At 39.7% G+C, this 72,089-nt stretch overlaps 2 protein-coding genes across 3 annotated transcripts; one reads left to right on the forward strand and one right to left on the reverse strand.

Annotated features, from left to right (window-relative positions):
* Positions 1–20,210: 20,210 nt before the first annotated feature.
* On the reverse strand, positions 20,211–51,474 carry Vps35 (VPS35 retromer complex component). 2 transcript variants are annotated; one of them, XM_048434653.3, is made up of 17 exons: positions 51,320–51,474; positions 45,995–46,093; positions 43,746–43,842; positions 41,859–41,982; positions 40,654–40,836; positions 38,389–38,602; positions 36,391–36,474; positions 35,812–35,921; positions 33,571–33,667; positions 33,319–33,467; positions 30,821–31,028; positions 29,548–29,703; positions 26,619–26,741; positions 23,092–23,271; positions 22,292–22,531; positions 21,615–21,758; positions 20,211–21,127 (listed from the first exon to the last, which is right to left on the reverse strand). In XM_048434653.3, exons 1-17 carry the CDS (start codon positions 51,320–51,322, stop codon positions 20,948–20,950), a joined length of 2,391 nt encoding a protein of 796 aa, XP_048290610.1. In that variant the 5' UTR covers positions 51,323–51,474; the 3' UTR covers positions 20,211–20,947. The 2 variants fall into 2 exon arrangements, with proteins under 2 accessions (XP_048290610.1, XP_085538163.1); XM_085682037.1 differs by lacking the exon at positions 51,320–51,474 and adding an exon at positions 50,463–50,495.
* Positions 51,475–51,516: 42 nt separating this feature from the next.
* Positions 51,517–58,845, forward strand: Orc6 (origin recognition complex subunit 6). Its single transcript, XM_048434654.3, has 7 exons — positions 51,517–51,852; positions 52,989–53,118; positions 54,554–54,717; positions 54,846–54,935; positions 56,433–56,545; positions 57,035–57,103; positions 58,362–58,845. Exons 1-7 carry the CDS (start codon positions 51,788–51,790, stop codon positions 58,484–58,486), a joined length of 756 nt encoding a protein of 251 aa, XP_048290611.1. The 5' UTR covers positions 51,517–51,787; the 3' UTR covers positions 58,487–58,845.
* The last annotated feature ends 13,244 nt before the right edge of the window (positions 58,846–72,089 follow it).

Here is a 72,089-nt window from a genome sequence, read left to right on the forward strand (position 1 = left end):
GAAAAGAAAAAAGGAGGGGATATGAATGACAGGATAAAAGGGTAAATTATTGAAGGTACCTTTAGACTAAAAAGCAACTCCTAGTCTCAAATATTTTTACATTAGTATGCATTTTGTATACTGATATAAATTTAAGATTATTTTTGCTCAAACATGCTGAAAGATATTTACCTATACAACTCATTCTAAATTGTAATGCAAAGTTCTAGTCCTTGAAAGCTACTATTGCAAACTATTTAGGATAATTAAGATAACAATCAAATTTGTAGTAAGGATTTAGATGTAGACAGACATAAGCTTTATTTAGCCTCATATATTTTAGATAGATAGGTGATCTTTCAAACACTTCAGAGATTTACAGAATATGGCATTTAAGATGTTTTAATAACATAAGGCTTTCCATGACCATGATATATGTTTATTGCTGGCAGCACCAATTTACTTCCCAAAAAAAAAAAAAAAAAAAAAAAAAGATGATGGGTATCAAAGAACCTCCATAGGTAGTTTGCTTTTACTGTGGCAAAGCTAGCCTCTTGTCCAGAAAGTGCCCTTGCCTCGACTGTTGACAGTATGATGTCCAAACTGGACAGCAGGACATAAAGGAGGTTGACTGTCAAACTCTGCCAAGACAGGGTAGGATAGTCCTTCAAAATTCCTACTTCACTGAGAAGTCTGTCAGATATTCTAGGTCCCAAAATTGCAGAGAACTCTTGCATGACTGTCCAGGCAGCCAGCTGTCTCTGTCATTTCTATAGTTCTGAAGTTGTTTGTTCTGCACATCCTGTTTACTCAGGTAATATTTTATCCTTCTCAGGTCTCTGATGGGGTATGAATATTATTAGATAGTTTTACCATCTTCTTTGCTACTAAATTCAGAAAACAAACATAAAATAGATGTAAGTTTTTAAAGTTGAGAGACATAAAAGCTTAAGTTGTTTATCTAAGAAAATGTTTTAGGTCAAAAAGATATTTTTAGATTAGCAATACAAATTATGGTAGAAAGTGGTTTAGGGATAAAACTTTGGATTCACCAAGATAGGATAGATAAAAGAGTATACTCTCCAAATTTGCCAACTACAAATGAACTGAACATTGTGAATGTAACGCTTACCTGATAATTGTTCTCATTGTATATAGTTCCAGAGTTAAAACCTTCCCTTTTTATTTAGCCAATACCTGATAATTGTGTCTACTGTATATAGTTTCACTGTATTAGAGTTAAAATCTTTCCTTTTTATTTAGACAATACCTGACAATTGTTCTTGTTGCATATAATTTTGCTATGTTACAGAGTTAAAAAATACCTTTCCTTTTTATTTAGACAAAAGGGGAAATTCTGTGGGATATTTGATTGTACTGTGACCCTCTGAGACAGTGTTAATAAAATTAATCTTGTATCAGGGAGCAGAGCCAGTGACTAGTTGGTAAGTATTAGTCATAGAGAGTGTGGAGGACCCAGAGAGATGGATAGTGAGGCACAGGAAGAACTAGGGAGAGACTTAGAGATTCTTGGTCCTTTCTGGCCTCTGATGTGTGGAGAGGCATGCTTTCTGGGTCTCTAGTAAAAAGGGGAAGGTCAGCTGGTCACTTCTCCACAGATTCTTTGATTTATCAGGTTTTCACCCCAATATCTGACTCCTGGGTCTTTATTGATAATAGAACAACTGAGACAAAAACAACAAGAGCAGAAATTAATAAAACAGAAACAAAGAAACCAATACTAAGAATCAACAAATCTATGAGTTGTTCTTTAAGTAAATAAACAAATTACACAAAAAAATGACAGGCATGACCCAAATTAATAGAATCAGAAACAAATAAGGAAATATTACAACAGAACCCAAAGATATTCAGAATATTATAAAATAAAACTATTCCTATACTTTAAAGACATATACTCCATTAGATTGGAAAATCTTAAAAAAAAGTATAAATTTCTTTGATCATACAAACTACTAAAGTTAATCCAAGAAGAGAGCAGCAACCTAAACATACCCATTCCAAAGGAGGAAATTGAAACAACAAGAAAAAGCCTTCCAAGTAAAAAATCCATCCAGGCCCAGAAGGATTCACCAAAGAATTCTATCATACCTTCAAAGAAGATCTAAAGCCAATATTCTTCAATTATTCAAAAAATAAAAGTAAAAGAAAGAAAGCAAATGGAGCTTTCCCAAACTCTTTCTATGAAGCCACTACTACTCTAACACTGAAACCAGGTAGAGACACAACAAAAAATAAAAACTACAAACCAATATCCTAGATGAATATAAATGGAAAAATATTCAATAAAAAACTAGCAAATCAAATATAGGCACATATTACAAAGATCATTCATCACAATCAAGTTAGTTTTATACTGGAAATGTAGAGTTGGTTTAATATGCTTAAGTCAATAAATATAATAATTCATATAAATGGATTTAAGACAAAAAATCACATGATCATCCCAATAGATGCAGAAAAAAAAAGCCTTTGACAAGTTTAACATACTTCCATGATAAAAGTCCCAGAGAGAGAAAATGACTAGAGGAAACATAGGTCAGCATAATCAAGGTTATATATGACCAAAATTATTCTAGATGGAGAAAATTTAAAGCAATCTCATTACAATGAAAAATGAGAGGGCTGTTCATTATTTCCACTTCTTTTCAATATAGTTCTCAAAGCACTAATGGTGTGGGAAGTCCTTCTGCCTGTGTGTTACTTTTATTGGTTAATGAATAAATCTGTTTTGGACAGTGGCTTAGCAGAGTAGAGCAAGGTGGGAGTTCCAAGCAGACAGAGGAGGGAGTAAGCGGAGTCAGTGAGAAACCATGCAGCTGCCACCAGGGTCAGACGTCTCTGCTGGATTCTGCTGAAACTTTGCTGGTAGGCCACAACCTCATGGTTATGCACAGATTAATGGAGATAGATTGGTTTAGGATATAAGAGCTATCTAGCAATATGCTTAAGCTATTGGCCAAGCAGTATTGCAAATAATACAGTTTCTGAGTGATTATTTTGGGTCTAAATGGCCAGGAATGAATGAGCAGCTTCCTCCAAAACACTAACTGGAGCAATAAAGCAAGAGAAAGATATTAAATAGGAATGTAAATAGTAAAAATAAGTCAAATTATCCCTACTTGCAGATGATTTAATGTTATTCATAACAATTCACAAAAATTTCAGCAGAAAACTTCTAGAAACAACTAACAATTTCAGAGAAGTGGCACGGTACAAAATCAACTTACAAAAAAATTAGTAGCCTTTCCATACCAATAACAAATACAGAGAGAGAAAGAGAAAGAGAGAGAGAGAGAGAGAGAGAGAGAGAATGGGCATACTCCCATTGTTAATATCCTCAAAGAAAATAAATTATCTACGAATAAGCCAAAGGTGATAAAATGCTTCCACAATAAAATGTTAAGTCTCTAAAGAGATTGAAGATATTAGTAAATGGAAAGCCATCCTATGTTCACGGATTGGTGGAATTAGTATTGTGAAGATTATCATCCTACCAAAACAGTTATAGATTCAATATAATACTAATCAAAATACCCACAACATTTTTCACATAAATAGAAAAAAATCGCTCTCCTGCTACGCCATCCCAGCTTTCGGCCTGGAACCCCTCCCGTCCTCTCTCCCTTTTTCGGGGCTTAAATTCCTCCATCTCAGCCGGGGTGGGCACCGCGGGTCAGGACAGGTGGTGAGTGCAAAGGGAAGGAAGTCCCTTGGTTCTAAGAGCCTGCCTGCAGTGAGCTAAGACTGCAGGCAAAGTGATTCCTGGTTAGCAAGGGACACTAATTCAGTAGAAGAAGACCCAGCGGAGGGAAGAGCCATTGGAGGGCATCTGAAGGAAGAGATGGGCAGGCGACAAGGCAAGAATTCCTCCAACAATCTGAAAAACAACATGAAAACACCAGATCCCAGCGATCTTATGACAGAAGGACTTGAACGCCCTATTCAGGAAGAAGTGGAAAACAGTGTCATTATGAAAGCAATAGAGTCTCTTAAACAGGGTATGAATAACTCACTTAAAGAATTAGAAGACAAATATAACAAAAAGATGGAAGAAATGAGTAAAGAAATGGAAGACAAATATAACAAAAAGGTTGAAGAAATGAGTAAATTCGTAAATGATACCCTGGGAAACCAAGAAAAAGCAATCAAACAGGTAATGAAATCAGTTCAAGAATTGAAAACTGAAATAGAGGCAGGGAGGAAAACACAATCCGAGGGCCGGCTGGATATGGAAAACCTAGGTAAACGAACGGAGACTACAGAATCAAGCTTAACCAATAGAATACAAGAGATAGAAGAACGAATCTCAGATTATGAAGACACCATAGAGAAAATAAATGCCCTGACCGAAGAAAACAGCAAATCCAACAAATTCTCATCACAAAACATTCAGGAAATATGGGACATAATAAAAAAAACCAAATATAAGAATAATAGGAGTAGAAGAAGGAGAAGAATTGCAGATCAAAGGTCCAGAAGATATATTCAACAAAATTATAGAAGAAAACTTTCCCATCCTAAAGAGGGATATTCCTATGAAGGTGCAAGAAGCATACAGAACACCGAATAGATTGGATCAGAAAAAAACATCCCCTCGCCATATAATAATCAAAACACAAAGCAGTCAGATTAAAGAAAGGATATTAAGAGCTGCAAAGGAAAAAGGTCAAGTAACCTATAAAGGTAAACCTATCAGACTTACACCAGACTTCTCTATAGAAACCATGAACGCCAGAAGGTCCTGGATAGAGGTACTGCAGAAATTAAGGGACCATGGATGCAAGCCCAGACTACTTTACCCAGCTAAGCTTTCGTTCACTATCAATGGAGAAAACAAAATATTTCAGGATAAAAACAAATTTAAACAATACGTAACTACTAATCCAGCCTTACAGAGAATACTAGAAGGAAAATTACATCCCAAGGAATCCAACATTGCCAACACTGACTAAAATAATTCAGACATCTAGCGACCCTTCACTAGCACAATTCAAAGAAGGAAAACACATACACTCTATTACCCCCCCCAAAAAATGACTGGAGTCAACAACCAATGGTCATTAATATCTCTTAATATCAATGGACTCAATTCACCTATAAAGAGGCACAGACTTAGAGATTGGTTACAAAAACAGGATCCAACATTCTGCTGTTTACAAGAAACACACCTCAACCACAAAGACAGACACCTACTCAGAGTAAAGGGGTGGGAAAAGGTTTTCCAAGCAAATGGACCTAAGAAACAAGCGGATATGGCCATTCTAATATCTAACAAAATTGACTTCAAACTAAAATCAATCAGAAGGGATGGAGATGGACATTTCATACTCATAACAGGAACAACTCATCAGGAAGAAGTCTCAATCCTGAATATCTATGCCACTAATGTAAAGGCACCCACATATGTAAAAGAAACTCTTCTAGAACTCAAGGCAGTCATCAAACCACACACGCTAATAGTAGGAGACTTCAACACTCCTCTCTCACCAATGGACAGGTCAATCAGACAGAAACCAAACAGAGAATTAAGAGATTTATTGGAGGTATTGAATCAAATGGACTTAACAGACATCTATAGAACACTCCACCCAAATAGGAAAGAATATACCTTCTTCTCTGCAGTTCATGGAACCTTCTCGAAGATTGACCACATACTCGGTAACAAAGCAAACTTCCACAGATACAAAAAAAAAATTGTAACCACCTGTGTCTTGTCAGACCACCATGCATTAAAATTAGAATTCAACAACAACGCTACCCCCAGGAAGTCAACAAACTCATGGAAGTTGAACAGTCAACTACTAAATCACCCCTGGGTCAGAGACAAAATTAAGAAAGAAATTAAAGTCTTCCTTGAATTTAATGAAAACAAAGACACAACATACTCAAACCTATGGGACACTATGAAAGCAGTGCTAAGAGGAAAGTTCATAGCACTAGGTGCCCAACTAAAGAAAACGGAGAAAGCACACATTGGAGACCTAACAGCACACTTGAAAGCTCTAGAAAAAAAAGAAGCTGATTCACCCAGGAGGAGTAGAAGACTGGAAATAATCAAACTGAGGGCTGAAATCAACAAAATAGAAATAGAGAAAACAATCCAAAGAATCAATGAATCAAAAAGCTGGTTCTTGGAGAAAATCAACAAGATTGACAAACCGCTATCCAAACTAATCAAACGGCAGAGAGAGAACTTGCAAATTAATAGGATCAGAAATGAAAAGGGGGATATAACTACAGACACAGAGGAAATTCAGAGAATCATTAGATCTTACTACGAAAGTTTATATGCCACAAAGTTGGAAAATGTAAAAGAAATGGACATTGTTTTAGATAAGTACCATATACCAAAGTTGAACCAAGAACAGGTGAACAATCTAAATAGACCTGTTAGTCGCGAAGAATTAGAAGCTGTTATCAGAAATCTCCCTGCCAAAAAAAGCCCAGGACCAGATGGTTTCAATGCAGAATTCTACCAGAACTTCCAGGAAGAGCTAATTCCTATACTCCTGAATGTATTCCATAATATAGAAACAGAAGAGTCATTGCCAAACTAATTTTATGAAGCTACAGTTACCTTAATACCAAAACCACATAAAGACACAACCAAGAAAGAGAATTACAGGTCAATCTCACTCATGAACATCGACACGAAAATTCTCAATAAAATCCTTGCAAACCGAATCCAGGAACACATTAGAAAAGTTATTCATTATGATCAAGTAGGCTTCATCCCAGAGATGCAGGGCTGGTTCAACATACGCAAATCTATCAATGTAATCCATCATATAAATAAACTGAAAGAAAAAAACCATATGATCATTTCATTGGATGCTGAAAAAGCATTTGACAAAATTCAACACCCATTTATGATAAAGGTGTTGGAGAGACTGGGGATACAAGGATCATACCTAAATATAATAAAAGCAATATACAGCAAGCCGACAGCTAACATCAAATTGAATGGAGAGAAACTCAAAGCCTTTCCACTAAAATCAGGAACACGACAAGACTGTCCACTCTCTCCATACCTCTTCAATATAGTGCTTGAAGTTCTAGCAATAGCAATAAGACAACATAAGGAGATCAACGGGATTCGAATTGGAAAGGATGAAGTTAAACTTTCGTTATTTGCTGACGATATGATAGTGTACATAAGTGACCCCAAAAACTCTACCAAAGAACTCCTACAGCTGATAAACACCTTTAGTAACGTGGCAGGATACAAGATCAACTCCAAAAAATCAGTGGCCCTCCTATACACAAAGGATAAAGAAGCTGAGAGGGAAATCAGAGAAACATCACCTTTCACGATAGCCACAAATAGCATAAAATATCTTGGGGTTACTCTAACCAAGGAAGTGAAAGACCTATTTGACAAGAATTTTAAGTCTTTGAAGAAGGAAATTGAGGAGGATACCAGAAAATGGAAAGATCTCCCTTGTTCTCGGATTGGGAGGATCAACATAGTAAAAATGGCAATTCTACCAAAAGCAATCTATAGATTCAATGCAATCCCCATCAAAATCCCATCAAACTTCTTCACAGACCTTGAGAAAACAATAATCAAGTTTATATGGCAAAACAAAAAACCCAGGATAGCCAAAACAATCTTATACAATAAAGGAACTTCAGGAGGCATTACCATCCCTGACTTCAAACTCTATTACAGAGCTACAGTATTGAAAACAGCTTGGTATTGGCATAAGAACAGAGAAATCGACCTTTGGAATCGAATAGAAGACCCGGATATTAACCCACAAACCTATGAGCACCTAATTTTTGACAAGGGAGCTAAAGGTATACAATGGAAGAAGGAAAGCATCTTTAACAAACGGTGCTGGCATAACTGGATGTCAACCTGTAGAAGGATGAATGTAGATCCATACCTATCACCATGCACAAAACTCAGGTCCAAATGGATTAAAGACATCAACATTAATCCGTCCACCTTGAACCTGATAGAAGAGAAAGTGGGAAGTAGTCTACAAGATATAGGCACGGGAGGCCTCTTCCTAAGCAGGACCCCAGCTGCACAGACAATAAGAGAAACAATGAATAAATGGGATCTACTGAAACTGAGAAGCTTCTGTAAAGCAAAGGACACTGTCAGTAAGACAAAAAGGCTGCCTTCTGAGTGGGAGAAGATCTTCACCAACCCCTCATCAGACAAAGGTCTGATCTCCAAAATATACAAAGAACTCAAGAAACTAGGCACTAAAACTCTAATTAACCCAATTAAAAAATGGGGTACTGAACTGAACAGAGAATTCACAACAGATGAACTTCGAATGGCCAGAAGACACTTAAGGTCATGCTCAACCTCCTTAGCGATCAGGGAAATGCAAATTAAAACCACTTTGAGATACCATCTTACACCTGTCAGAATAGCTAAAGTCAAAAACACCAATGATAGCCTATGCTGGAGAGGATGTGGGGTGAGGGGAACACTCATCCATTGTTGGTGGGAATGCAAACTTGTGCAGCCACTGTGGAAATCAGTGTGGCGGTTTCTCAGGAAACTGGGAGTCAATCTCCCTCAGGACCCAGCAATTCCACTCTTGGGAATATACCCTAGAGATTCCCTAGCATACTACAAAAGCATTTGTTCAACTATGTTCATAGCAGCACTATTTGTAATAGCCAGAACCTGGAAACAGCCTAGGTGCCCCTCAATAGAAGAATGGTTAAAAAAGGTGTGGAACATATACACATTAGAGTTTTACTCAGCAGTAAAAAATAATGACATCTTGAATTTTGCATGCAAATGGATGGACATAGAAAACGCTTTACTGAGTGAGGTAAGCCAGACCCAAAAAGAGGAACACGGTATGTATTCACTCATAAGTGGATTCTAACCATAATTTAAAGGTCTTTGAGCCTATTATTCGTGATCCTAGAGAAGCTAAATAAGAAGACGAACCTGATGAAGATTATTTAGCTATCCGCCAGGAGGTAGGAAATAGTCAAGAGTCCCAGGTAACCTTGGGTGCATGGGGGGGTGGGAGGGAGGGTTGTTGGAAGGGGAGAGGGTTAGAGAGAAGGGAGTAGGGGAGGAATGGAGAAAGCTTGGTTGACCGGGATGGGGGGAAGGGAGGAAGGATGAATATGGGATCAGGGAAGAATATATTTCAACTAAGGGAGTCATTTTAGGGTTTATAGGAAACTTGATTATATATGGGATCCCAGGTCCAAGGAGAGATCCCCCAGATTGTTCTCTGGACAGAGGAGAGGGTGCCTGAATCGGCCGTGGCCCATAACCATACTGATGTATATTTTGCTTATCACCATAGATCCTTCATCTGGCGAAGGACGGCGATACAGACGGAGACCCACATTGGAGCACCAGACTGAGCCCCCCGAGGTCCAAATGAGGAACAGAAGGAGGAAGAACATGAAAAACGAAATCAGTACTGCGAGGGATGCTATCACCTACTGATACAAGGGAACGGATCTAATGAGAGTTTACCAAGGCCAGTTGGACTGGGACTGAACGATGAAGTGATCTAACCAGATTCTCGGAATTTGACCGGATTCTCTGAATGTGGCTGGCCTGAAGTCTTTCTGAAAAGCCATTGACTATGATACTGGGACCTGTTTCCTCTGCATATACTGGATTTTGGGGATCCAGTCTGTTTGGACACTCACCTTCCTGGACCTGGAGGGAGGGGGGAGGAACTTGAACTTCCCACAGGGCAGGAAACCCTGACTGCCCTAAGGGACGAAGAGGGAGGAGGAGAGGGAGTGGGGGGAGTGGGAGGGTGTTGGGAAGAGGGGCGGAAATGGAAACTTTTATAATTTAATAAAATTTACTTTAAAAAAAATAGAAAAAAATCTTAAAACTCATATGGAACCAGAAAAGATCTCAGTTAGCCAAAGAACAAAATCTGAGGAATTGCCAGTCTAGATTTCTACATATTATAGAACATAGTTGTAGGCCCTTGAGGTAGGAGCTGTTAGGTACTCGCCCCACCCATGCCAGACTTCTCTACTGGCCATATCAGTCATTCCCAGCCCCTTGAGGCCAGGAAGTGACGAGGCCCTGCCCCCAGACTACTGTAATAGCTCTAATTTCAGTTTCCAATCCCTTATGATAGGAGAGTAGCCAGGCCTGGCCCTAAGGGGAAAAAAAGCCCAAGATCAGGCCACAAAATCCTTCCAGCCTGGACAGCTCCACCCCACCCCCCACCCCCCAAGGAACCCTTTTATATAAAGTCTTCCTCCTGCTCAGTTTTTGCTGCTTCTCTTCCAAGCAAAGGTAGCCACCCTCTTTGGTCTTTCCCAATAAATGTGAGATTGGTTGTGTGGTGTGACTTTGTAGTATTCCTTGGCTCCTGACTGCCAGGATACCTTTCCCCACAGAGCTGTAACCTACAATAGTAACAAAAACAATATGGTACTGGAACAAAAATAGACATGAAGACCAATGGAATAAAACAGACCCAAATATGAATACTCAGATATCTGACATCTTACATCATCTGATATTTGATATGGAAACCGAAAACATACACTGGAGAAAAGACCGCATCGTCAAACACACTGATGGGAATTCTACCAGAATTTCAAAGACGAGCTACTACCAATACTCTGCAAATTGTTCCACACAATAGAAACAGAAGGAACATTGCCAAACTCTTTTTATGAGACTACAGTTACCCTGATATCCAAACCACACACACAAAAAAAAAAGGGACAAAAAAAATAGAATGACAGACTAATCTCCCCCATGAACATTATGCAAAAATACTCAATAAAATACTGGCAAACAGAATCCAAGAACACACAGGAAAAAAAGTATCATCCACCATGACCAAGTAGGTTTCATCCCAGAGATGCAGGATTGGTTTAACATATGAAAAAAATCTGTCAATGTAATCCACCATATAAACAAACTGAAAGAAAAAAACACATGACCATCTATCTCTTTCATGTTTTAAAGTTTTCTTTGTGGAGATCTTTCACAGCCTTAATTAGATTTATTCTAATGGTGGTTGAGGGTTTCTTTTCCTCCTCTTGTTAATGTGTTTGTTGCCTTGATTTTCTTTCACTATCTTTGTCCTTGGTATGCAGCAAGGCTACTGATCTCTGTGTGTTAATTTTGTAGCCTGCCACTTTGCTGAAAATGTCCCCAGTTCTAGGATATTCCTCGTATCTCTGTCTCTCCCTGTGGGCTCTCAGACCAGATGAGGGATGGTAGAGCATTGTCCATACTTCAGACATCGATGTCTCAGAGAACATGGCAGAAATGAAGCCATTCCCTACCCACATCAGACCTAGACCCATTGAACTCCATAGAGACAAAGAGCATGTCATGTTAGAGTCGGTTAAGCTTCTGTTTTGCCGCTGGAGATCTGAGTTGTCATGTGACTGGCAGTCTGCTGACCTGTCAAGTCCCTGCCTCACCGCAGTGCTTCCTCCCATGTGCTTTGGTATTTGCTTTGGTGCATCACTAACATTTACCTGTTTTCAATCAGGTCTGCATATGCAAATTAGGTGCATTTCCTCCCTTATTCCTTGGTCCTCCCTCCCCCTGACTTGAACTGTCTTAAGCTAGCCCTCAAAAAGCCCTCCCACATTGTTCATACCAGGCCAGGACCCTGCTCCCCAGCTCCTCCGCATCCCGAGACCTTCAGTGCACAGCAGATGATGGTGACTGGGGACAGAGACCCATTTCCCCAAACTTCTACCTAGAGATAGGATGTAAAGTTCTTAACTACTGCCCCAGCACCATGCCTGTCTGCTTCTCATCACAATGATCATGGACTAAGCGTCTAAAACTGTAAGCAGGTTCCCAAGGAAATGTTTTGTGTCATGAGAATTGCCTTGGTCACAGTGTCTTTTCACAGCAATAGAGCAGTAACCAAGACAATGTTGGGTATTCAGTTTGGGAGCTACTCTATGGGGTGGGGGGACTACTTAGTTCTTTGTCTAGTGATGGTCCATGAGATTTCTTTCTTTCACATTAGCATGCCTGCTGGTGCTGTTCTTGTTCAGGTCTGTTTGGTAGCCACATTGTTGCGGTATCGCAAGTGAAGCTTCGCTGTCATTTCTAGGAGCTACGATTTGAAGCAGACTTCCTGGTCCTCTGGCTCTTGCAGTCTTTCTGCCCTCCTCTTCCTAGAAGAGTCCTGAGTCTTAGATGTTGGAATTGTGTTATAGGTGTATTCGTGATCAGCTCTTCTCTTTATTTTGTCCAGCTATGGTTTTCTCTAACTGTCTCTGTTCCAAAGGGAAGCATCTTTGGTGGAGGTTGAGAGCCACACTTATATGCAGGTAAAAGGATAACTCAGAATGCAGGTCTAGTAAAGTGGCAGTGGTAGCTTCTCTAAGATCTGTGACCATGCTCTCTGTCTTAGTCAGGGTTTCTACTGCTGTGATAAAATACCATGACCAAAAAGCAAATTGGGAAGGAAAGGTTTTATTGGGTCTACACTTTAGCATTGCTGTTCTTCACTGAGGAAGTCAGGACAGGAACTCAAACAGGGCAGGATCCTGGAGGTGGGAACTGATGAGAGGCCATGGAGGATGCTGTTTACTGGCTTGCTTCCTTTAGCTTGCTCAGCCCACTTTTTTTTTTTTAATAGAACCAAGAACCAGCAGTCCAGGAATGGCACCACCCACCATGGGCCAGGCCCTCCCCCATTGATCACTAAATGAGAAAATGCCTTACAGCAAGGTCTCAAGGAGGCATTTTCTCAGCTGAGGCTCCTTCCTTTGATGACTCTAGCTGTCAAGCTGACACACAAAACCAGCCAGCACACTATCCCTAAGTAACTGGCTAGGTTTCCTTCTTGACGAACAGGCCTTATGTTCAACTAGACAGCTGTTGGTTACAGCTCAGATGAATGCCACTATTGCATCCTTGGGGATGTCGTACCAGGCTGTTCCTTGTTGTTTATATGCATCATGGCTGGATAGGGTTACAGATTGCTTTCCTCCCTTGGCAGTTTGCATAGTACTTTCTGGTTTTTTGGAAGCAAGACTGCAGGAGGAAAGCTTTCAGGTTAGATCCCATTTAAGACAGCAAGTCCTTTGTCTTAAGTATCCAGTGTCTTCAGCAATAGGATTTTACCTTCAACCTCTGAGAGGCAACCAAGAGAACCAACAATAGCAATGTATTTTAGGTTGCTGCTGTGGCTCCTCTCCTCCCTCTCTCTCTCTCTCTCTCTCTCTCTCTCTCTCTCTCTCTCTCTCTCTCTCTCTCTCTCTCTCTCTCTCTGCTCTTCTCTGCCCTCCATAACCCACTAAATAAATATTCAACCTTACTCTGCATGGTGTGCCTATCAGTCTGTCTCTTGTCCATCATGTGGCTCCCTGTCCGGGACCAGCCACCTTCATAGACCTGCGGCGTGGTCTTGTGATGTGCCCATCCATCTGTCTCTCCTCATGGGACTGGCTGCCCCATTGAGATCTCTTACCCACCATGCAGCTCCCTGCCTGGGACTCGCTGCCCCTCATGGCCCACAGCAGCCACTTGGGGAACTGCACCAACCCTGTCTGGGACTGGCAGCTTTTAAGGACCCACTGCCTACTTCCTGCCACCACTTTGGGTATCTGTGGCATGGTCTCATGGCCTGCTGCCTGTTGCCACTTCAGGGACCTGCTGTGTTGTCTTAGGACCCACTGCCCGCTGCAGCCACTCAGGGAACTGCAACATTTTACTTTTACCATACACATATGGTAGATTTTTTTCCAGCTCTTTGAGGATTTTGGTTTGAGGAACATGAGTTCCAGAGTGGCTCACAGTTTGCATTTCTAGTGATGGTGAATAAGGTTCCTTTTCTCCACGCCCTACCTAGCATTTGTTATCAGCTATTTTTTTTTAATCTTTGTCATTCTGCCTGTGTCTCAAAGTTGTTTTAATTTGCATTTCCCTAACTGCTATGAGTGATGAACACTTTTTGATGTATTTCTTAACCATTTTTATTTCTTCTTTTGAGAACTCTCTGTTCAGATCACTAGCCCATTTTAAAAAAAAAAAAAAAGATTTATTTCTTGACTCTGTAATTTTAGTTCTTTGTATATCCAGGATATTAATCCTCTGTCAAATGTATAGCTGATAAAGATTCTCTTCCGTTCTTTGGTTTCTTCTTCATCAAAATCTTTTTAGTTTTATGAGGTTCTACCTGTCAGTTGTTGGCTTCAGTTATTGGGCAGATAGAGTCCTATTCAGATACTCCTTTCCTGAGCCTCTATCCTATGTTTTCTTCTAGCTGTTGTCACTGATTTCAGGTTTCAAAATAAGGTCCTTGACCCACTTGGATCTAATTTTTGTGCAAGGTAATAGATACAGGACTAATTTCATTCTTGGACATATATGACACCCAGTTTTCCCAGCGCTATTTTTGATTTTTTTTCTTTAAATAAGATTTTCCTTCAACTAGTGTCCCCTCTCCCTCTCCTATCTACCCCTTTCCCCATTCACTCCTCTTCCATCTCCATTCACAAAAGGACAGGCCTCCCATGGGTTTGCACAAAGCATGGCGCATCAATTGGAAGCAGGACTGAGCTCCTCCCCTTATGTTGAGGTGGGACCAGGTAATCCAGCATGGGGAACAAGTTACCAAAAGCCAGCTAAGTGCCAGGGAGAGGTCCTGCCCTCACTGTTAGAAGCCTTGCTAAGAGATCAGGCTACACAATTGTCACATACATGCAGAAGTTCCCATTCACTCTCCCTGACTGTTGGTTCAGCATCCATGAGCTCCCATGAGCTCAGGTCAGCTGTCCCTGTGGGTTCTCCCATCATGACCACCCTGGCTGGTACAATCCCTCCTCCTTTTCTTCCACAAGGTTCTCAGGGCTCAGTGCAGTGCTTGGCTATGGATCTCTGCCTCTGCTTCTAACTGTTACTGGATAGAGTATCTCTGATGGCATTTAGGGAGGTCACCAGTCTGCTTACAGTAGATGACCAGTTCAGGCATCCTCTTCACCACTGCTAGGGAATCTTAGTTGAGGTCATCCTTGTGGGTTCCTGTGGGTTTCCCTGACACCAGGTTTCTCCCTAACCCCCAAATACCCCCCATTAAGGCATCTCTTATGTTACTCTCCCCCTCCATCTTGCTGCCAACCCACCTCCCACACCCAGCCCACCCAACCCACTCCCTCTAATTCCCATCCCTTCATCCCCCAAACCCTGCCTCCAGTTTACCCAGATCTTTCCTACTCCCCCATCCCAGGGAAATCCATGCATCCCTTTTTGGGCCCTCCTTGTTATCTAGCCTCTCTAGGTTGTGGATTGTAAGTTGGTTATCCTATACTTTACTCCTAATAACCTCCCATGAGTGAGTAAACTACCTTATTTGCCTTTCTGGGTCTGGGTTACTTCACTCAAAATATTTTTTTTTCTAGTTCCATCCATTTGCCTGCAAATTTCATGAGGTCATTGTTTTTTACTCTATTGTGTAAATACACCACATTTTCCTTATCCATTTTTAGGTTGAGGGGCATCTAGGTTGTTTTCAGGTTTTGGCTATTATGAGTAATGCTGCTATGACCATAGTTGAGCAAGAGTCCTTGTGGTATGGTTGTGATCCTTTGGGTATATGCCTAAAATTGGCATAGCTGGGTCTTGAGGCAGATTGATTCCCAATTTTCTAAGAAACTGCCATACTAATTTCCAAAGTGACTCTACACTCCCACCAGCAGTGGAGGAGTGTTCCCCTTACTCCACATCCTCTCCAGCATAAGCTGTGTCCTACTCGTGGACTGGCAGGACTGACATGGTGAAAATGGCCTTGCTATGGAAGTCATCTACAAATTTAGTGCCCTCCCAATCAAAATGCTCACTTAATTCCTCACAGAAATAGAAATAGTTCATATGGAAGTGCAAAAGTCCCCACAGAGCCAAAGCAATAATGAGCTACAAGAGGCACCATCACAGCTGCTCTTCATACACTACAGAGTCACTGATAGACACAGCATGGAACTGGCGCAGACACAGGCTGAAGCCATAGACAAGGAAATACAGCTACAGCCACCTGGCTTCTTACAAAGATGTCGAATACACACTGGAGGACAGCATCTTAAACCAAAGGTGCTGGGAAAACGGTTTTGATACAAAACTAGATCCTTACCGCTCACCACACACAAAACCAGATCCTTACCGCTCACCACACACAAAACTCAGTTTCGAATGGATCCAGGACCTCAGCACAAGACCTGGAAATAGAGAACTGCAGGAGCAGAAAGCAGGGAGTATTCCAGACACATCCATAGAGGTCAGCAAGATGGCTCAGAAGGTAAGTTCCGCAGATAACTGATGTCCTGAGTTGGTTCCCCAGGACCCACAAGGTGGAAGGGTGGAAGGAGAGCTGACTTCTGTAAGTGAGCCTCTAGCCTCTAGACACTCACCATGGTAAACTCTCTCTCTCTCTCCTTCTCTCTCTCTTTCTCACTCTCTTTCTCGCCCCCCCCCCACAGTATTCTTTTGTTTAAGATATAGCTATAGGTAAGGACTTTCTGAATAAGAATCTAATTGCACATAAAATAAAACCAAGAATTTACAAATAGATCCTTCAGAAACTAAAAGGTGTCTACAAAGCAAAAGAAACTATCAAGCAAGTGAAGTAGCCTAGAGAATAAGAGAAAATATTTTCCAGCTATACATCTGATAATTAGTAGCCAGAATACACAAAAAAAAATCAAGAAACTAAACATCAAAAACGACTCACACAGATAGATCAATGAATGAATGAATGTATGAATGAATGACAGGTAGGTAGGTAGGTAGGTAGGTAGGTAGGTAGATAGATTGAAGGCACCAAGCATACACATGGTACTTAGACATACATGTAGGAAAGGCACATACACAATACACACCTATTCACAAAAAATGAATAATTTTTAAGGCCTATGGAATTGAACACAAATTTCTCAAAAGAAATACAAATGGCCAGTAAGCATCCTCATTAGCCATCAGGGAAATGTTGAAAACTATTTTGAGCCAGGTGGTGATGAAGCATGACTTTATTCCCAGCACTTGGGAGGCATGAGGATCTCTATGAGTTCAAGGCCAGTCTGTCTACAGAGCAAGTTTCAGGATAGACAAGTCTACACAGAAAAATCCTGTCTCAAAAAACAAACAAACAAAAAACAAAACAAAAACGAAAAATAACTCAGCAAAACAAAAAAACCAAAATTTTGAAATTTCACCTCACCCCAGTCAGAACAGGCATCAAGAAATCAAATGCAAATTCACAGCTGGTAGGGGTGTAAATTAGTGCAGCCACTATAGAAATCAGTATGACGGTCAAAAAATAAATTAAAAAAACTACCACTTCTGGATATGTATCCAAAGGACTTTATATCCTACTAGAGCAGTGGTTTTCACTTAAGACTACCCTACATATCAGATATTTACATTATGATTCATATAATATAAAATTACAGTTATGAAGTAATAACACAACATGAGGAACTGTATTATAGGTTTGCAGCATTAGGAAGGCTGAGAACCATTGTCCTAGAGACATTTGAACATCTATGGACATGGTGCTCTATCCACAATAGCCAGGAAATACAATCAGTCTCAATATAACTAATCAAATGAGTGGATAATAAAAATGTGCTTCGTATTCATATTTACTTTTGAGTTATAAAGTAAAATGAAACTATGAAATTTGCAGGCAAATAGACATCAATGCAGAAAAATTATACTGAGATAACCCAAGTTCCCAGGAACAAATGCCCTCAAATCCTCTCTTACCTGTGGCCCAAGCAAATTTTTAATTTTTAAATGTTTAACTTTGAAGGTCTGTACAGGTCAGGAAGACAGAGAGGGTCCACAAAAGGCAGAGTAAGCTTTAACTAGGGGCTAGAATACATGTTCATGTGATATTAGTAGAGGGAGGTATAACAGTGGCTAATGGTTTAATTAAGAATGGGGGCAGGAGACTGGAGGCGTAGGAGATGAAAGGAGAGGCTTGTGGCAACCCATTACTTTGCAAACTAATTTAGAAATATATTTAATTATACTAATTAAATATAAGTTATATTTAATTATTTATATATATATATATAATATAAAAAATATGCACAAATTTTACAAAGGAATTTGAAACAGTATGTGTGGACAATGCTGTTCCAAGAAGACATGATTATTAAATGAAAATCTCAGTGCCAGGCATGAGATGCTTCCCTACAAGTTATTTGTCAGGATGGCCCAAGGTACTCAAAACAGCACTGGCTATATCACTGCTCTTGCCCACCATAGCTTACTGAAGAACACACATGGTTTCCAAGACAGAGAAACCAAGCTGAACTGACCTGGAAACTTGCTTCCTAGTGGCTACCTTCTACGATGCTGGAAAGTGCTTGTCCCTGAGGCAAGGTAGGGGGTGTTAATTAAAAAAAAAAAGTATTTACACAGCAAGGGACTCTGCATGCTCCAATACCAACCTGCCAGTCAAGGTGTGCCTACTAGAGCAATAATGGCATGATTGTTAGGGTGTTAACCAACTGTTTTTGGATCAGAGTTGAGGCCTGGTACTATAAGCCTTCTGAAGCTCATGGCTGTGACAGCAACTGTCTACCAAGTATTTGTTTATACCCAGATTAGTGCTGCTCTCAACTTTGGTCACAGAAACTTCTTTTTGTGATGGGGAAAAGCCAATGCAAATGTAAGTGCTCATAATGCTGAGACATGTCTATCAACTTCCCACCTCAACCCCCTCACCCCAAAGTTCAGGGAACATTGCAAAAAAGGGGGGGGAAAGGAAGAAATAGGAGTTGGAGGGTATGAAGTAGTGTCTTCTCAACAGGGCGTAGATTATCCTGCAGAAAAAGGCAGAGCAGGAAGAAATAGGAGTTGGAAGGTGTGAAATAGTGTCTTCTCAACGGGGAATGGAGCACAGCATGGTTGTCAGGGCTCATAAAACCCCTTCCTTAACTGAGGAGCTGTTGGTAGTTGATGGCTGCTAGGGAAGGACTTTTCTTCTAGGGTGTAGGTCCGAGTAAGTCACCCTTGTTCAAGTAGATGGTTCCATACCCACGAGCATGCAGGCAGCCCTCACCACTCAGTGGGTTATTTGGGGACAAAAAAAAAAAAAAAAAAAAAAAAAAAAGGACATGAAGATGAGGAAGTGGATATGTCTGTGTGTGTGCTTAAAATATATTGTATACTTGTATGAAATCCCCAAAGCATAATTTAAAAATATTCTTAACAATAAGAGGGGCACAGGGGAAGAGGCCTATAATCCTAACACTGAGGAAGATGCAGAAGGTTACTTAACCTATTTAAAGAAAACAAAAAGTTGGAGTATAATTCTCTTTTTAGCATAGGCTAGATTTCCAAAATCAGGTCATCAAAAGATATTGTGGTCTCCCCCTTGTTCTTTCCGGGGTTATCATGTTAAAAGACCCATAAGTCACACTGTGGAAAAGGCCATGGGACAGAAACTAAAACCTCCAGCTTAACAATCATATGAGTGCACGGAGATGTCAGTCACAACCAAACCTTCGGGTGACAGCAGCCAAAAGTGTGATAAAACATGCTGGCCTAGAACCCAAGCTGAGCTCTTCCCAGATTCCTAATCCAGACTCCCACACCCCACAGCTGAGGTCCTGACGAGGGTGACAGAAACAGGTACAGGAAAGCTGGGACCAGGTCGGGTAAGCTACCTGCCCAAGCAACCCGACTCACAGTGATTACTAGGTACAGCACAGTGCGAGGGAGGCAGTGTCTGTAGATGAGAAACAAACACCAAGGAGGAGGACGCTGCAGGTGGCAATTGTTCATAACACTCAGATTCCAGGGGAAAGCTTTGCTAGTCCTTGTGAGCCTCACCCAGGCAAGGCTTTACCGCTCTTATGGAGATAAGGCATTGCAGTCTGTGACATGGGAGCCCCTATGTAAGCAACACATATTCACTCAGGACTTTCTTACTCAGGCCTTCTTCCTCCAACCCTTACATTGGACAATGATGACATGGGTGTCTTTGGGCAGTTTCAGGAGTGTCTTTTTCACAATGGTTAACTACACAAGAAAAGAGCCTTTAGGGTATATGCCCTAAAAAAGAAGGTGTGCTAAAAGAAGGTAATTAGCTGTAAATGTCTGAGAAGTAACAGATGGTACTTGTTTTCACTAAGTGCTTAAAACGAGAGTTAAATAAGAGAATTCCATAAGCGTATGAGACTACATGGCACCCTACAGGAAATCTACTAGAGTTCCTTTTATCAGTTGTACAAAAACCAAGAAAGATCCAAAATTGTTAACAGCAACTTTATTATTTCACTGATGAAAAAGTTGTAATTATGATGCATTTCACATAAATTTACAATAGTGGAGGTTATACATAAATTACATTAAGTCACAAAATTTCTATTTCATAGAATCAAATTACTTCAATGTATCAGGATGATGACATAGTTCTTAATGGATAGCTGAGTCCAAATATGCAAAATATAGCTTCTGCTTTTGACCATGGTGCTTTAAAATTCTTCAACATGCATTAATATATTCTAGCTGTAGGGAATATATTACACATAGGCTTTATCTTGCATTCAGGGAAAGCCCAAGCTGAATTTCATACACAGTACTCCTGTCCTTTAAAGTAATCTCAGATAGGACCAGAGAACAAAAAAACAAGTATGTCTGGGTTAGTACTCCCATTAATAAAGAAAATACACAATCAACAATGCAACAAAATAAAATAAGGAAAGAGAGCTCCATTAGTAGCCAGGTTAAGTGGGTTTTGCTTTCAATTTTCACAGATCACAAGAGGTTTAAAGAGCAGATCAGTCATGCTACTTGGGGTGATCAGACAGAGTTAAACAATTACGAAGTGAATTAAGGTCCTGAAGGTGTCTGGAGGTGCTGGGTAAACACATCACAGGTAAGGAATGGGAAACCTACCTCAGCATTTCTGAAAGGCACAATCTATGGAAGGGAGACCTAGTAAAGCCCTTTCTGGTGGGTAGAAAGGAATTGTTGAGCTGTCTTCTTTTAAAGGATGAGACCTTCATAGATTGGCCCCTCGGACTCTGGTGATTCCCGCCTTGAGCGCAAATGCTCCAACGTGTTATGAAAATGTTTGTTAATTTGCTCTGTTTCCTCACTGGACTCAAGATTTGGGAGATCTTCTCGAATCTTTTGAATAAGTTGATTCAAGACCTGAATTGTTACCTACAAAAAGAATAACTTTGTAGCAGACATGTATCACAAAAGACAATTTAGTAGCTCTGTTGTGAGGAACTAGTATTATTTTCATCAAACACCTGAGTAATTATGAAAAAGATATGATGATATAATTCCAAGTTTAAGCGACAAAACTATTAGCTATTCGTTAAAGACAGAATAAGAATTGAAAAAAAAACTCAAAATACAAAGTAACATAAACCAGCAAAAAAAAAAGAAGACTAAATTGTATTTAACCTAAAAATCTTAATGAATACGATAATGCCACAAATAGATGATGCCTTTAGGAATGACTCTGAACTGCAACATGATAACAAATGAAGTCCACACAATGTATACTTGGTATTTTCTTACTTGCACAGTCTGTGCATATTCTGGAGAATGGAAGAAGGTCACAAGTAGACTAAGCAAAGTCAAATTTTCACAAATGAAACAAAGTATCAAATCTATAGAAAGAGAGAGCTATTTCACTTACCGCATCATTTTCTTTCTCATAGAAATAGATGTACCTATTCAGAATCTCTATAAAGAGCTGAACTTGTAGCGAGGGGTCCATGCACTGATTTGCTATTTTTAGAGCCTTCTTTAGGCACTCCATGACCCTTTTGCCTCCATGAAGCTAAAATACAGGGCAGAAAATATGGAATAATTAATAAATGAGAACTGTCCCATTTTCTCACCATCAAAGATACACAAGCTATAAGGTTTTATGCTTAGACAATTAGACACAACAAAATGAAACCCTAAAACAAACCAGACAACTGTATTTAAAAAAAAAACTGGTGTCAGGTATGGTGACATACACCTAACTTTAACCTCAGCATTAGGAAGGCAGAGGCAAGTAGATGGGTCTCTGTGAGTTCAAGGTCAGCCTGTCTACAAAGTGAATTCCAGAACAGTCAAAACTATATACCAATATCCCCATCTCAAAACAAACAAACCAAAAGAAAATAATAACCAACGGTAAAGAAGATGCTATAACCATATCATTATAGTAGACTCTTTAACTACCCATTCATTTCCTCTAATAAAGCAAAGTAACTGTCTTTGTCAGAATTCCAAGCACCCAATGTTTCATTTCCAAAGCACAAGACCAAGTAGCCAATCCCCATTATCAATTCTATCTCCCGTAACAGACAAGAGGAACCTTACCTCCTCCCCATTTTTGTCTGTGTTTCGACCAGACCAGAAGAGATGTGCACATGTGCTCACAGCCCGGCCTTGGTCTGGTTTCTTCAGAAGTTTTGATGCAGCAAGAGCGCACTGAGTTCTCAAGGGCTCATGGTTCTCCTCACTGAAGCACTTCATCCTCTCAAAAGTACCAATGATCAAGGTGATAGCAGCCAGCTGTGCTTTAGAATCACTGATCTCATCTTCATATAGAGAAAATGCCTGGCAGAGCATAGAACAAAGAATATTCAGGAACCACCCATCAATAGGAGCATTTTCCAAAGTTCTTCAGAACAAACCCACTCTGAGACGGTCTGGGACATTCACACCGGTGCATGCTGTGTGAAGAGACATAAGCTGAGAGAGCACAGAAGGCTGCCAACTGAACTAACCACAAAAACTTTTGTTCATGAAACACTTTTGCCACTACCTGTCAGTAAATCTTGGGTTTCTTCTGTCCCCAGCAGCTCAACACTTTGCTGCTCTACGCAAACAATGTGACTACCATATGACAAAGTTTCCACATGATCAGAAGTGTTAATTACATATTAAAAGATAAGAGTGCCAGACATAGAGGAACATGCCTTTAACCCCAGCATTCAAGAGGCAGAGGCAGGTGGGTCCCTCTGAGTTCCAGATCAGGGTGGTCTAAAGAGTGAGACCCTGTCCAAAATAAAATAAAATAAACCAGGAACACCAAGTGCATTACCTCAAAAATAATGGAGCAGTGACAGAACCCAACAAACTGGATCAGACAATTCATAAAGGAAGGCAGAGCTCACCTGGGACATAAATTCATATGCTACTGTTTCATGATTTTCAAAGCCAATTTCTCCAGCAGCTAGCGCTCCTTGAAGAAAGAGTCTCAGTGGTAATTCAGCCAGCTCAGCTTTGATCAAAGCACTAATAGTCTGGTGAGCAAATGAAAAAATCTTCTGGCATTTCTTTTCCCACTTGTCATCCTAAAATAGCAAAAACATGATACTGAGTTCAAGATCAATTTGTTCATTTTATTGAAAAATTCTAAAGAAGCCGCTAAGCAAAAGCATTGAAGCTCAGTTTTTAAGTCCTTTTTCTTCTTTCTCACTTATGAAACACACAAGTAAACCAAACAAGGTATCTCCTTAAAAACTAAACACATCTAAAGCTGCTGCTTCTGAAATTTATGGAGATCTAATATTTGTTTTTTGATCAGAAACACATCCTTAAGTTGAAGAAAATACACACAAGAATTTGAAAAATAAAACCATTTCTGGTAACACAGACAGTTGTTAATGTCTCCCTGTCCATTTTTCCTATATAAATATAAGAGAGAGAACTGTGTAGTTTTGCAGTCTATTTGTTTTAAAGCAGATCACTAAAAAATAGTTGAAATTGGGTTCATACTACAATAATTTGTATGCAACTTCCTGTCAAAACAAGTTTCCTCATAATACTAAGTTATTTAATATTATTTTTACAAGAAACTATTCCATCAACTCACTTATAGTCTAAGTGGTTATACTGTTCCCCTTTAAAAATGTACTGACTGGTCAGTATACACAAAGGTTTAAGACCCTAATTATGTGCCCAGTGCTATGAAGAAAGGTACAAACACTTGCCACAGAAGCCAGACAACCTTACTGGAACTCCTGTAAGGTGGAGGGAGAGAACCAACTCCATAAACTCACCCTTCACTCTCCACATGCATACCATGACAAATGTAACTGAGTTTTAAAAAACTCCCTGATTATTTCCTTAGTGTAAAATCTTAGAAGAATTACTGTATTTTTAACACTATAGTTACACACTGGCAGTTTACTAAAAATACAGGAGCTCACATTTCTACCATATTAGATTACACTCTCAATATAACATTGCCATTGCTGAAAATTATTTCTTTTTCCTTTACTAATCTAATTTCTAGAAAGTTGTAAACACCAGCGTTACACCATCCAAACTTCTGTAAAATCATTAAGTTCTCTTTACTTTTAAAAGATGACAGTAAGACTTGTTACAAAGATTAAATGCAGGAATTCAAGTACATAGTTCTTGTTGCAATATAAATGCTAGTGGCTATTTCGGGAAAGGGGTCTCAAATCCTTGTTTTCCCTTTTTCTTTTTTGTTGGTCCCCCAAATTCTTCATCTGATAACACTGTAGAATTTGCCAGCCATTGGTCTACTCCTGGCAGTTTTAGATTAGACATGTGAGGTAACTAGTTTAGTACACTCAGTATACTCTTCCAGGACCGCCTATGATGTCACTAAAGGCAGGGTTTCTTTCATTTCAGGGATGAATAATGTTCCAGTATATCTATGCACTCATATGTACAGACACTCACATTGGGTTTTCACTATTCATCATTGATGTGTTTGGCCATTCTGGTACTTTGGAATTGTGTGACAGTTCTATTTGAAGGGAAGAGCTGCTGGGAAGCAAACTGCAGGCCTGGTTCCTGTTAAGCATGCACTCTACCCTACTGCTAATGTTTGGGGCAGTCTCCATACTGCTTTCTATAGTGGCTGTACTAACTTACATTCCCACAGTGTTCCCTTTTCACCACGCCTTCCATTTGTTTGTGATGCCAAAGACTAATCCTAAAATCTTGTACATGCAGAGCAGGTAACCTAACAATGGGGCTACACTCCCAGCCATTCTCCTATCTCTTTGATAATAGTCCACTAAAGATGAGCCATACATCACTGTACTTTCTATCTGCATTTCCCTCAAATTAATAATATTCAGCAGCTACTCAGGGACCCATCTGCCATCTGGAGCTACTCCTTGGAAAAATTTGTACTCAGGTCCATTGTTGTTTATTTGTTGTTTTAGAGACAGGGTTCCATTCTACAGCCCTGGCTGGCATCCTTCACCCATTTTTAGATTAAATTATTTATTTTCTTACTGTTGAACTGGGTTCCTTATTTTGTTTTATGTGGTGTTAAGATTTATTTTTATTTTATGTGTATGAATGAGCGCTCCGTTTACATGTATGTTAAGTATACTATGTGCATGCTTGGTGCCCACAGAGGTCAGAAGAGGAACTAGATAACCTACAACTGGAGTTAAAGATAGTTGTGAGCTACCATGTGGGTTCTAAGGATCAAACCCAGGTCTTCTGCAAGAGTGACAAGCACTCTTAACCACTGAGCCATTTCTCCAGTTCAGCGTTCCTTATTTTAGATCTAGCCCTCCTTATCAAATGTATGGTTTATAAAATGTTTTAGTTTTATATAACTCATTTGTCCAATTTTACTTTTGTTTCCTATGCTTTTTAGTACTCTCACCTTTAAAAAAAAAATCAATGAAAAGACTATTTCTTAAGCCATTTTGAGTTGTGTGTGTGTGTGTGCGAGGGAGAGAGAGAGAGAGAGAGAGAGAGAGAGAGAGAGAGAAGGGGGAGACAAAGATCTAATTCCAGTCTATTAATATTAAAGCCTGTGCTTTCCTCCTTGTCTTTCTAGCATAATAATAAGGACTAAGAGAAGGCCATGGTGGCTCATGCTCTTAATCCCAGCTCTCCAGAGGCAGAGGCAGGCAGAGCTGAGTTCGAGGCCAGTCTGTGCCACAGAGAGAAACCTTGTCTTGAAAAAGTCAAAAACAAAAATAAGATGATCACACACGATTGGCTTCCTGGATCACTCTTCGGTTCTACTGTCTGTTTGGATGGATTTCTATTAGTACTATGCCATTTTGATCATTACAGCTTCATAATATGGCCACTTTTATTGTTATAGCAACAAACACCTAGTCATAAGTGCTGGAAAATAGAATAGAAGCTATCGTAACAAAAACACTACCAGTATGCAAGCTGGTAAGAATATTAAGGGGAAAAAATATTTTAGAAAGTATTAGAAAATTAAGTTTACTGAGTTTTATTCCTTAACATAAACCTGGATGTTCAACTTTCATGTATATGAGACTGAGGTATTTTCTTTAAAACTATACCACTAAAGACGTGCCCTAATTCTGTTTTAGAAAGAAAAAAAAATCACAGGGAAAATCGCATAAAGCTCATAAGTAACATTACTGATTGCAAGTTTTTTGAGAAATGATTATGTAACACTGGAACCTGATTTAGAACCTAAGAAGTTTTAGCATCAATTTGAATTGATTGAGTCACATAATTCCTAGTGTTGTTATGTGATTCCTCAGCAGTGTCTGGAGCTCACAGCAAAGAGCGAGTAATGAAGTAATCAGGAGTTCCTGAAATGGGATCTGATACCATTATCACTCATTTGTGTGTGTGCTTGAGCTTTTCTACAACTTAGAAGAGACAGTAAGGAATACGAGAAAAAATGTAGTGACATATTTCAAAGTAAACCCACCACTTGAGAATTCTCTTTGTATCGAAAAGCCAGCTGGTAAGCTGCAAATACCAAAGGTGGCAGTGTGAAGCGAATCCGTTGATTTCCACCAGCTCCAAAATGTTTTCTTGCTGTATTCAGAATCTGACAAAGAAAAAAAATTAAAAATATTTTTTCCACACTAGGATCAGTTGTTTACAAAATTACATAGGAGCTCTCTAATCCTTACTGTCACCGTTTTGTGACATACCTGTCTTTTTAGAGGTACATACTTCTACATTAACCACCCTAAAAACACTAACCCATTTGATATATGGGTAAGCTGGAAGCTTACACAAGCTGTATAACTAGTTTAGGTAACTAGCCAAGAGCAAATGTTATGTTATTCTCATATACAACCTAACCTTTGTTAATAAAGAATGCAGGCTAATGAAGCAAATCAAACTTACATGGAAAGCAGACTCTAGTACTCTCTACTCTGTATTGCTGCTGTGCAACGATCTGTTGAAACATTCCATTCTGGAGGGAAGGTCCTAAGATTCAGGAAGTAAACAATCTTACAAGTCCCAGATAGCTGAAATTATAAGACTAACAAAGGCCCCTCCCCAAGGTTGTGGAAGCACTAAATAATGCTGGTGGAGGAGCTTCGTCAACCTGCAAGTCGCCACTAGCTACACAGTGCTCAAAGACTGTAGCTTTGATGAGTTGTCATCAGCACTGAAGCGGGACTTTCAGTTATGCCACTGTCGTTGAGACAGCCCTGTTGCTGTGAGTAACCCCACCTTCCCACTGCCCATACACCTGTAAGTAATCCCGATAAACTCACTGGTTGGCCAAACTGGATATTGGTAGAATCATTATTTGGGTCTCTCATCTGTTCCCTATAGGACTGAACAGATGTCTGTTGTATCTAACACAACAATTTCCCTCCTCTTAGCCCAATTTTCACTTGAAAAATGAGGTAGTATTGTCCTGTAACTGTTGAAAAGATTAAATGACACATAGTTTCAATTGTATCATCAATACCTTGTACAAGGTATGTGCCCAGAAAAAAAACTGCCACTATGTAAATAAAACAGCAGTGGGGTGTGTAGGGATGCGTCTGTGTGTTTTATGTGCATTACCAGTAGTAGAATCACTCCCAAAAGCCAAGACCCTAAACTGGCTCATAGCTCCAGGGAGTCAGCTATCTGGAGACTGTAGAAGCAAAACAGCTGCCTTAAACACTCTGTAGTTGTAGAAACCTACAGCCTCAAACAACAGGTTATCTAAGGGAAACACCTAACTTGCCCATTCTGTCTTCCCTATCCTTAGCTTCAAAATTCCCAGCTTAAGGCATGTAATCTGCAGTCTCTTGAACTCTGATCATCGAGTGATGCCCCATTAAAAGGTCAAAATAGAAAAACCATCTTTGTGGCATTAAATAAAGCCTGGTCTACCTGTTGGAATTGTTTAAATTCTGACTTTTTAGTTATCACGATAAACTTAATTCTTATTTATCTTTACAGATAGGTCAACCTTTCTGAGCCCATTTTTATTAAGAACAATACCAATACACTTTAAAAACAGAGCCTTGTAAAACAGATTTATAAATGACTCAGAAAAAATAGGAAACCACAAGACTGGGTAGATGGTTCAGTCAGTGAACTACTTCCTGTGTGAGCCTGAGGACCTGGGCTCAGCTCTCCAACATCTAATAAAAGACCAGGTGTGTCCATGAAACTGCAATCCCAGCACTGGGAAGGCAGACGCAGGTAGCTCCATGGAATTCACTAGCCAGTCAACATACCCAAACAAGTGCGCTCCAATGAGGAACCCTGCCTAGAAAATAAAGTGGACAGCACCTGAGGAAGACACCTGATGCTGACCTCTGACCCCAGGTGCACCTACATGCTCAAACAAAACACATAAATACATAAATACACACACTAAATAAGACAACCAAAGAATTCATGAGATAAACATCTAAATATGTAAAACAATATATTTGGGCTTTTCTTTGACATGGAAGTACACAAGCATAAAATAATCAGCCATAAAAATCCTATCACATATGGTAGCAATAGAAAATAACAGCAACCTCTCTCTCTCTCTCTCTCTCTCTCACACACACACACACACACACACACGGGAAGGGGAACCACTTAAATACTTTAGTATTCACACACTGTACTGATCACCCAGTGCTCAGAGTGTAATACGGTGCTTAGAACAGCTCTCCCTAGGCCAAATCAAAGACTACTAACAGAAATCACACTCTCACTTCACAATCATTCACGACCAGATGCCAGCATACCTACTTAGGCCACATTTAAATTTTCGTTTCATAAAGATTAACTGAGGACTATGACAAAAGAGAAAGCTTCATCTGATTATTAGGAAATAATATTAAGAAAAAAGCATACTAAATTTTAAAGCGATTCATACTTTTTCACCTGTCAAATAAACAAATCTTCATATCGGACTTTATCAGTCTCATGAAGTTTATTATGATAAGCAACTAAACATTCTAAAAGCAACACACTGTTGAAAAAGAAACAGAACACAGAATAATTACAGAATATCCAACTAAAAGACAGAAAATTTTTCTGCAATTCTCAGGTTTTCAAAAGAAGCAGGAATACCTGGCTTGTTCCTCACAAGCTCCAACAGTTTAGTTTATTCATTTATATAAAAATAAAATCCCACTTAGGCACGGTGGTACTAACTAAAATTCCTACATTCAGGACGCTAAGGCAAAAAGATCATGATTTGGAGGCCAACTTGGCTACATTGAGATGTAACTAAAACTAAATAACTAATTTTTTTTTAACTCCATGGAGGCCATGAGCTTTAATTCAGTGACAAATTTAACACCTTAAACAAAGACCGAAAAGGAGTATTAAAGCATTTTAAAGACTTCTCGGCTCACTCTGGGTGATAAAAGGTTATAATAAGAGATAACTCATACCAAGTACTGCTGATCAGGATCATCAGACCGTAGAAGATGAATGAATCGGCCAACAAGGCTCTGTTCATCAGCAAAATCTTCTGGATCAGGGTCTTCCACAGGTTGATCTGGCTGATCCTGAATCAACGTGGATACCAAATTCATTATGGAGTCTACCTGCAGAATGAGAAACAGAAGATGTTAGTGTGAAGCCATCAACAAAAAATGTAACAGTTTCTAACTGCATACTATGAAACAGTACTGGCAAAAAAATTCAGTTTTTGCAAGAAGTTGGTATGATCAGTATTGCCCAGCTGTGACTCCTTTGAGCTACAGTAACAACTAGTTTGGCAAGATTAGCAATGTTACAGGAATAACCAAGAGCTTTCTACTTGGACTTAAGGTTTGTTCCAGAGTAGAATCCATGCCTGGTACTGTAAACCTGGCAAAGAACCAAAGGATTAAGAAGAGGCCCTAGGAAGAACCTATTATTATTTTGCTAAGTGGATGTATATCAAATTGCCTTCTAAATGCTTATGCTTTCATCAATTATTATAGCATTTACTCCCTCATTAAATACATTTCTTTTTGCCGTGGTTAACAGTTAGTACAGGGAAGAAGCTAAATGACTATGGAGTGTTAAACACTAAACAGGACATCTGTATCACAGGTCCTCCACTACAAGGCTCAGGAAACACTGAAGGAGGTACAGAAAGTCTGTAAGAACCAGAGGTCATGGAAAGACTGTTGGGAAACAGCATTTTCTCACAGCAGCTGTGATTGCCTGCACAGGATCAAGCTAGTCAGCACTCATCCTGCATAGGAAGGAAGCTCCCAAGTTGAGGAGCTGTCGGCAAATGCTGGCTGACCAAGGAAGGAGAGTCACTTTCTTTGGGGTATGGTCACTGGTAGGTTGCTCATATTCCAGCAATGACCCTCCACCCATGTACATATAGACAGCAAGAGCTGAATGTAGTAAGGACATAGAATTGGGATGAAGTATAGGGGTTGTTCCAGAGGCATTGAAAAGAAAAATCAATGTATACATTTATGGACAAAATTGCGAAAAGTGATATGCCGAAAGCTAATCAAGTGTGTTTATTCTCCTTTTGAAGAAATCAGGGATGTTTAATAATTCCAAGTATATCTCCAATCATTTAACTTCTATAACAAATAAGCTACTTATAGTTTTTATTATTACACTGCCTCCCCCATTTAGTTTCTAAGGCTCAATATCTAAAACCTTAACAACCACATCCCCTACTTCCCTAAAACATCAAGTCTATATTCTCACCTGGTCCTGAGAGACGATTTCTGTGTTATAATCCAGAACATTACTAAGCACATAACAGCTCATGCTCTTTCTGGATTCATAGTCGAAGTACTCAAAGAGTGGGTGGAAATGTTTTAGTTTTAAGACTGTTAAGATATTGTTGTACGTATCAACAGGTATCTTCAAAAGTCTGGTAAGCTCCTTTGAAACTGCACTACTGGTAGCAATACTACGAAGAGAAAACAACAACCCTTCCATGAATAATACTGATTTTGTATACAGACATATAACACTTGTTTCAAATATTTTTTTAAAAATGTCTTCATTTAGTCAGGCAGTGGAGGCGCAGACCTTTAATCCCAGCACTCCAGAGACAGAGGCAAGCAGATTTGAATTTGAGGTCAGTCTGTAATACAATGTGAGTTTCAGGACAGTCAGGTCTGTTACACAAAGAAATCCTGCCTCAAAAAACAGAAACAAACAAAAACTTCATTTACACATTAAAAGAAAATAGGCCAAGTGAATTGAGAAAATGAGCAATACATTCAATCTCTTCTATTTCAAAATGACCTCCTCTAAAGATAAATACAGGCAGGATTGGTGGCCCACTTCTGTAATTCTAGCATTCAGAAGGATAATGGAAGTTCTACATAGTAAGATAATGGACTACATAGTAAGATTCCATCTTAAAACAAAACAAAAAACATCAAAACAAATCAAAAAGAGGATAAAGATGCCTATTTAAACATTTATACTTCTTTATCTACTACAGTTCTATTGATAAGTTTCCAATTCATGAACAGAAGTAGGTATATGGACAATTAAGGTTAACTGTCTACAATTTGATGTTTCTCAAAAAAAAAAATCTTTTTTTTTTTTTTTTTCCTGAGACAGGGTCCCTCTGTGTAACAGTCCTGGCTGTCCTGGAACTCACTTTGTAGACCAGGCTGGCCTCGAATTTAGTGAGATCCACCTGCCTCTGCTTCCCAAGTGCTGGAATTAAAGGTATATGCCACCCATACCTGGCTCAAAAAATTGTTTTAAGTGATACTGTGATTCTTCAGATAACCAACAAGTATTCATAAATTCATGAGCAAAGAGAGAGAAAAATGCACACAAAAACCATCCAGAAGAAAGATGTATATGTGGGGACTATGGGAGACAAGTTGAATTTAAGGTAGGATCTTACAGAAGAGCATTGGGGGCCAAAACATGTTTTAACATATATAAGATCTTTAGTTATTTTATTTCCAGTTATTTTATTAACTTTGACTTTAAAGCTCATTTTCTGGGGGTAGTGGGAATAAACATATAATTTAATTTTCTCTCATACTTGATGTTAAAGATCTGTACTGTTTCTCTGTTCACAAGAATATGAGAATAACTAAAAGACAAAATATAATAAAGGGGTAAAGTGAAAAGAAATTTTCCTGATGCTGAACCAATGGGTGGGACAAACAGTACCTCAAAGTTACCACTAACTCAGAGAAAAGAAGGAAGCCTAACTAAGGGTCTCAGGAGACAACTGCTGGGGAAAAGGTAACAGCATCAAAATTGCCCAAAGTGGCCCCTGTAGAGCACCACAGGTCTAGGACAGTATGACTGAGGAAGTAGACAGTAGGAAACATTATTCTTTCTCTAATAATCTCAAAACCAAAGCTCAAATAAGACAAATATTTAAATCAATTTGTTATACTCCAAATAAATTCTTACGTCACTAATCTTTTTGCCTAAATTTACACATGCCCTTGCTTTTCACCTTTTTGGGGGGGGGGGGATACACTGTTTGATGCTCTTTTCCCTACTAGTTTAAAAACTAGCTCATTCCTGAGGCTGAAGAGATAGCTCAATAGGGAAGAACACTGATTGTTCTTAAAGAAGACCCAGGTTCAGTTCCCAATATCCACATGGCAGCTCATAACTGTCTGTAACTTCAGTTTCACAGGTATCCAATCCCCTCCTTCTGGCCTCTGCAGGCACCAGATACACACATGGTATAAACATACTCTCAGGCAAAACATTTATACACATAGAATAAAACAGTAAAGACAAAACAAGACAAAAACTAGCTCATGCATATATAGGAAGGATCTGAATTGGAGACACTCAACTCTGAAGACTGCCTACAGACCATATGGGCCATGGGCCACTACTTCACTACAGTATACAACCAAGTAAGCAGCAAGCAAAACTTCCTATCCAGTTTAGCACCACACAGGTTAATCTCTGCACATACATTAAACAAGACAAATGCCAATATTTCAAAGAACAACTGAGAAAGAAAAACAAATCCAAAACAAAAATAATGCCAAGAATTTTTTCAAAGTTGTAATGTTAGAGTAGACAAGATGGCTCAGCAGGTAAAGGCACATGCCACCAAGCCTAGCAACCCAAGTTCTACCTGTAGACCCCATCTGGAAGAAGAGAAACAACTGCAGCAAGTTCTCCGACCTCCATCCACGGTGTGTACTTTATACCCGTCCCCCGCAACAAATTAAATGTAGTTTAACTTTACTTACTGTTCAAGGTTAAGCTTATTGAATATCTCCACTGTTGTTTCTAGAACTTTATCAACATAATCCACACGATCAGGGTAACATTTCATAGCAAGGTTAATGAGAGAGACTTGTAAAGATACAACATCCTCTGATGGCATGTCTTGTCTGGACTGCAATGTTTAGAAATCATACAATTTATTTTAAATGATTACAAAAGGATATACCAAGAGAGAAGTTTCAAAATTGAGAACTTAAATAAAATGCTACACAAACCTGTATTACTGTAGCCACCTGTTGTGAAAATATGTCAAAAAGTTTAATCTCAGCTGGAATTCCAGGTCCATCTTCACGATGAGCAAATAAAGCTAATCTGAAAGAACAAAAAGAAAACTAACAAAAAACCCCAACATTCATTTTAAAAGATACAGGGATCTGAGCAGTGGGATCATTTTTTTTCTTCATAGCTTTTCTTTATTTTCTGTCTATTTCTCTTAAAACATATATAAGAATGGTTTTTAAAACAAGAGCTACAATGTATGAATCATCTTTTTCAATTCCTTCTTAACTGAAGTGTTATTAACAATGCCTTATTCCATTGGCAGTCTTATGTTTAATTATTTATCTACTTTATGTAGTACAGCCTGGCCTACAATTCATGGGTACTCCTGCCTCTACTTTCCGAGTGTTACAAGCATGTGCTACCACAACCCAGATTAAATAAAGGATCTTTAGGAGGTATAGAGATGACTCAGAGAGCTTAACTATTCTTGTTTTTTTGTGTGTTTTGGTTTTGGTTTTTCGAGACAGGGTTTCTCTGTGTAAACCCTCCAGGAACAAGCTTTGTAAACCAGGTTGGCCTCGAACTCAGTGAGATCTGCCTGTCTCTGCCTCCCAAGTGCTGGGATTAAAGGTGTGCACCACCGCCCAGCCTAACTATTCTTGTAGAGAATACAAGTTCAGTTCCCAGCACCTACATGGAACCACTAAATATAATAAAGTTAATTTTCATAACCTACATCATAAGCTATTCAAAATTTTATCTATTACATTATCTGTCAAGGTTAGAATTGCATCTACATTTTGTTATGCAGAAAGAAACTGATTGGGATTGCTAAATGACATTACTCCTACACAGGAAAATATGGTTAACCAGCTTTAAGAATGGGCCCAGTGCCAGGTGGTAGTGGCGGCGCGTGTCTTTAATAACAGCACTCCAGAGGCAAAGACGGCGGATCTCTGTGAGTTCAAGGCCAGCTTGGTCTACAGAGTGAGTTCCAGGAAGGCTCCAAAGCTACAGAGAAACCCTGTCTCCAATACATCCCTGCCAAAAAAAGAAAGGATGGCCCCAGCAAGCATGTAACATATCCTGTTCAGGATAATCTGGTGACCTCTGCTATATTATTAATTCTAAGGTTGCAATTTAGACAGTTTTAAAACAACAAAAAATTAAAATATTTGCTGAAATAAATCTTTGGTGCTATTTCTGGTTTCATATGCCTACAAGCAGGGTAAATTATGTGTAATTTATCATGTGGCAGGGCCAACAAGCAGCCATTCATTGCCGACATTATCAAAAGTCAAGTTATACACACACACACTTTAAAAACATTTAATTTAAAATCTGGGTTCAGGTGTTTCTGTGGAGGAACGTGTACTTATAAATCCAAGTGTCTATGGAATCCAAAAGGGAGTCAGGTGCCCTAGAGCTGGAGTCACAGGCAATTCTGAGCCACCCAGTGTGGGTGCTGGGAACTAAACTCAGGTCATCTTTGAGAGTAATATGTGTTCTTAACTGTTGATCTGTCACCAATTTATATTTATATAAATATATAAATTTATATATATATATATAAAAATTGGTCTTAGATTATATATACACATATATATTATATATATATAAAATCAACTAAGACCAATGGCTAAAACACTTAAAGGGGATTTACTAAAAATGTGATTATTAAAACTTACTAAAAACTTCTTTATGAAAATGTGATAGCAGACTGATTACTTAATCATTCACATGTTGTTGCTACTTTAAAAACTACATCAAGTAAGATACCATTGAAAGATAAGTTATATAATTGTGAGAAATTTTGTTCTCCAATGGACTTTGGAGACTTAAGATTCAAGGAAAAGTCTATACAATAATGTCTCCCTATCAGTTAAAAGGATTAAAGATACTCATTGTTAATTAGGTATGATGGCTCATGTCTAATCCTAGCACTTGAATTAAAACAAGAGACTCAGAAATTCAAGGTCATCCTCAAGTACATAGTAAGTTTGAGGCAGACTAGGCTACAATAAAAAACTTCAAAAATTAGCATCTCCATACACTTTCAAATTTTCACACCTAAGCCAGGCAAACACTAACTATATATTAAAAGCTAAAGAATTTGTAGCAAAATCACACTAAAATCAATAATAAAAGGCATAGCAAAAACAAACAATCCATGAAAATGTTGTAAATTCTTATTTCCATTTTGGAGCTTTTTCCCTTCATGTTAACAGTCTTACCTGTCAATTAAAGCAATGATTATGTTCTTCACATTTACATTTTGGTGTAACTCAGCACACGCTCTAAGAAAAGGATTCAAAGTTTGGAGATGGAACTCATCAGGAAAAACCTGAAAATCAGATAAAATGACTAATCAAAATAGGAAAAAAATACTTCACAAAATATTCTGATCTTATGAATGGTATATAAAGTCATTATTTATGGAAAATATTTAGATAATTAAAATCAAAACCATAAATATTCTATTATCAGTAAAAAACTAAAATTAAATCCAATGAAACCTAGAAAACTCAAGATTATTTTCCTACATTTTTGAGAAACAAAACAAAACAAATTGTTAGTACATAGACCAAGCTTAAAAATGGAAATTTCTGAATGAAATTTTTTATTCAGGAAAAGTTTTTCTTCTAATTTTCTGAGATGTGGTCTAGGCACACCATCAAGCTGGCCTTAAACGCAGGGCTCCATCTCTGTAAGCAGCTAGCACTACATGTGGCCTCTACTTGGGCCTATGACTTTTTTTCCCCCCAATGAAAATTAATTAAAAAACCCTTTAAGAAATAAACATTTTTACTTACCTGAATAATACACTCCATGAGATATTCTTGAGCCAAAGCATCTCTACAATTCACAACTTGCTCTAAAATGCCTGTTAAAACAATCTGAAAATAGCAAAAAAAAAAAATCCAATAAAACCCATATAAGTTAAAAATCATTTTGAAAATCCCAAACTGAAAAAAAAAAAAACAAAAAAGAAACCCCGTAAACTGAAAATCCCAAACTACTCTTCTAGTAACATGGTGAAGTTGAAAACTATATTTCAGATTGTTCTCATCCACACTTCATGTTCAACCTTAAAAATCAGCTTACTTTAAATATAAGAAGTTGGTTATATAAAAAGTAAGTTTTTTTAATAGTCCGTGCTGTTTTTGTGTGTCCTAACAAGTCTTCATGCAATCCAAGATCTCTTCTAGGACTTATAGATTGTATGTAAATAAGTCTCTGATCAACTTTCCTAAGAGTTTCTACACAGTGTGAGCAATGGCCCAAGACTTAAAAGTTCCTTTGTTTACACATAAAGTGGATATTCAATTGTTCCAGAGTCATTTATTAAGACAGTTTGCTTGGGCAGGCATAGCAGCATATGCCTTTAATCCCAATACTCAGGAGGTAGATATCTGTGAGTTTGAAGTCATCCTGGTCTACATAGTAAGCTCCAGGATAGCCAGGGCTACAGAGAGACCAACCTTGCCTAGATAGATTAGACAGACAGACAGACAGACAGACAGACAGACAAAAGATTGCTGCTTAACCTTCATAAAAATTAACTGGAGTACAGGGCTAAATATGTAACTCAGTTGGCAGAATGAATCTCTAGCATGCATAAATCCCTGGATTTGATAACAGTACCATAGAGACCAGATGTGATGGTAATCCCAACACTCAAGTACACTTAGGAAGAACAGAAGTTCAAAACCATCCTTGACTACATAGTGAGCTGGAAGACAGCCTGGACTATTATTTAAGATTGTCAGGAGACAGGGAGAGGGAAAAACATAAATATGTGAAATCCATAATGAACTATCTAATCCACAGATTGGCAAATCTAACTCTCTGACTAAATTTAGGGTGTTTTTTTTTTTTTAAATTGTATTTGGGAGGGCACGGGTCCAAATCCAGAACCTTAAGTATGTGGTAATAGCCATACCACTGAGCTATCTAAAATTTCAAAGGGACCAAGCCTTGCCCTACTCATTTTCTTAATGTTTTGGCTGCTTTGGGCCTATAGCCATCTAGTTTATTAGTTATAACTTAATAACTTTCAAAGCTCAAAAATACTTACCATCTAGCCTTTTACAGGAAAAGTTCTCTGGGAACTGTTAAAGCCATTCGCTGCTCTTCTAGAGAACCTGGGTTCAATTCCCAGCACCCACACGGTGGCTCACAACCATCTGTAACTCCAGTCCTAGGGAATATGACACCCTCTTTTCGCCTCCCTGGGCACAGGCACACATGTGGCAGGCACACAGACACACATGCAGGGGGAAAAAACCCATACATAATTGTTTAAAAAGTTTGTTGATCTCCACTTTAATTCCTCTCCAATGACTTGTGTCTGTCCTTTCTGTCACCTTCCTCTCATGCATCTCTCCACTGGTATGTGTCAATACCACAAACTACCTCCACACTTCAGTGAAAGTGCATTCAGGACTTTTTACTAACACCCTTTGTAGGACCTGAATGTCCCACTCTTTCAAAATCGCTGCGGGTACTACAACTTCTCTGCTCTTTCTCGTGCATTTTAGAACCAGTTTGCTGACTTTTAAAACAAGTGATCAGAGAGGTAGCTATGACTGAGATTGCACTAAATCTATAGTTGGATTTAAGAAAAACTGTTACCTTCACAATACTGAGTTTCCAACCCATAAACATGCTGGCACTTTTAACTACATCTTTTTAAGTGGAAAACTGTTAAAAAAAAAACTTTTTCAATTTAACATTTAAATATGTTTTAAGGCAAGATTTCTGTTTATATTGCACAACATAAGAAAAGGTGACAACAAAAAGGTAAGAACCTGTTTATAACGTTCCACATTTACACCTTCCAGCTGACTAAGCCGCACCAAATTTGTCCCCACTAAAATTCTCAGTTCCTGTCGCTCTCGTTCTCTTTTTTCTCTGTCTCGGCTATGTCCTTGATGCTGCATCCGCACCCAGAGTTTGTTCATTTCTGCAAAGTTGAGCAGTACAAAATCCATGGAGTCACTGATATCACCAGTAGTTTCTTCACTGCCAAGGAAAAAATTAAGAAAAATCTTTATATGTGACAGTATCAATTTACTACTCTTCCATTCTTTTCTACTTGGGCTTCAAAAAGCCACTTTCAACTTCATTTCATTGGCTTAGTGTTAAATTTCAAGAACAGATTCTAGCATAAAAAGTAAATACTAGGGGGAGAACACAACACATTTTAAGAGGGCAACTTTCCATGGCCCCGTGTTCTGAGCTTGTTGGACTTGGTCTTCAGCAACTCACTCACTAAAACACAAAATGATGTGCTCAGTCTGGCAGCACACATGCTGAAGTGGAAGAGCAGAGGTTAGCATGGCCTCTGCAGTGACACACAAACCTGTGAAGCAGCACATATTTTCAAGAGAGCTTACAAGGCTTAACTTGGTGCTGGCAGCTATGTCGCTTGTTAGCTACTGCACTTCTTAGAAAGAACTCAAACGTGAGTGGTGACACTGAGGAGGGGTCATTGGGCAGGGCACTACACTCCTTAACATGACTGCTTCCTACCATGAAGAACTCAACTACAGCCAGGAGGTGGTGGCGCACACCCTTAATCCCAGCACTTGGGAGGCAGAGGCAGAGGCAGGTGGATCTCTGAGAGTTTAAGGGCAGTCTGAGTTCCAGGACAACCAGGACCACACAGAAAAACTGATGGGAAAAAAAGGAATTCAGCTAAATCTTTTCATACCCAGAGAGAACTAATGTTCAACAAACTGGTTAAAAACATAAATAAAAATAAATAAAATACAAACAGACCCCAAAATTTTGACATTTAGGGTATATTAATAACTGGCATTTTTACTGTTGAATATTTTGGATTCAAATGAAATATAAGCTTTGTGAAGAAAGATACCATAATCTTATTTTTCTACATCTTCCAAGACAAGGAACTTCATTTTCAAATATTTTACTGAGTGCCTAATGTTTAAAATATAGAATCAAATTATAATAAAGAAAAAATAGCAGCATCCTCTCTATGTACCACTAAATCCTTTCTGTATGGTTTTACTTTGCTGTCACACATTGCTGTATAATAATTATCATTTTTATTTAAAGTAAATGATCCTTGACATAGTGGGATAAGTCTGCAATATGGGTTTTTGGGAGGCAAAGACAAGAGGATTACGTATTCAAGGGAAGCATGAGTTGTATAGTGAGAATTTGTTTCAAAATAAAAAAGAATGGAGAGAGTGTGAGGGAGAGAGTGTGAGGTGGTTCAGAGGACAGAGGCATTATCACACAAGCCGGCTGGTCTGAATTTGGTTCCCAGAACCCACATTAAAGGTAGAAGGAAAGAACCAACTCCATAAAGCTATCCTCTGACCTCCATATGCATAGCATGAACACATTCCCCCACACACACATCATCATCATCACACACACGATGTTTCAAAGGGACTGATGCACATACTAAAATCTACTGATTTGTTTGTCTTAGAAATTTAAAAAATACATAAACTTTAATTAAAAGGAAATTATAGGGACCCATCACATAAAAAGTTCGCTACACCTAGCTTACTATCTGCCATTGCTGTGAGAAAAAAGTCTCATGGATTTTAATAATAGAATAGAGGCCACAAAAGAAACAGAGGTTTCCACACATTATTATGATTTTTCACTAACTAACACCTTTAAAAGTCATACTTATGAGGATATATAATGTAATGGGAAAATGTTATAAACTATGTTAGAGGCCTGTAAGCCCACCACTTGAGAGGCCAGCCTGGCCTACAGTGAGTACCAGCCACTCAAGGTTACATAGCAAAATCCTGTCTCAAAACAAACTAAATATTAAATTTAAAAAAGCAAATTGTAATCCAAAGAATTTTTCCAAATACATATTTGAATATGAGTACATTTTGCCTCATAGAATGCATACTGAATTAGTTCTATATTGCAATGAAAATCTAGACACAAAATGCTACGTGAATTTGAATGGGAAAATTACTGACATTTACATTCTTATTTCTGTATACTTTTCTACAATTTTTGGACATTTTATTATGGGGGAAAAAAAACAACACTACAACTTAACCAAGATTACTTACTCTGTTGGCTCCCCTTCATCAGGTAAAATGTTTCTAGTACACTGAAGAAGATAATTTCGGAGAAACAAACCCCTCAGTGGATGCTGCACACCACGGCACATTTCTACCAAGTCTTTCAAAATATCCTTCCTGGACTGAGGAAATGACTTGACATATACAACTCCAACTGTGATCAGCAGATAACTAGGAAATAAGTAAGAAAATACATTTGATTACAGGCAGAATATGTGAAAACCTGATTGTGTTCAAACACACTACACACATATTAAATAAACAAGACAGGAACTATGTTGTCTTAACAGTATTGTTTACGGAGAGAAAATCATCTGACTTTAAATATAACACTAAAAATATTTAAAAAAAATAATAGTATCACTGACTGATCCCAGTGTCAGGCCCCTACCCATGAAGAATATGATCCAGGATACCTAGAGGATAACTGAAACTGAAGCTGGTATGTATCATTATTTTCCTCTATTCATACACATTTACTTTATTAGTCGAGGTGAAAAACCACAGTAGCTAACATGACAGCTAAAGCAGTACATTGTAATAAAAGAAAACAAGTGAATGTCTCTCCTCTATATTACAATGATGTGAGATGATACAAGACTACTTAATGAGAATAAAGTAAGGTGAGTGAAACTGAGGTGGCACTGGCTATAGTGCTAGTTCACAGTCCCAGGGGAACAATAAAAAGTTATAGCAAGCTACTTAGAATAGTGCACAATTTTAAACTTAATTACTTCTAGGACCTTCCTATTTAATATTCTTAGACTATGGTAACCATGGTTGCTGGTGGGAAGTACTGATTTTGTTTTCTTTTTCGATTCTCCCATACACACATCTGCTCTTTTTCACTATATAGCTCCTAGTTGACTTGTTATGTAAACCAGACAGCCCAATGCCTCTGCCTCCAAGTGCTGGATTTACAGGTATATGCTACTGTGTCTGTCTTTTTAATAAAGCCAGTGTTAGCTAGTCATGGTGTCTCACACCTGCATTCCCAGCATTTGGGAAACAGAGCCAGAAGGTTAATGAATTCAAGGCAATGAGATGCTGTCTGAAAAAGGAGAGATTTCCAAAAAGAAAAAAAGATACTATTTAAGGCAAGAAACGCAAAGATGAGTTTTCAACAATAACTATTCATCAGATGAGACTTCACTGGCTAAAAAGTATAGATATAAAAGACCTTCATTACTTACAGCCTTGGAATAATGTTTCCAGCATACTGCACAAGTTCATAGAGATCTGCCACTTTTCTTCCTTTAGCAAACTCATCAGTCAGATAAACCTCCAAGTAATGCAGTTCATCAGAAATAGCCATATCTTTTAATTATGATTAAGGATTAAGAATAAAGGTAAATCAATAAATAAAACAACTCTACAACTACTTGTTGGAATAATTAAAACTATTGGGCAGGGCTAATGATGAAGCTCAGCAGTGCCAGCACTTACCTCTCATGAGAAAGGCCTTCAATTTCCATCACCATCAAAACAAAAACAAACAAACAAAAAAATGCACACACTTTCAGACTCCTGGCATAGGGGTACATGCCTATGATCCCAGCTACTCATGAGGCTGCAGCTACAGGATCATGTGTTCAAAAGAAAACCCACTGGGAAGGTATTTTACACTTAGGCTTCCAATAAGAATGAATGTTTAAAGAGAAGATAAAATTTCAATTGGCTTTTATTACTTTAAAAATAAAGATCTGCTGGTCTGTAGAGATGTTCAGTTAATGGGCTGCTCTTGCAATTGCTAGTACATACATGATGGCTCACCATCATCTATAACTCCAGTTCCAGGGAATCTAGTACCCTCTTCTGACAACCCTGGGCACCAGCATGAATGTATATGACTGGCAAATAGTCATACACATAAAAACAAATTTAAAAAAATTTTGAGCTGGTGTAGTAGCACATATCTGAAACCAGGACTCAGTCAGGAGGACAGTGAGTTCAAAGACAGTCTGACCTACACCATAATACACTGTCTCAAAAAAAATCTCAGCTACTTGGGAGGCTTAAGACAGAGGATCAGCTGAATCCAAGAATTCAAGACCAATCTCCTCATCTTAAAAAGGGGGCAGGAGGAGAGGCTGCCAGGCATTGTGGCATGCACCTGTAATCCCAGCACACAGCAGGCAGATGCAAGAGGATCACTGTGAGCTAAGAGGCCAAGCAAGACTACTCAGCAAGATCCTGCCTCGAAAATAACGACAAAATCTAAAAAACAACTGCCACTTACTAGCCTCAATATTTTTCAAAAATTCAGAGATAAGAGCAATCTAGTTAAAGAAAGTTAAGCATATGAGTATAGATTTAGTTTAATTGGAAAACTGCCTACCTAAAATTAAGGTCAATACCAAACATTAGAAAAAAAAAAAAAAGTGGGGTGGGGAGAGATTAATGTTCACAAAAAAAAAAAAAAAAAAAGGTTACTCTGGAAGCAACTTTTCCTTTTCTCATTTAGATTATCTGCCTGGAGGAGGACTATTTTGTCTGAAAAATAAAAGAACAATTAACTCTAGAAATTTTTAACAAGGAAAAAATAAAAGCTAGATATGATAGTTCATACCTATAACTTAGGAGACTGAGATAGGAAGACTGCTGAGTTTGAGGTTAGCCTGGACTAGGAAATAAAGAAACCATTTCTTAAAAGAAGAGAAGGAGAAGAAGCAGGAGCAGCAGCACAGGCTGCTCTTCCAGAGGACCTGAGTTTGAGTTCCAGTACCCACACAGTGGTTTACAAACAACTGTGACTCCAGTTCCAGGGACTCTGATGCCCTCTTCTGGCCTTTGCAGGAACTAGTCATGACTGTGGTACACATACATACATACACACATTATAGACAGACAGAGAAAACATTCATACATATAAAGGAAAATAAATCTTAAAAAAAAAATAAAACTATAGGGGATTCCTCCTTGGAGGCCCTCACAATCTCAAGGTTCTTCTCTCACTTTTCCTTAAGAAATCTGTATTAGTTCTGCTTTAAAAAAAAAAAATCCAGCAACAACAACAAAATTGGCCTTATCAAGAAATAAATATGGCTCAAATATTTTATACTTCAACATTCAAAAGATACAAAGTTCATAGTAACTCTTTGGTGATAACATAGAAGTCCGGAGTTCTCCCAGCATATTAGAGGCGTGTTTCAGAGCATCCATCAGCTTGTTTTTGTCCTACAGAAATGGCAGAGAAATAATAAGAATGCTTAGTTTAGCTAAACATTTATCTTGGATCTATTTAACTAAAGATCTGTAACCGAGTTTTAAGAGTCTACAGCACTTATTTTAGACACAAAAAAAAACCCAGCTTCACAAGTCTCTCCTTGCAGGGCGGGGGGATAATTTCTCACCAAGGCCCCAAAACTTGCAAGGCTTTCATAACTAAGACTGTATGTTTCATAGAGTAACTTCAAACTTCTCACCCTCCAGAGACTAGTTCTAATAGTTCACAGCTGACCTGTAGTCAAGAGAGTGGGCATGCTAAGTTTCTACCCTAACAATGGTTTTGTCACAGAACATCTCGGCAGTTTCTGTACATGTAAGTCTTTCTTTGTGATCTTCAAAGCTTTATAACCATCATATGCCACCCCACTTCACTCAAGTTACAATTTTGGGGACACAACAAAAAATATTACCCATGTTCAGAAAGAGAAACAAGCAAGAGAAAACCCATTTTCTATTCTAAGACATTTACTATTCTTTCTGAATTTTTCATAAGAAAGCCAAAACAGTAAGACATAAGAGAATATTGAGCTTTAGAACAGTAAGAAACAGGACTAGGGAGATATCTCTCTCAGAGAGAAAAGCGCTTCCTATGTAAGTGTAAAGGCCTGCATTTAGATCCCCACCAGCCAGGTAAAAGTGGGATATGGCAGCACACGTCTGCAATCCTCCCTAAGGAGGAAGACACAGTAGATCCCTGGAGCTCACAGGCTGTCTAGCCTAATCAGTCAGTGAGCTCCAGGTTCAGGTAGAGACTCCATCTCAAAAAGTAAGATGGAAAGAGAGGTGAGGAAGGGCTACTAGTACTTAGGACCCTGCTGATGTCAGTCATACTTTGAGATCAGAGGGAAAATTTAGGACTTGGGGCCCCAGCACTGTCATGATCTGAAGCCAGGTAGTGTACAAAGGCTTAGGAACTCATTGCTAGTCATGATCTAAAAACACAGATGGTGCCAAGACTTAGGTTCCCATTACTGGTTGTACTCTGAGATCAGAGAATGTATGGAGACTTGGACCCCCACTGCCAATGGCAAACTCTGAGGTCAAGAAGGGAACAGGGGTTAGAGGGATGGCTCAGAAGTTAAGAACACTTGCTGCTCTTGAAGAGGACCCAGGTTCAATTCCCAGGACCCAAAAGACAGCTCACAGATGTCTATAACTCCAGTTGCAGGGAATCTGACATCCTCTTCTGGCCTCTGAGGACACCAGGTACATATGTGGCACACAAATATATATACAGGCAAAATATTCATACACAAAACCAATAAGACATATGGAGAAAGGGTAATGGAACACAAATATAACCAAATTAAGTTTAGTGTATAGATGTATGAAATTGAAATTGTCAACGAGATGGAGAGCAACTGAGGAAAACCTCTGGACTCCATACCACATACATACATGGAAAACATAAGACACTTTAAAACATCATCATCACTCCAGCAATGTATAGCTTAAAGTACCTGACCATTTGGTTCAATCCTTTAAAACATTAACACAGAATATAAAGGATCTATGCCAAATATTCCTATCTTTAGACTATAAAAACATTTAAACAAGGATATGTGTAATTTCTGTTTTCACGTTTTAAGGGTCTCAAATATAAACCAGAAGTGGCTTCAAATTCTTGATCTTCTTCTGCCTCCAGAGATCAACACCACCACATGTATCTTTAAGTATAGTTTTTAAGCTAATTCCTATAATAAAAGTACATATTCAAAAGTTCTCAGGATATTCAGGTGAAAACACTTAACTGAATAATTCAAGCTGAGGCATTCAAATACATTCATTCATGAAGTATTTACAGAACACTCATTATATATTACGTTTTCCTCGGGTATAAGGTAAAAAAACCACTAACATGATAAGGTGTAACTAAAAGTCAGGATCTCTCCTTCCCCTGAGTGTACTAGGCATAAATAAAATTCAGAGAAGCAAGGCTCTCTATTCAAAAGTATGCCCAGCGCTAAGCACAGATGAATTTGAGACAGTTGTTGGTGGCGATTATGGACCAAAGGCACAGAAATTACATCATTTTAGAAATAGAGATGCTTGCTTAGGAATCTGCAGTATACTACTGTATCTCTCACATTTTCATTCTTACCAGGCATCTTTTCATCTGGAATGACTGAACCTTCACAGCCTGGATGGCTTCATCCAAGAGTTTTTCCTGTTCATCCTGGGGTGATTGCTGTGTTGTAGGCTGAAATGAAGATTTTAAAAACACTTTCATTAGTGGCTCATAAGCACTTTCTCCTAGCCCCCCAAAAAAGTTATTTCTGTAATTCTAGTCATAGTCCTTTTCCAAAATTTTTACATAACTTTCATTTCAACTTCATAGCTCAAACTAATTTGTCAACTGAACTGACTCAAAAATTCTGGCCTCAGTCTGGTGTGGTGATGCATGACTTTAATCGCAGTACTTGGAAGGCAGAGGCAGGCACATCTCTATGAGTTTGAGGCCAACCTAATTGACATAGTGAGTACCAGGACAGCAAGACCTATATAGTGGGACCCTGTCTCAAAATGACAGATAGATAGACAGACAGACAGACAGACACACACACACACACACACACACACACACACGGGGGGGGGGGGAAGAGAGGGAGAGAGAGAGAGAGAGAGGGAGAGGGAGAGACAGACAGACAAAAAGTATCTGGCATCAAAAAAAAATTGTGGTGGTAGTTTATGGCTATGTTCTGTTAATATGCTCTAAACCCATTGAAGCATAGCTGTACAGCCAAGCTATTTCTTATATGAAGCCTAGCATACTCCAAATTTTTAAGAACTTCTCTTTCCCTCTCAACTACTTTCATCTACATTTTAATATACTTTTACACCCAGAAAAAAGTTTCTAAGAACACAGCAGTCCCTTCCCTTATAACAAAAACCAAACAACTTGGAAATAAGATAGCTGGAATTGATAATGACTTACAATAGAAAATAGTAAAGACAGTCTCCTCGAATACTTACTATTTCAAAAACACAGATAAACAGAAAAAAAAGCAAATCTACTCCTCCATGCCATCAGCAAAACTGCTTATAAAATGAACTCATTCTCCCTGTCAAGTAGAATAAACTAATATTTCATGTTAAATAACACCATGATTACATTACTACCGCAACATGCCTAACAATATAATTATATATAATGGTGTGTTTGAGATCCAATATACACAATGTGTGCTTCATAAATGTTCACCGCACAGATTAACTGATTCTAGACCTTTTAGATCATATATCTGATTTAAAGTGGATTAATAGATAGGCAGTAAAAATACACAATAGGCTATCATTAAGCCATAAAAAGGTCTCTAGTATTGAAACATGCATATTACATAAATCAACATAGAAAACATTACACCAAATGAAAGAAGTCCGATGCAAATGCATGCTATGAGACTTCATTTAAGTGAAATATCTTAAACAGATCTACTAATTTAGAGAAGGAAACGTGAGCAAAGCATCTACAGAACTTTCTATTGAGGTAGGAAAATATTTGGAACAAAGGGAAAAGTAACAGAAAATCAGACTTGTTTATTTTATATAAATTCCATTTAAAAATTTTAAGACCAACTATAGGAAAAGTACCTCTCTATATAATGAATTAGAAAAAGTAGAAGGATTTACATATAAACATGAAAGTACAATTTCATGTTTCAAATCTAAGACAATCAAAATACTTTATTAAGGTTAAACAGCAAAAAAAATCCACTTCTGAAATACAATGGTTTATAAAACTTAAAAGCTTTTATATAAAACCTAAAAACTTAGTTTAATTTTGGATTGAATATTGTGTCTTGGTTTAATTTTGGATAAAGAAAAAAAAAACTACGGACGGTGGTGGCCCACGCCTTTAATCCCAGCATTCGGGAGGCAGAGGCAGAAGGATCTCTGGGAGTTCGAGGCCTGGTCTACAACAGCTAGTTCCAGGACAGGCACCAAAAACTACAGAGAAACCCTGTCTCAAAAGTTAAATAAATAAATAAATAAATAGTTTTTTCAGAGGTAAAAAGGACAGTAGCATTTAAGGAATCGAACTTAAACTAGACATGGTAGCTCATGCGTATAATCTCAGCATCCTGGAGGTTGAAGATTACAAGTTCAAAGCTAGTCCCAGCTACAGAGTAAACCCTGCTAAAAAGAAAAAGACCAAAAACAAAACTAAGCTTAAAAATATTCCAAATGAATGAAAAATGATTTTTTTTTCTGTCAAGGGTGTGATGTAGCCTTAAATTAACTTTGTAGCTGAGGATGGCCCTGAACTTCTAATATTCCTGTCTACTCTGTCCTGACTGGCATAATGCTGTGGCTAGAACCTGAGGGCTTCACATATACTAAGCATACACTAACACTCACACTAGATGAAATTTACTACACATTGGCTGGTACTCTAAATACTTTGGAAATCAATCTTCATATGGGTGTGTGTGTGTGTGTGTTTGTGTATTATGTATGTATACACACATAAGTGTGTGTGTGTGTTCTTTGTATCTAAATGCAAGAGAGTTTACAAACACTCAAAGTCAACTTAGAAGCAGTGATACAGGACTTTTAAGATTTAACATTTTTTAAATATATATAGATAGATAGATAGATAGATAGATATGTAGAGATAGATATATATAACTGTGTGTGTATATGTGGGTGGGGGGAGCATGTGGAAGTGAATGCCCATAAAAACCAGAAGTGTGGAGGATTACAGAGCCCTGGAGTGTTGGGTAGCTGTGAGCCACCCAACAAAGGTACTGAACTTGGGTCTCCTGCAGGAGTAAATTCTTGTAACTGCTGAGCTACCCTACAGTGCTAGAACAGTTTTATAGCAGCAAGATCTACCACAGAGTGCACTGCACAGTGAGCATCATCTTCCACAAAAGTGCACTGTGCAGTGACTATCGCCTTCCAAACATCTTCACCTTTCCAAATGGAGACTGCACCCACTGAAGCTAGCAACACTCCCAAACACAACATCCCTCAGACAAGCAATTTTACTACTACAGGTATTAATATACATGGAATTATGCAGCCTTTTTCCTTTGTGTCTGGCTTATTTCATTTAGAGTTATGTCCAAGGTTCATCTGTATGAAAGTATTTGTCAAAATTTCCCTTCTTTTAAAGACTGTATTGTGTATGCATGTATGTGCATATATGTAAATATAAACATATATACATGTAAATATAAACATATATACACATATTGGTTCACTCACCTTAGAAATAAGGACTGTTTGCAGCTTTGTGTGTAAATAACCTTTACTATGCAGCTATAAAATAGACTATAAGAGGTCACACATTTTTTGGTATAGACTTAGAAAATAAAACAGCACACAAAGTCTGAATGTATAACTTAGTAATAAAGACTTCATAAGCGTTAGTTATTAGCATGTTCCTTTTAAATGAAAGCAATTACCTCCACTGGTTGTAGGAACTATTTGTTGGTCAATTTTCTCACTGATAAGCTGCAGATGTAATATGACAACACACCATAAAGCAACAGTAAGATGAAAACTAATCCCTTAAAGACACCAAATTTGACCATGTTGATGAGAATGGTAGTTAAAATGGTTTGGTAAGGCACAAATACTTCAAAGGATGATGAGTGTACAGGAACTTAAAATCAATTTGGTTAGGGAGTTTGTGTTGGAGTTTATGTCTGAAGGACTTGGGTTCAATCCCTAGAACTGCAAAAAGAAAAAAACAAACAACAAAAAGCCCTACACTTTTGAGCTCCAACATACCCTAACTTAACAACACCCCAAAAGTCTTAGGAGAGATCACACCAGGAACACTAAACAGCAATATTCTTTTCTCTCCATGCTGAGAATTCCTGTCCGTTCTCCTCAGAATCTGTTCACATTACCTCCCAAAATCTTCCCCAAGCTCCTGACACAACTCTATCCCATTATAACCACAAAGTACTGTACTACAATATGTTTCAAAAGCATGTCTCCTCCACCAGATGATTTGGGAGTTGAACTGGACTCAGGAGTTCTAGGAGGAACCAATGAGACCAATACTTGTTTCCAGATGCAAAAATGAGACTCAAAGACTGCCTATGACAGAACTGATACCTAGGTTTGGTTTCTCAATAAAATTTACAGGAAAAACTGCTCCAGTCTGGCTCACCCAGCACATAAATGGAGTCTGAAGAGTATCCGCAAATGCTTTGTGTAACACTCTACGCCAACTAGGAAGTGTTGAAAAAACAAATTCTAAAGTTAAACTTCACACCAGTCTTGTACAAAATCCGGACTGCAAAAGTTTTGAGGGGGGAAAAACCATCTTGTAAAACAAAATACTATATTAAAGTAGTGCACATCAAAGATTTAGCAAATTATGGGAGCAAAAGTTCAGAACTCAGCAAGCTGAGTTCAGAGGAACAGTGGAACAGAGGACCACGAATACCAGGCTGGTCGGAACCTAGCAAGATAATCTCCAAGCCTCACTTCAACAAAATCAACAACAAAAATATTTAATACAGGGTTTTTCTACTAACACACTTAAAGTGAAATAGTGAAATACAGAATTGTGAATACAAAGAACGGATACTGAAATAATTAAAACGTACATAAAAGCACACCATCATCCCAAAACATTATCTGTTCAGTGCAGCGTACATCTGTATAGTGCAGCTAGTGGGATGCAGGTGACAACTTGCCCTGTGGAATACAGACAGGGTTCGAATTTTGAGGAAGTTCGTGTTCATGAAGCTATAAGTGCCGCGCCACGACGGGCTACCATCATAAAGAAACGCAAAGGAGAACCACTGCTTCCAGCAAGCGCGCTAGAGTCCTCGGTGAACGAAGGAGAAAGGAAAACTGGTCTCCTTTCTGATGGCTGGGTTCGGTGAAAGCAAGCATGAGCCAGCCCTACGGGAAACTCACGTGAGCAAGTCCCTAGAATTCGCTGACAGCATTGCAAGATTAGGGGGCTATGCGGCCCCGCTGGAAGATCTTTCAAGCAGAGAAAAGCCATGGGGCCCGCGACCACAGCTGAGCACAAAGGTGGAGAGGCACCATCAGGGTGCGTCCCAGCTACCGCGCCAGCCCAAAGCTCGGAGGCTCCTCTCAGCCTCAACTCATCTTCGGAACCGCAGACCTGGGACTCCGACTCGCGGAAGGGGGCCATTCCAAGCAGGCTGCAGGCCTCCGCCGACACCCAGAACCTCCAGCCCCAGACACCCCTTAGAGAGGCCGCCCGGTCTCCGGGCAAAGACCAAAGCCAGCGCCACCGCCCACTGCAACCCACCGCAGCCTACTCGCGGCCTTCCGCAGCCCGTGCCCCATCCCGCAGGCCCCGTCCAGCGAGGACGGCCTCGATCGGAACGTCCGGCCCCGACACTGCCCGCGAGGCTCCCCGTCCGCCGGGAGCAAGCGAGGACGAAGACCCGGGCGACCCACCGGCCCATGGCTTCCCCGCACTCACCATGGCGACTCCGTGGACCCGCAAGCAGCAGAGCCTACTCCACCGGAGCCGCCCGCCGTCAGGTGACGCGGCCTCCCGAGCCCCGCCCTCTCTAGCTCCGCCCTCTCCCGGTAGCGGCTTTTCGATTGGTCTACTTCAAGTCTCGCGTGGGTTTGGGGGGGGGGGGAGAGGCAGACGGTAGTGTGTAGTGGACGGGGCGGGGCGAGACCGGTCCTGCGACGCCGCGGGCTACGGACAGCGGGAAGCGAAGCCGTGTTGAGGGGAATCGGGGCAGAAGGAGCAGCCATAGAGAGCTGTGCTCGTTCACTTCATTGGGACCAGAGCACCCTCGTGTGCACTTGCGCAGAAGAAAGACCAGGATTGGCTTCCGGGACGCTCTCATTTTTCTTGTCGCGACCAATCCGGACGCGCCGGGGGCGGGTCTTAGCGCTCTGTCAGTCTGCATTTCCGCGCGCATTTCTTCCTGCGATGGAGTCGGAGCTGGTGCGGCGCCTAGCCCCGCGCCTCGGTCTTGCGGAGCCGGGTGTCCTGAGGTGAGTGCGGCCGTGCGTTCTGGGATACGTCCCTACCCCGCGGCCCTGGATCCCCCCCCCCCAGGGCGACGCTGGAGGCACTGGCGGTGCGGGAATGACCGCACACGGGTCTGAGCGAGACTCGGGCCGCCCTACCGCGAGAAAAACTTTCAGGCTTGTTGGGATGACTTGAGAGCGCGTAGTTCGTAGTCGTCTAGCTCTGTGGGATGCGTGCGCTGCAGTCGGAAAGGAAACCAGTCAGGGTGAACCTCTGGTCATTTCTCAGGCTCGAGAACCTGTTTACGGCGTGAGCCAGTCACGCGAGACCCTGTGGATATGACTGTAAATGGCAAGAGTCAGGTATAATACAGTGCAGAGTGAAAAGCTGGAAGAACGAGGAGGGCGTAAGAATTCAGGAAAGGTTCCAGTGGCTTTGAGGCTGGTTTGTTAGATAGTGCCACTCGTGGAAAAATGTGTCACGAGTGGCCCAGATCGCCTCGGTCTTCAGAAGCCCTGTGACTGGGAGGATCGGTGTATGATTTGTCGTTGGAAGTGAAGCTATTGCAGGCAGACTGATAGAGCAGAACCAGGCCACGAACCTCAGCACCCAGTGAGATGAGGGGAGGGGAAGAAAGGAGCACTGAAGTAGATGTGGAGACGACTCCGTAACCATTTAAATAGAGGACTGTAAAATGTGGCCCCGAGCCCGCCGCAGCAACAGTGTCATCTTGTTAGAAATAAAACGTTCGTTTGTACGCCTCATCCCGGGACTACTGGTCAGAAATGGGATGGGACTCAGACAACCCTCCAAAACTGAGAACCACTTTAAGGAAGAGAAAGAAAGAATTTGATTTACTCTAACCTGCCTGCGTTCACCTCTGAATACTTCTTCGAGTAATGTTAGAAGGAGAGGGGTTGTTTGGGGAGACTTGAATTTAGTCTTCTTTAAAAGCGCTTGGAACACAGCTAGGTCTAGAGTCATTTTGGTTCTATTCTATAGAACTTCCCTTCTCCAAAGGATGTGTATTCTAAGCCCCAAATGAACTTGCACAGAAGTTAAATGGGGTATGAGTCCACCATGCTGCAGTCAATTCTTTGCCTTAGTGTTGGACTGAGTTCTGGAACAATCTTAGTGAACGTATTGCATTTCTACCCAGGAAAGCAGAAGAGTACTTGCGGCTGTCCAAGGTGAAGTGCACCGGTCTGTCTGCACACAGCTCAGAAACCAGCAGTGCCGTCATATGCCTCGACCTTGCCGCAGCCTGCATGGAGTGCCCCCTGGATAGAGTACGTGCCTCCATATGACATGTGAACGATCTGATGTGCGCTCAGCCTTCTTTGTTTCATTTTCATCTTCTTGGGGGTGGCTTTTCATGTTGCTGTGATAAGTTACCCCAATAAAAGCAGCTCACAGGAGAGGGTTTCTAGCGCTTAACTAAGGGTACAATCTATCCTGGCACAGAAGTCGAAGGACTTGACGAATCTACATGACAGCTACAGCCAGGAAGTAGAAATCAGTGAATCATTGTACCTGGTTCACTTTCTCCTTTTTACACAGTCCAGGATCCTGTGGCAGGAATCCACCCACAGTGAGCACATCTTCCCACTTCAGTTAATCGAGTTACATAATCCCCCTAGACGTGCCCACAGGTTCTTCACTGCTGTTCTGGATCTCAGCTGTTGAAAGTTGAACCAGGACTTCTCAAAATCCTTAATGTTTTAGTGTTTTAGAGTCAGGAAGAATCACATGTTGGAACCAAATGTTAGTACTATTTACTAGCTCTGTGAGCTGCCAGTTTCTACCATAAAGTGAGGATTTAAAAAAAAAAAAGTCTTTCGCTGGATTATTGTTATGGCTCGATTTAAAAAAAATCTCTTTGTGTAATGTATCTAACAGTACTTGTGTCATAATTGATGTGTTTGTTAAAGCTTTGTTCACTTTCTATCGCTATCCAATGCTTTGATCTCTTTTACCCTGACCCCAAGCTGTAATAGTGACTTGTAGTTTTGTGAATGCACACTCCTCCCACCCCACCCCTGGATTCTTTTCTGACAAGTTCCTTTTTTGTCTTAATGTGATTCTGCTTGCTCCCCTGACTCCCCCAAATGGAGTTGGTGCCCTACTGTGGTGGGGTCTCCTGCTCTCCTCCCCTTTCTTCCAGACACACACCTTCCTCACTCTACTCCCCCAGATGGAGTTGGTGCCCTACTGTGGTGGGGTATTCTGTTCTTCCCCCTTTCTTCCAGACACACACCTTCCTCACTCTACTCCCCCAGATGGAGTTGGTGCCCTACTGTGGTGGGGTATTCTGTTCTTCCCCCTTTCTTCCAGACACACACCTTCCTCACTCTACTCCCCCAGATGGAGTTGGTGCCCTACTGTGGTGGGGTATTCTGTTCTTCCCCCTTTCTTCCAGATACACACCTTTCTCACTCTCTCCCATATTCCCTTATTTCCCCAGTAATTGCACATTTCTAACAAAGTCGCACATATGTGTCTCCCTCTGATATTTTACACAGCTTAGACAGTATTTAATCATTTTTAAATCATTTGTATGCATGCATGATTATACCCTTCTGTAGTATGAGTTCTTTGAAATAGTAGTCTGCTTGACATGCTTGTTGATTTTTGAGTTAAATAACGTTAATATAATTAATACCACTTAATAAATATCTAAGGATATATGTTGAACTTAAAATTTGTGTGTTTTTCCTTTCAAAGGCTTATTTAATTAAGCTGTCTGGCTTGAACAAGAAGATGTATCAGAGCTGCCTTAAATCTTTTGAGTGTTTATTGGGATTAAATTCAAATATTGGAATAAGAGACCTAGCTGTACAGTTCGGCTGCACAGAAGCAGTGAACATGGCTTCAAAGATACTACAAAGGTGTGTATTCAAGTCAGAAGCCAGCTGGAGCTACACCTAAGTTTTGTTTCTAAATTATTTCATTGCATTTCGAGCCCCTTTGAAATAATACTCCCTGACAAATAATTCGCAAATATTGCTTCTCCTAGCTATGAGTCCAGTCTTGCGGAAACACAGCGAGCAGATCTCGACTTGTCCAGGCCGCTCTTCACCACTGCTGCCCTACTTTCAGCGTGCAAGTAAGTGGGCTGTGGGTGGGGAGGGGCTGCTGTGGGCGTGTCCATGCTGGCCTGAAAGTTGCTGTGGATCCTAGGCTGGCCTTAAACTTATGGTAATCCTCCTGCCTCAGACTCCCAAATGCTGAGATCAAGTGTGTGTGCCTCAACACCCCGCTCCAGTCTAAGTGTTCTTTTACCATTGGGAAATGTTGCCAGAATGTGAGTTTTTCATTCCTGAAGAATGTTTATAATTCCACTGACTTCAGCTCAGCACATTGTCTACTATAAATCTGTGACACTGTGGTTTGTGGCCCAGTGTTCAGATATTTGGTTACTTGGTAATATAGCTACCAACTTAGAACTAGTGTTTCACGAAGTTTACTTTCCAAGTGACAACCATGTATATAAATAAGCAAGGTATTCTCATTTCAAGCCCTACTTTTCATAAGTGATAAAAATCTGTCAGTACAGTGGTCATGTTTGATTTCCCAGGCATAGCGTTTAAAAAGTACTGCCTATAACTGTTCATCTGCGTATAAAACATTTCTGAAATAAATTCTTATGTTTGAATCATCAAAATATTTATTTATCAGTATACATACTGAATTATTGCCATGAAATACTAATAATTTTTATAACTTTGAAGTTATGTTATTTCACCTTTTGAGAGAACTTTCTACATAAGAATCATGTAGTAGTTTATTAAAGAATGTATTTCTCACTATCTAGTCATTAATTTTGATGTGTTTGGCTTGATTAGCAGTATACCTAGGAGTCATCATTCACAGCCAATATCCTTTCAGTTCAACGAGGATATTTGATTGTACAAGAAAGGAATGTAGCTGGTGTTACAAAAGACTGAAAGAACTCCACTTTTAGAATTATATTAAATTGAGCAAGAAATGGTTATTTTCTTGAAGTGTGTGTGCATGTGTACCATACATGTGCTGCTTGTGGAGTCCTAAAGAGGGCATTGGATCCCCTGGAGTTACAGGTGACTGTGAGCTACCATGTGGGTGCTGGAATTGAACCCAGGCCTTCTAGTGCTCTTAACCACTGAGCCATCTCTCCAGCCCCAGTTGTTTTGTTTTGTTTTGTTTTGTTTTGTCTTTAATTGCTTGCTCTAGAAGAATATGAGTAGGGTTTTGGGTTTTGGCAGTGGAGCAAAGTGATATGGCATTCTTGTATAAATAAATAGAAACATTTTCAAAGCAAGTTGAACACTTAAAGATATTATGAGTCCATTCTCCAGATTGGTAACATCTAAGAGGCATGAAGCTCTACAACAGATGTCTTTATTTGCCCCATTTATTGCAGAACAGATGCACTTTAGTTCCTGATTCAATAAGAGAGCAAAGTTATAAGCTTCTAGCTAATGACATTTGGGATAGAAGAAGAGCTAGGCAGCTGGAGAATCTTAGTAAAGTGTAGGCAATGGATAATAAATTTGTAATCTGATTAACTTAACAAGAAAATTGGTGATATTGAAAAAAACAAACTTATAAAATTATTTTTTAGAATTCTGAAGCTAAAAGTGGATAAAACGAAAATGATAACTACATCCGGTGTGAAAAAAGCAATATTTGATCGTCTGTGTAAACAGTTAGAGAAGATTGGGCAGCAGATTAACAGTGAGTATTCTGTAGTTGAAAATGCTGGTTTATGAATTCTTTAGTGAGAAAATTGACATGTCAGTTCTTCAAATACAATGAATGGTTTAGTACCTTAAAAATTATGATTCTACAAATCCATGCCTGAAAAATAGAAACATCAACATCAGCCAAGCAGCCATCCCAGCACTCAGGGTGCAGGTGCAGGCAGATACCTGTGTTTGAGGCCAGCCTGGTCTACATGGTGAGTTCCAGGTCAGCCCGCACTGCATAGTGAAACCCTGACTCAAAGAAACTTCAGTGTTAAACGCCAGCCTCTGAGTTCCATAATAGGATGGAAGTGATTCTCATGTCTAACAAGAGAAACAAGAGGAGCAAGATTATCTGCCTTTCCTTTTTTTTTTTTTTTCTCGGTTTTGAATTTCTGTGATTCAACTAAGGACCTATATAACCAAATAATAAAATTGAATAAAAAATTAACCTTGAAACCACTTTTTCCTTTTCTGAAAGGAGACTCTGGAGATTTAGCAAGTCCAGCACTGAAAAAAAAGAAGATATTGATTGAACCACCAGCAAAAGGTAGGGGCATGCTAGTTGTCCTGGTGCTGTGTGATTTTTGCCGTGAGCAATCCTGTGATGTTCCTAGTTTACATGATAAGAGCCAGCACTAGAGAAAAGCCTATCCACTAACTATCTCTGGATAAGATCTATTTTTCAAGCCAGGTGTGGCGGTACACACCTGCAATCCTAGCACTCTGAAGATAGACACAAGAGGATTGCTCAAGGCCAAGGCCAGTTGGTATATATAGTGAATTCCAGGCCAGCATAGGTGATACATTAATACCATCTACAACTTTTTAAGTAAAAATTAAATGGAAGTAACAGAAGTGTAAGTAAAAATATATCTAAAGTGGCCAAAAAATAAAAATTTGCCTAATTTTTAAAAGTACGTGCCATATAAGCATGGTGATACACACCTTTAATCCCAACATCCCTTACTCCTTTAATCCCAGCACTCAAAGGCAGAGGCAGGCAGATCTCTGAGTCAAGGCCAGCCTGGTCTACAAGGCAAGTTCTAGACCTCAGGGCCACACAGTGAGCTGAAGAAAACGTGTGCATGAGTGTGGGTAGCTCAGCTGCCTGGGTTTATATCCTGCTTTGTGTCTGATAGAATCTTTTGGCAAATAAAATAAAATTTAAACAGAGACTGACTTGTAAATTGGGCAGCACCAAACCCAAAACTGATTCAGAGAACTCCACCTCGTAGTTGAGCAGCAAGTCTTAGCGGACTGAACCTAAAAGGAGAACAGAAAAGATCTGATTGAGTCAAACTACTCACTTCCTTTATGTAAGTGTGTTCTAATGTGAGGAGGTCCCTGTTTGGATAATCAGAAAAGTAACTTTTGTGATTGGCTACATTTTTTTCCCCTAAAAATGTATTTTCAAGTCAAGTTCTAGTTACTTACATAGGAACTCTAGCTACAAAGACAATCTGATGTTAATGACCTCATTTTTAATTGCTTAACAATACCCACTGGCTGTGTGCATTTGAAAAGGTAACACAATTTCAACAAACTTCAGTGTCCTAATCTGTAAAACCTGATTAATGTTAGCACCTACTTCATACTGTTTGTGATGGGATTACTTGAATACAAACTGTTGTTCAGTGTCTTAGAACACTTAGCATGTAAAAGAAAGAAAAGTGAACGCTGCCATGTTAGATTTCACCTTAGGGTTTCATTCTTTTACACTAATTGAAGTAGATACTTTTAATTTTTACTTTTATGCCATTTGTAACTATAAGTTTGAAATTACTTTTGGTAACTTTGTCTTACAGAACTAGAAGTAATAGAAACCCCACATAAACCCCCGAAAGATGAAAGTGTGGCGCAGGATTATGAAGAATGGAAAAGGAAGATTTTGGAAAATGCTGCCAAAGCTCAGGCAGCCACAGCAGAGTGATTTCCGTTCCACTGCCGTCCTGTGCAGTGTGGAAAATGAAGGGCAGTCTTGTCTAACTTGCATACCAGGCGTGCTGAGGATTGTCTCCATATGGAGGACACGAGCACTAGGCACCTCTCATGGAAATAGATCACCATGACATCTCCATAGACTCAGGTCTGTCTTCTCCTGTGGGATGGAATTGGGACCATTTGCTTCTCTGTTAAGCTTAAGGAAGTCTCTGACTTCACCTAGAATGTACATCTCAAGCCAAAAGGCGTCACAGATATTTTACCTGTTTTTGTGATTTTTTTTATTTTGTTTCACTAAATCAGTGTTATACGACCTAAGTTAATAAATGTTTATTTTTTTAACATTCATTTGCTTTATTTTATGTTTATAAGCATTTTGCCTACATATGTTTGTACACCACATGTGTGCCTGGTGCCAGTAGAGTCCAGAAAAGGATGCCGGGTCCGCGAAGACTAGAGTTACAGACAGTGAGCTGCCATGTTGGTGCTGGGACTCAAACTCCAGTGCTCTTAACCACTGAACCATTGCTCCAGCCTAATAAATGTTATTTTTATATGCTTTGAGTAATCTTCATTAAGCCATCAATCTGTATCTACTCAAATGAAGAAAAAACCCATGTGCACTGAGCCCTACTACTGAGTCCTGGAACCCAGACTCAGACTTCCTGGGTTTAAGACCCACTCTGCTTTACCACTTGAACAAATATAATTAACTTCTGTTCCATCTATCTATAAATTGGAAACTAAAAGGTACTGCTTTGACTATGGATGTATCTCAGTTGCTACGGTGACTGTCGTGCTCGAAGGCCTGGGTTTGATTACCAGCACTCCATAAAACCAGGCGTAGTGTACCCCAGTAATCCCAGCACTTAGGAAGAGAAGGCAGGAGAATCAGAAGTTTAAGGTCGTTCTCAACTACATAATGAGTTTAAAGCCAGTGTGGGTTACATGAAAGCCTGTTTCGCTGCTGCCTAGAATAACAGGGAAGCGTATCAGACCCCATGCATGAAAACATGTAGTACAATATCTGCTGTGAAGAAATGCCAAATAAACTTAAAAGTATACAGAGGCCTGATGTAATGCATTACATATAAGCACCTTTTGTGCATTACATAGTGCACCAAAGATTTTTCTTTGATAGTCATACGCTAAAAAATGTAACCTTAGTAAACCCTTTAATACTGTAAGTTTTATAGATTTTTTTCTTTTGATTGAAAATATTTTTCATGCAATATATTCTGATTATAAGTTTCCCCTCTGTCTCCCATATATTCCCCACCTTGCCACCCATCCAGCTCCATATCTTTCTTTCTGCAGAAAACAAACAGGCCAATAAAAACAGGAAAAGCACAAGAAATGAAGACACATACACAAAGCCCATAAAAACACAAATTCAGAAACCACAATATACAAGCAAAACATCAATAAGATAAAAAATATGTCCAAACAAAGAAATAATGAGACAAAAGAAAATGTATAAAAATAACATAAAGTTCAATATGTGTTGGCCTTCTACTGGGTATAGGGCCTACCTTTACGTGTGGTTTATAAACACAATGAGACTTGGAGAAAACTAATTTCCTTTGTGGCTGTCAAATTGAAATAGCTTTGCTATTGTTAGGGATGGAAGCTTATGCCCACCTCCCCCTCTCAACACTAGGACTCCATGTATCTTAGACCTGTGCAGGCCCTGTGCATGCTGCCACAGTCTCTGCGAGCTCATGTGTGCATCAGTGCTGTTGTGTCTAAGACACCATTCCTTGGTGTCATCCATCTCTTCTGGCACTTAAAATCTCTGCCTCCTTTTCTTCATAGCTTCCTGGGCCCGGAGGGAAGGGGTTGGGTGAAGACATCCTGTTTAGGACTAAGTGTTCCAAGGTCTCTTTCTCTCTCTCTCTCTCTCTCTCTCTCTCTTTCTCTGTCTCTCTCTCTGCACATTGTCCAGTTTGTGTCTCTATTAACCCCCACATACTGCAGGAGGAAGCTTCTCTGATGATGGCTGAGTGAGATACTGATCTAAGGATATAGCAGAATATTGTTAGTCATTTTATTGCTATGGTCCTTTAGCAGAGCAATATAGTATTTGGTTTTCCCCTAGGACCATGGTCTATCTGGTCTCAGCGTCTTGGCCACCTGGACAGTGTCAGGCATGGGTTCCACCTCATGGAGTGGGCCTTAGATCCAGTCAGATAGTGGTTGGTTACTCCACATCATGTGTGCCACTACTGCACCAGGCAGGTCACCACTGTAGAATGAGGACTTTGTAGCTGGTTGGTGTTTCCCTTTCTCCTCTGGTAGGGTGCAGAGCACTTTCCAGTACCGTGAACACTAGTCAGTAGAAGTGAAGGCACCAGCTTGAGATATAGGTGTTGTCTTCAGCAACGGGGCCTTTCCATCAGTTTGTGGAGAGCAACCAATAGCCTTGGCAATAGCCCAAGTTGTTTAGGGGTTTCCATGGGGCCCCCTTGGTCAATAACTCAATTAGATGTACGAGATTTCTTGGCATGAGATTTCACTTGTTGGCAAAAGATGCCTAGTTGGGGTGTCTTCCCATTATTTCGGGACTCCACTTAGATTTCTTTTATATGTGTATATATTTTAAGAAGCTTTTACTGTAGTATGTTTCCATATGCCCCCCAAAGCCCTTAGTATTAGTTGTCCCTCCCCATATTTCCTTCCTAACCTCCCTTCATCCTTTCCCTCCCCATTTAATCCTCTCATTCCAATTCCCCCATCTCTTCAGAACTATAAATTCTATTTCTTTTCATTGGGACATCCTCTCCTCCCTCCTAGTCCCTTACTCTATACCTAACCTCTGTGATTATATGGATTGTAGCATGCCTATGAAAGGCTTAAAAGCTAACATCTACATATGAAAGAAAACATATTTGTCTTTTTAAGTCTGGTTATCTCAGGATGATTTTTTTCCCTACTCCATTTACCTGTGAATTTCACAATATTGATTATTTTGTTCGAATAGCGGAATAATATTCCATTATGTAAATATCTCATATTTTTATCCTCTGTTGATGGGTATCTAGGCTGCTTCTAATTTCTGGCTATTGTGAATAGAGCAGCAATGAACATGGAGGAACAAGTGTCTCTGGTAGGATGTAGAATCTTTTGCATATATTCCAAGAGTGGTAGAGCTGAATCTTGAGCTAGATCTATTACCAGCTTCCTGAGAAACTTCTACACTGATTTCCATAATGGCTGTACAAGTTTGCACTACCACCAGCAATGGCTGAGTGTTCCTCTTACCCCACATCCTAACCAGCATGAGCTATTATTTGTTTTATTGATCTTAGATATTCTGACTGGTGTAAGGTAAAATCTCAAAGTAGTTTTGATTTCCACTTCCCTGTGACTTAGGATGTTGAACATTTCTTTCAGGGTTTCTCAGTCATTTGTGTTTCATCTATTGAAAAACTCTCTGTTTAATATCCCTATTTAATTTTAATGATTTGTTTTATTTTTTACTTCTTTATTTATTTTTTTAAAACAATCTTGTCTCATTTTACATACTAATCCCAGTTCCCACTCCCTTTCCTTCTTCTACTCTCCCCAACTTCCCCCCTACTTCACCCCCATCCACTCTTCAGAGAGGGTAAGCCTTCCCATGGGGAGTCAACAAAGTCTGGCACATCACTTTGAGGCAGGACCAAGGCCTTTACCAACATATATAGGCTAAGTAAGGTCTCCCTCCAAAGAGAATGAGCTCCAAAAATCCTGTTCATCGCACTAGGAATCAATCCTGGTCCCACTGCCAGTGGCTCCACAGACTACCCCAGTCACATGACTGTCACCCACATTCAGAGGACCTACTTTGCTCCTATGCTTTTCCCCATTGTCAGTCCAGAGTCAGTGAGCTTCCATTAGCTCAGGTCAGCTGTTTCTGTGGGTAGCCCCATCATGATCTTGATCCCTTTGCTCATTTCTGGCTCACTCTTATAAGCCAGACTGGTCTCTGGGAGCTCAACATAGTACCAGCTGTGGATCTCTGCATCTGTTGCCATCAGTAGCTGGATGAAGGTTCTATGATGACATTTAAGGTAGTCATCAATCTGTTTACAGGGGGAAGGCCACTTCAGACACCCTCTCCTCTATTGCTTAGGGTCTTAGCTGGGGTCATCCTTGTGGATTCCTAGGAATATCCTAATGCCAGGTTTCTCGCTAGCCACATAATGGCTTCTTCAATCAAGATATCTCTTTCCTTGTTCTCCCTCTCTATCCTTCCTCCATCTCAGCCGTCCCATTCTCTCGTGTTTTCTCTCCCCTCCCCTTCTCCTGTTGGGGGAGGCTGCTTGTTCGTTCCCGGCTGCCCAGACCATGAAATAATCACACAGAGACTATATTATTTGCAATACTGTTTGGCCAATAGCTTAAGTGTATTTCTGGCTTACTCTTATATCTTAAATTAACCCATTTCTATTACTTTCTATTTTGCCATGAGGCTCGTGGCCTACCAGCAAGTTTCCAGCACATCTGTCTCTGATAGTAGCTACATGGCTTCTCCTGGTTCTGCCTTCTTTCTCCCAGCATACAATTTAGTTTTCCCTCCTAGCATTACTCTTTGAAGCCATTGGCCAAAAGCAGCTTCTTTATTAACCAATGTTAATAAAACATATTCACACGTACAGAGGGGAATCCCACATCATTCTCCCATCCTACTCCCCTTCTGTCCTCCTTCTCCCACCCCCATGCTCCCAATATTCTCAGGAGATCTTTTATATTTTCCCTTCAAATGGGGATCCATGTATTTCTCTTAGGATTCTCCTTGTTACCTAGCTCCTCTGGGGTCATGAACTATATAGGCTGGTTATCCTTTGCTTTACATCTAATATCCACATATAAGTGAGTACATACTATGTTTGTATTTCTGGATCTGGGTTACCTCACTCAGGATGGATGTTTTTTTCTACTTATATTCATTTGCACGCACATTTCAAGATGTCATTGTTTTTTACCAATGAGTAGTACTCTATTGTATAACTGTACCACATTTTCCTTATCCATTCTTCAGTTGAGGGGCATTTAGGATGTTTCTGGGTTCTGGCTATTATGAATAATGCTACTATAAATACAGATGAGCAAATGTCCTTGTGATATGAGTGTGCATCCTTTGGGTATATGCTCAAGAGTGGTATTGCTGAGTCTTGAGGCAGATTAATTCCAATTTTCTGAGAAGCCACCATACAGTTTTCCAAAGTGGTTGTACAAGTTTGCACTCCCAAAAGCAATGAGGGAGTGTTCCCGTTACTCTGCATCCTCTCGAGCATAAGCTGTCAATGCAGTTTTGAGCTTAGCTATTCTGACAGGTGTAAAATGGTATCTCAGAGTCATTTTGATTCCCGTTTCCCTGATGACTAAGGATGGTGAGCAATTCCTTAAGTGTCTTTCGGCCAATTGAGGTTCTTCTATTGAGAATTCTCTGTCTAGATATGTACCCCATTTTTAATTTGATATTTTGATGTCTAATTTATTGAGTTCTTTATATATTTTAGAGATCAGCCCTCTGTCTGATGTGGGATTGGTGAAGATCTTTTCCCATTCAGTTGGTTGCCAGTTGTTTGGGTTTTTTTTTCTTATTGACAGTGTACTTTGCCTTACAGAAGCTTCTCAGTTTCAGGAGGTACCATTTATTAATTTTTGCTCTCAGTGACTATGCTATTGGTGTTATATTTAGGAAGAGGTTTCCTGTGCCCATGGACTCAAAGTTACTTCCCACTTTCTCTTCTATAAGGTTCAGTGTAGTGGGATTCATGTGTGAGATCTTTAGTCCATTTAGACTTCAGTTTTCTGTATGGGGATAGGTATGGATCTTCTACATGTGGACGTTCAGTTATGCCAACACCACTTGTGAAAGAAGCTTTCCATATCCCATTGTATAATTTTAGCTTCTTTGTCAAAAATCAGTTGTCCATAGATGTGTGGATTAATATTGGAGTCTTCGATTTGATTCCCACTGATCCACCTGCCTGTTTTATGCCAATACCAAGCTGTTTTCATTAATGTAGCTCTATAATAGTTGTCAGGGATGGTGATGCCTCTGGAAGTTCCTTTATTGTAGAGGATTGTTTTGGCTATACTGGGTTTTTGTTTTTACATGTGAAGTTGAGTATTGTTCTTTTGAGATCTGTGAAGAATTGTGTTGAGATTTTGATGGGCATTGCATTGAGTCTATAGATTGCTTTTCATAAGATTACCATTTTTATTATGTTGATCCTATCTATCCAAGATTATGGGAAATCTTTTCATTTTTCTGGCATCTTATTCAATTTTTTTTCTTCAAAGACTTAAAGTTCTTGTTGTACAGGTCTTTCACTTATTTGGTTACTGTTACTCCAAGATATTTTATGTTATTTGTGGCTATTGTAAAAGGTGATATTTCTCTGATTTATTTCTCAGCCATTTTATCATTTGTTTAAAGGAGGGCTACTGATTTTTTTTCAATTAATCTTCTATTCTACCATAATACTGAAGGTGTTTACCAGCAGTAGGAGTTCCCTGGTAGAATTTTTCAGGTCACTTATGTATACTATCATATCATCAGCTAATAGTAAAAGTTTGATTTCTTCCTTTCCTATTTGTATCTGCTTGATCTGCTTTTGTTCTCTGGTTTCTCTGTCAAAATCTTTGAGTACTGTATTGAATAGGTATGGAGAGATTGAACAGCCTTGTCTTGCTCCTGATTTTAGTGGAATTACTTTAAGTTTCTCTCCATTTAATTTGATGTTTGCTGTTAGCTTGCTGTATGTTGCTTTTATTCTGTTTAGATATGTTCCTTGTATCCCTGATCTTGCCAAGACCTTTATCATGAAGAGATGTTAGATTTTTCTCAAAGGCTTTTTCAGCATTTAACGAAATAATAATTTTTTTTTCTTTCAGTTTATTTATACAGTGGATTACATTGACAGATTTTTGTGTGTTGAACCTTCCCTGCATCTCTGGGATGAAGTCAACCTGATCATGGTGGATTTTTTGCGGGGCGGGGGGATGTGGTCTTGGATTCATTTTACCAGTATTTTATTGAGTATTTTTGCATCGATGTTCATGACAGAGATTGATCTGTAATTCTATTTCTTAGATGAGTTTTTGTGTGGTTTGGGTATCAGGGTAACTGTAGCCTTGTAAAAAGAGTTTGTCAACGTTTCTTCTGTTTCTATTGTGTGGAACAATTTAAGGAGTATTGGTATTGGTTCTTCTTTGAAGTTCTCGTAGAATTCTGCACTAAAATCTTCCTGCCCTGGACTTTTTTTGGTTGGGAGACTTTTGATGACTTCTTTTCCTTAGGGGTTATAGGTCTATTTAAAGTGTTTATCTGATCTTGATTTAGTTTTTAGGTATGTGGTACCTTTCCAGAAAATTGTCCATTTCTTTAAGATTTTTCAGTTTTGTGGAGTAGAGGTTTTTGAAGTAGGATCTAATGATTCTCTGGATTTCCTCAGTGTCTGTTGTTATGTCCCCCTTTTCATTTCCCACTCCCCCAAGCTTGCCCCAATCCTTCCCTTCTCTCTCCCCATCTCCTCTTCCCCCACCCCTCCTCCCACCCCCATGCTCCCAACTTTTGTCCAGCATTCTTGTCTGCTTCCAATTTCCAGAAGGATCTATATATGTTTTTCCACTCATTAATGGACTCTAGCCATAAGCAAAGGACATTGAGCCTACAGTTCACAAGCCTAGAAAAGCCAAAGAACAAGGCTTTTCTTTTTCTTAATTCTGTTTTCTTTGCAACTACTCTGAAAATGGAAATAGAAAAGGGCTTTGTAATACGGTTTTCCATGAGTGAGTGTTTTAGCATGACTTGCTGTGGAACAATGATCTGTACCATGTCACTTGTATTTTAAATAAACGCTGATTGGCCAGTAGCCAGGCAGGAAGTAGAAATGGGGCAATGAGAAATCTTGGAAGAGGAAAGATTCAGTCTGCAGTCATCACTCAGACAGAGAGAAATCCAGACACAGAGCAAGCAAGATGTGACTGCCTTGCCAAAAAAGATACCAAGCCACATGGCCAACACAGACAAGAATTATGGGCTAATATAAGTTATAAGAGTTAATAAGAAGCCTGAGCTAATGGGCCACTCAGTTTATAATTAATGTAGTTCTCTATATGATTCTTTGGGACTAAACAGCTGTGGGTGGCATGGCTAACATAGAGGGACCGGGTAGAGAGAAAACTCAGTCAACAGTGACTTGAGACATTTCTAAGAGTTCTGAATGTCTTTCAGCATGCTTTTGTTTTCTGATATTGCTGTGCCCAGCACTTCAAGCTTATAGCAATATTAAGGAAAATATTTTTCCCTCTGGTCATATGTCAGGCATAACATTATATATTTCATGTGATTCATGATAAAATTACCCTAGGACATAAAAGTTGTAAAACTGAAGAAAGTCAAATCTTCTATTGAACTGATGTCTCTCACATGAGAGGCAGTGACAAAGCATGGTGCTTGCTTGCACAGCATGGTTTATGGGGATCTTCAAGTATTGCTTGCTACTCTTTCTTGTCTGGACTTTTGCTTGTCACCTGGATCTATAATCTTACTAGATGTATGCTGTGTGAGAGTATGTCTCTATTTCCTTCCTAGAGACACTGGGTTACTTTGAAATATTAGAAGAAAAATAATGTACATTATTTTAATTTTGAAATCTATAAAAGTCCAAACTATGTTGGCTCCGTTTCAGGCTTCATCCCCAAGCCCTTTGCATTAGAAAACTTAACTAACATGACTACAAGCTTGACTATTATAGATGATTGTCTATTAACCTATATTTCTTAATTACACATTACATTTTTTTGGTTTTTTGGTTTTTTTTTAAAAAATATTTACCTATTTATTTATTATGTGTACAATATTCTGTCTGTGTGTATGCCTGGAGGCCAGAAGAAGGCACCAGACCTCATTACAGATGGTTGTGAGCCACCATGTGGTTGCTGGGAACTGAACTCAGGACCTTTGGAAGAGCAAGCAATGCTCTTAACCACTGAGCCATCTCTCCAGCCCCTACACATTACATTTTGAAATGAGCTACACAAACACAATACCTTAATCAAGAGCATATATATATATATATATATATATATATATATATATATACACACATACATACATATATGCATATCTATAACAAAATTGACCTAAAATTTGTATCAATAGACCAAGATCTATACCAATGCAAAGAATTCCTGTCTATAGCATATCCCTCTTTAAATGTAAACAAACATTTATAAGAAATCATTTAGGGAATTTGAGCATTATTGTCTAGACTACCTACTGCTGGTTAGGGATGCTGTTAATCAGGTCCATCATGGGGTATCCTGTGTGGTAGGTTCATCTCAGTCAGCAGTCCTGAAGCTGTCATGGATGTTGGACCATCTGAGCCATTGTTTCAGGGGGTCCTGTTTCATCAAACCACATTAGTCTGGAGGAAATCCACAGGATCTTATCCTCTGTGGAAACAAAAACAGAACCTCTTTTTCCAAAGCAACATATCCTTAGATCCAAATTTTGAAGTAAAGATACCTTTAGTTTAGCTTAGCAGCCCATATAATGAGATATCTCTCTATACTTAGCTCCTTCACAGTCAAGAAATTCAAAGGAAACACAATAATATACATAACCTAGACTCTCTGTGCATATTCCATCTTTATGTGGCTTATTTTCATTACTCCTTTAATCTATGACTCTCTGTACTCTAACTCTCTAAAGACTTTGTTTTATTTTTTATAATCATTTACTTCCTTTTATAACTGTCTATATTCTTTTTTCTCTCTCCAAATCCTATATATATTTATCCAACACTGTGACCCATTCAGAGGTCTTTTTCATCTGAATCTGTCTTTATTGCATATCTGTAATCCTTTTCTGACCAGGACTGCTTCTTACAATGCAAAGTGGCATGGCTAGGATTAAGGCTGCTTTGCCTTTTGTCTCTGCCCAGTCAGACATGGTGGTCATCCGTTCACTACCTCTGAGACTGCTGGATGGGAGCCACACTCACTACCTCAACTATGGTAAGCAATTGGCCCATGCTGCCACCAAGTAACTTGCAGCATGCTGCCCACAAACCCCATTCAAGTACTCAGCCTCCTGAAAGAACAAGAGTTCATGCTGGTAGCACAAACCACAAAGCAGCCATTTTGAAACTGTATGTTTTTTTTTATGCTACTCCTGAATCAGGAAGTTCTCTCTTAAAGGAGCCACAGTGCTCCTACTTGCCACCAGCAAACAGCGCTCTCTCAGGTTTTATGAATGTAGTCACTCACGTTGGCACCAACTTGTTGGGGAAGGCAGCTCATTCATTCCTGTCCACCTAAACTCGAAATAACCACATAGAAACTGTATTAATTAAATCACTGCTTAGCCTATTAGATGTAGCTTCTTATTGGCTAGCTTTCACGTCTTAAATTAACCCATTTCTTTTAATCTATGTATTGCCTCTTGGCTTACCAGAAAAGTTCTGGCATGTCTGTCTCCGGCAGGAGGCTACATGGCATCTCTCTGACTCTGTCTACTCTCTCTATATATCTTTTCCATCCTGGCTATATTCTGTTAAGCCATTAGGCAAAAGCAGCTTCTTTATTCATTAACCAATAAAAGCAGCACATATACAGAAGGACTTCCCACACCAGCCTATAGTTAACAACAAAAGGACAATATCTTCAATTAGAATAATAATAACAACTAGGACTTTTGTAGTTTGAACATGAATAAGTTTAGATGAATTAATTGCTAAATTGTTTCTTGAAATGTATTTGTCAGAAATAATAGAAAAATAAGAATATTCTAGCACTAAAATCTCTTGATGAAATTTATTTATGTTCAAACTGCTATTCTTCAGTGACCAGACAGCTTTCAGATGATTTTCGACTAGTTCCAAGGTATAATCATTTTTATTATTCTTCATTGCTGATATACATATATAAGTATCATTATTAAAGCAACTGATGGTAATGCAATATTTAATGACTTGAACCAATGGATACTGTTTTGAAGTTTTTCAAGATCTATTGAGGGAGTGGGGGGAGTGGGAGGGTGGTGGGAGGAGGGGCGGAAATGGAAACTTTTATAATTTAATAAAATTACTTTCAAAAAAAGATCTATTGAATAAGTTTCAATCATTTCTAAAACTATTTTAGAACCATTTTTGCCAGTTTTTTTGAAAACTGAGATCCTTGCACATTTTTGAATGCTAAATACGGTGTTGTGGAATAATCTTTTATACACTGTAAATGTTTGTCACTCCAATTGTTTTAATAAAACGATGATTGGCAAGTAGCCAGGCAGGAAGTATAAGGTGGGATGGCCAAGCTAAGGATGATGGGAATGAGAGGGTAGAGTCAATAGGGTCACCAGCAAAGGCAGAGAAGTAAGATGAGAATGCCATTCTGAGAAAAGATACCAAAACACGTGGCTAAACATAGATAAGGGCCGGAGAGGGGGCTCAGGGGGTAGAGCGCCCTCCCGACCGCTCTGTCCGATTCCCGGCCCCAGCGCAAGTAGTTCCGTTACAGTCTGCGTCCCCCACCGGCCTGCAGAACGACCCACAATCTTCCACCTCCACCGTAGATCCGCGTAGAGTAGTAGGCAAAAATAATAATAATAATAATAATAATAAACATTGTCTGATTGTCTGCGAGGTCCTGCTCCTTCACTGAGGCTACCCACTCAGAGGGGTGAGTGCGCACCCGCTGGGCAGGTGGGGAGTGCACAGGCACCTCCAGCTCCTGCTGCAGGGGCTTCTTGGCTCCGCATAACTCTCCCCTCCCCCTCAAGTTCGCCCTTTTGTCTGCGGGGTCCTTGGACCTCCAAGAGTCCTGTCCCTGTCCTGAGGACAACCTTTCAGACTGGAGAGTGGGTGCCATCCCAGGACGGGGCGGAACATCCGGGAAAGGAGCACTGGGCCCCTTTAGCTCCTGCTGCAGGGGCTTCTCTGTTCCACATTTCCCTGCCTCCCCAGCCCCCCCTCCCAAGCCTGCCCCATTGTCTGCGAGGTCCTTGGTCCAGGAACAGGAACAGGTCCTGCTCCTTCACTGAGGCTACCCACTCAGAGGGGTGAGTGCGCACCCGCCCGACTGGAGAGGTGTGCAGGGCACCTCCAGCTCCTGCTGCAGGGGCTTCTTGACTCCGCACAACTCACCCCTCCCACTCGAGTTCGCCCTTTTGTCTGTGGGGTCCTTAGACCTCCAAGAGTCCTGTCCCTGTCCTGGGAACAACCTTTCAGACCCGCCGACTGGGGAACAGTTCCTGCGCCTGCACTGAGGAGATCCACCCAGAGTCAGTCACAGCAAAGGTTAGACCAAGACTCCAAGACTCTCTTGGCTGCATCTGAAGGAAGAGATGGGCAGGCGCCAATGCAAGAATTCCTCAAACAACCTGAAAGGCAACATGACATCACCAGAAACCAGGGATCACGAAACAAGAAGAACTGAACACCCTACTCCAGAAGAAACAGAGTTCTAGTCTTAGCAACCACATGGTGGCTCACAACCATCTGTAATGAGATCTGGTGCCCTCCCTCTTCTGAGGCAGATTACCTTTTACATAATAAATAAATCTTTTTTTAAAAAAAAAAGAGTAAAAGATAACCAACAACACTCCATCATAATTATGGTGGAGAGCACGGAGGCATACAAGTAGACATGAAGCTGGAGGAGCTAAGAGTCCTACATCACACAGGTAACAGAAAGTTGACTGTCACACTGAGTGAAGCTTGGAAAAAAAAAGACCTCAAAGCTCACTGGCTTACACTTCTATATCACATTCATCAAAGGCAGTCAGGGCAGGGACCTGGAGGCCGGAGCTGATGCAGAGGCCATGGAAGAGTTCTGCTTACTGTCTTGCTCTTCAGGGCTTGCTCAGCCTGCTTCTTATAAAACCCAGGACCACCCACCCAGGGATGACCCACCCACAATGGGCTGGGCCCTCCCACATCAGTCACTAAGCAAGAAAATGTTCTACAGGGTTACCTACAGCCTGACCTTAGGGGAGCAGTTTCTCAATTAAGGGTCCTTCCTCTCAGATGACTTCAGGTTGGGTCAGTTGACGTAAAACTAGTCATAACGATTGACCCCTTGTCACCTAGACACACTAATACAACACTATTTAGCAATAACAGTTCCCTTTTGTTGTTTATCCCCCAAGATCTCATATTAATAAATATTGCAAGATAAACATACCACAAACTTAAAAGTACCACAGTCTTTACAAATTCAAACACATTAAAAGTCCATTCTTTCAGAACTGTCAGCTGGAGAACCTGCATATGACCAAACTAGGCCCTCTGAATGTGCATCACAATAGTTGTGTGACTTGGGTAGTTTTGGGGGCCACTACCAGAGGAACCAGTATTTATGCCTAGTGCATGAACAGATTTTTTGGAACCCATTCCCTATGGAGGGACACCTTGCTCAGCTTAGATAGGGGGTGGGAGAGGGTTGGTCCTGCCTCAAGTGATGTGACAGACTTTGTTGACCTCCAATGGGAGGCCTCACCTTCTCTGTGGAATGGATGGGGGTAGGGTGGGGGGAAAGTGGGTGGAGCGGGAGGAGGTTAGAGAGAGGGAACTGGGATTGATGTGTGTAAAACA

Source organism: Myodes glareolus, chromosome 22, assembly GCF_982192425.1.
Source record: "Myodes glareolus chromosome 22, mMyoGla1.1, whole genome shotgun sequence".
Lineage (NCBI taxonomy): Eukaryota > Metazoa > Chordata > Mammalia > Rodentia > Cricetidae > Myodes > Myodes glareolus.

Coding starts and splice junctions, on each gene's coding strand:
- Vps35 (XM_085682037.1), bottom strand. Junction 43,843..45,994: donor TCCAGATGAAAAGATGCCTG/GTAAGAATGAAA, acceptor CCATTTCTGTAG/GACAAAAACAAGCTGATGGA. Junction 33,468..33,570: donor AGGTGGCTACAGTAATACAG/GTTTGTGTAGCA, acceptor TAAACATTGCAG/TCCAGACAAGACATGCCATC.
- Orc6 (XM_048434654.3), top strand. CDS start 51,788: ATGGAGTCGGAGCTGGTGCGGCGCCTAGCCCCGCGCCTCGGTCTTGCG. Junction 54,718..54,845: donor GCTTCAAAGATACTACAAAG/GTGTGTATTCAA, acceptor TGCTTCTCCTAG/CTATGAGTCCAGTCTTGCGG. Junction 57,104..58,361: donor GATTGAACCACCAGCAAAAG/GTAGGGGCATGC, acceptor TTTGTCTTACAG/AACTAGAAGTAATAGAAACC.